We start from the raw sequence: 72,089 nt of genomic DNA, 5'->3' as shown, positions 1-72,089 counted from the left end.
CTGCAATCTCTGGCGTTCTCATCCTATCCTATTCAAACCAGTTCTACTTGTCAAGAAAGAAATCCGATGCAGAGTTTGCTGAATCACTGTGCTATGCAGGAGGCTCCAGGAAGGATCCAGAAGGATCAGACAGAGGGTGAACTGCAGCAAGAGTAAAAGAGGCTCTGAGGTAATCACTGGTTCAAGGGAAACTTATTCAGCCTCAAAGTGTCATAAGGATTGAAAAGTAGGTAGTTAGGTGAAAAACTGCAATGAAGGAAAGGAGGGAATGTATATTGGGGAGGGAGTGGTGGGTGTTGAAACTGAGGAGGAACACATGAAAAAATGTTCAGGCTGAAACTCCATGTCATTGCCCAAGGTAAGAGCAATTCCAGCCTGTGCACTCTTTCAGAAAGAGGACAGTGCCTGACATGCTGCAGGATTACATCTTCATTTAGCTTATTTCCTCATCAATGATACTCAAAGAGAACATGTCTTACAAGGAAGAGTTCATAAATCCAAATATTATGGTTAGAAACTTCCTTCAACCTTCAAGTAAAATTAGCACTGGGTAAGAAGTTGCCAAATTGATAGCCCTGAGAAATGAAGCCCTAAATTTATCAAAGAGGAAGATATGCCAGAGATGGTGTAATTGCAGACCTTCTGCATTTCTTTGGAGGTCCTGATGGAGGATATTTAAGACTAAAGAAGGAATTCAAGGCCTCTATCTCTGCAGCATCTGTCAGCAACTGATCTCTTGGAAATTCCACTCTGCTAGAAGCTGAACAGAATTATCATCACTGGAACATTCACAGAGCTGTAGTGAAGGTAGTGGGCAGGTGGCCCTGCTATGGCTTCAAAACACAGAGCTGCTGCCTTCAATCCAGTAATAGATTTTTGCGTCAAATTGCAGAATCTGAGATGTGCTCCTGCAAACTGCAGATCATCAGTGCATTAAATGAATGGAAATCCTTCCTCTACCTTGCCCTATTTTCTGAGCCCTCAAGGGAATTACTGGTGACACCCATACTCTGCAGCACTGAAGAGATTACATCTTTCATTTAGTTTAAGGTGGAAGCAGCACATACAGTGGGATCAGCAAAGCTCTGGCAAGCCCTGTGGCCAGCCAAGGGTCGCTGAGGGGCACAGGCAGAAAAGGAGTGTGTCCTCTCTGCTCTTGAGAGGTACACAACAGTTTCTTTGATGAACAATTAAGTTGCTACTAACAACTGATACCAGCCTTTTGGAGAGTTTTATTCTGTCTTTCCCTCCTCAGTGTTTCTCAAATTAGTAGTGTTTTTATTATAAAATATTTACTGATTTCAAGCTATTAATCATCTAGATATATTTCTCTTTCATTTATTTACATTTAGTCATACATAACTTTCAACTTGCTTACTCCCAATTGTAACCTGACCAATGGCAAAAGTTGCAGAAGTTGGTGCCTGCTTTTTACTGGGCCTCATACAACTCTCTCCCTGCAATGCCTTCTAGGTAGCTCCTATTCTGAGAAGCCTGCCCTGGAAACACATCCTAAAACCAGGCTCTTTACATGGAATGAAATTCTGCATTAATCTTGCTGTGCCTTGTTTCCCCAGATAAACAGAGGAGCACTATCTCACTTCTACAGATAGGATTTTGTGTGAATAAATACCCCATTTTTTAAAAACTGTTTTGATTCTGTAATGATCAGAGAATGCTAAATTAACCTAGTCTAAACCAGACCAATGCATACACACCTTTGATTTCCTATCTCTTCCCTTCTCACTTTCTTACAACACCTTATTCTTTACTTATGGTGGCAACATTGATATAAAAATCCATCACAGTGTGCTACTGGGGTCCAAGTACCTGTAAGAAGCAGGAGTTGGAGAAGTAAATATCTTGCTAGTACAGCTTAAAGAAAGCACCCTCTCCCCTGCAAACAAGTAATGACAGACACTGGCTGTGATGCAGACAGCAAAGTTTGTGGGGAGTAGCTGCAAACAAAGCAGTTTTTAAATTTCAATTCCTTCATCAGTTGTATATAACTTATATTTTATGTTTTCCAGGAGTATGAAAATAAAGTTTTGAGTTACCTGAAATTTGACTTCCAGAGCTCTTCTATGATCACAGATCTATGAGGGCAAAGAATCACACCAATGTTTCAGCTGCAACTGGCCATCTTGAACTTGTAACAAGGTTTAATGAAAGCTCAAGCTCTCCTCTCTTAAAGACTTTCAGATTCTGCTTCTGAGATTCATAAATTTCATATGCAAGCTATCATTGGAATAGAATGTCTCCCCCTTATTGGTTCACCTGGTAGGACAACAGCGGATCTTACAGCAGAACCATTAGTAGAACCACTGAGGTCACTGATGACCACTCAGAGTTATTTGCTGCACCCTTTATTTCTCATCCTTACTATAAACCTTTTATGTGTGTGTGTCACCACAGCTTGAAATCACACAGCATGAAGTGGACATAGCTCTTTGATCATTTATTACATTTGGGAAGAATCTCCCTTTCTTAGCCACCATTAAGATTTTTTTCCAGATCATCCTGTAGCTCTGTGAGGCTTTTATCTTCTGAGTGTCTTTTTGCTACAACGAGCCAAGTTCCCCCTTTGGAGCACAGAACCTGTCTTTCCTATTGGAACAAAACTGCGATATTGTGAAATGATTCTGTCATTGAATCACTGCACATTCAGAGGGGAATTATAACCAGTCATTAAGATGCTAAACCAAGAAAAAGAAATCAAAAAGAACTCACACTAGTATGGATTTTTTACACAGCATTTGAAAAAGATCTTACTGTTTAATCCCAGTTAAGGATACCATTATATTGCCAGGGAGTCTCTTTTTTTCTACTTTTGGACTTTCTACTGTTCATGTGATTCGGTTAGATTCTTTTTTGTTAAGCCATGCTGGCTAAGGTCAGTGCTTTTATAAGAAATCTTGGCAGGGAGTGTGGAAGTCAAAACTCAACCACGTACAAATAATGATATAATATCTGATCACAGTATGTTCTCTGTTTCTAATTTCTGAAGCAATGACACCCAAGAACATTATCAATTTCAACACTCCACTAAAGTCCCATATTGTCGAAGACCCTATGATGTAACTCAGGATTTGAAGATTTGCAATTTTCCACATAGAGCTCTTATAATCATCTAGGCTATGAATTCTAAGCAACAACTTCGCAGGATGTTTTAATCATGGCTTTTACCTAAATTTGTGTAATACTGCTATACCCCTGTATAAACTGGCTGTACTCTCTAACTGCTGTATTTTGTGAGTGCAAAAGCAATCTCTCTTGGGCTGTTGTAGGAGAAGAACTGTATTTATAGTATTTAGTTAACTCTACTCGCCTTCCAAACCATGACTCTCAAGAGCTCCCTATCTTTGGTGCATTTTCCCCTTCACATTACTGCAATGATTAGGGAGCTATTATTATGCAGATATATAAATGAGGACCTGAGGTACAGAAAATAATGGCTCATCTGTAGTCACACAGACAAGGAGAGCTTGAATCAATGTATTTTATTTCCTAGAAAAATACCTTAACAATTCTTCACTGATTCAGTACCAAACCACTAAGTATTTAATAACAAAGCTTATTGGTAAAGCACTAGCATTCCGTTTTCAGCTGTAGGGAACTTTGAGGTCTCTGCTTCATTGACTTGTGTGTGTAACAACCCAGCACATCACATGTTCTGAAGAATTTTTATTTCTTCTCCAATTTGTTCAGGTTGTCCAGTGTTTTAAATTCTGACTGTAATACCAGGTTCCTCTTGGGCTTGGGCAGAAACAAGCAATAGCACTGTAAGCTCTTTTAGAATGGACAGACACGTTTATTTTACTGTATTGCTTGCTCTGGATTTGGTGTCCAGATTTCAGAGAGGAACAAGCAGCAGCAACCCTCCTACTAGAAGACCCTAACTCAGACTTATAATAAGAAGCCAAGGCCAGAGAGCAGGGAGCAGGTAGCATGAACTCTTTTCCAGCCTCTGGATTTGAGCATGAGGATGATACAACAGACACTTTCCAGCAAGGCTGAGCAGGCACAACTAGTCTCGGGACACAGCTGAGCCCAAGCTGTTCAGCGGAGTGTAGCAGACCAGATTTGTTAGGCCAGGAGCATTGTGCTTTCCCTAAGCCATGCTGTCTTTAAGTCCCTTGTCTTGAACACGCCACTGTCTCCATCACAATGAAACAGAAATGAAATTAATGCATTCATCCTAAACGGATTTACATAATTTGTTTTAGACATAGTATGTCATCTCCAGATGAAGGGAATAATGTAGAGAATACATCATCTATTCTTCTTCACAGACAAAAGAGCCAAACTAGAAATACAAAAGGAAGAGCAGACAGAGCAAACTGGAGCATGCAAGCAAAGAGACTTATCTAATGTCTCTTCATTATTCTGAAAGCAAGGATCTAGTGGAGGCTTCTGGCACAAGCTGGATACCTGCTGAGAGTGGGCATATTGAATTATTCATGCTTTTGGTTATAAATAATGCACTCCCCGCATATATCTAATTTAAATAGACCCATAAAGCCCAGTGGATTAGTGACTTCATGCTGCCTAAAAGTAACAGATCATCTAGCCAAAGTCTCTTGGCTATTACCTGCTCTCAGCAAGGCTCTTCTGGAGGATAATATTTTAAAGAATTTTTTTCTGATGTTTTTGTTGATGCAGGGATAATATTCTGTATGTAAGAGCTTAAGAAACGCAAATAGGAGTGCTGCACTGTACCAGAACACCATCTGTTTGGTAGTGCTCTTGCATAATTTTGTTGTATGGTCATCTTGTAATGATGGTACTGCTCTCTCTAACAAGGAGACTTCACACCTCATAATGCGGACAGAGTAAAAGACTTGGTAGCCCTAACAAGAAGGGACAATTGTACCTTGTGACAGCTGTTCTTAGGCATCATTTAAGCAACAAAAAGAAAGAATACACTCAAACTTTACATACCACGTTGCTGAGGAATGCAGTGTGAGGTGCAGTGCCAGATGCAGGTTGAGCTTTGAGTGGTGGGAGCCTGAGGCAAGATCCTGACCCTTTGCACTAGAGTGGGGACCTGTGGCCCAGCCAGCTGATGGACACTTGGAGGGACTCAGGAGCTGATGACTCAGCTAGAAGACCTCAGACTGTGAGAGTACAAAGTTCCAGGGTTTCTCTTGTTCATGGTCCCTCTATGGAGGCACCAGCTCCAGCTGCTATTCCCTTGCTGCACCATGTAAAATTACTTCAAGAAATCCAGACTGAGTCTGAGACCCTGCTATGAAAAACCCAGGGCTGAGCCCTGAGGAAACCACACTCTCACTGTGAGAGTGGGGGGTGTGCAGGGAGTAAACCCAGGGTCCTGTTGGGTCCCTGGAGCTGCCTGTAGCAAAGGCACCAGGAGTGGAAGTGTCTGGTGGTGGGAGCATGACTGCCAGAGTGCTCCTGAATGGTCAGACAGGGAAGTTTCTGAGCAGTGCTTCATAAAAGCATATAGACCACAGACCTCACTTCTCTGTACTTGAATTTTGTCCATCAGTACCCACCTCCTGAATCTTCACTGTGACTGGCAGGTGTAATGGGACTGTGCTAGCCTAAGAACCCCCCTGTTCTCAAGATAAGTCTCAAAGTAGGCTAGAATCAAGGGAAGTTTGGGTGATTTTAATTGTGTGGTATCCCACAAGGAATCCTAGGAGAATTTGTACTTCTGAGATAACAAAGACTCTGTAGGCTGACTGCCAGTTTTACCAGGCTCTCCAGGAGAGGTTTTTAAATTCTGACTGATGAAAAATGTCCTGTCTTACATGAGCTCCTTTTGTGATATCCTGAGAAGTGCTGTCTATCTGAGCTTCTGAATGCCCAATGCAAATTCAGCTCTGGGATGACAATCACAAGTTTTAGAACTGCATATTGCCCCCTGCCCTTCCCTCAGATCACTCCCCCATTTCCAATATGCCAGTGCTAAAATGCAGTACATTTTCATAGAGCACCCAAGAAGCAGACCATTTTCACCCCTGCTTCTAAAAGGATGCAGCAAGTGCACATCTCACACATCTTCTCAACTAGTGGACCAGGTCTAGATAAACAACATAGATCTTGCTCTTTGTTTCCAAATAGAGAGTGCTGAAGGTCTCACCTGGTGTTTTTCCTATCAATCATAAGAGGAATATGTTGATGAAATCAAAGTTCTCTCACAAATTATTTTTTTCTTAATAGCTTGAAGAATGAAGGGGAGCAGAAGCAAGGGAGAAGAAACACCATTTTAACTTATTTTGTCACAATTTTTCTTTTACCCAATGATTTCAGAAAAAAAGGAGAACATTGCAAGGAGTCACGTCTCATTAGGCATTACTGACATGGTGATTACATAGAAGCTTAAATATTCTTCCCTTAATCCATAATGTGAAGTACTGTTTAGCAGTTACTTTTTTTTTTAATATATTTAAGCATTCCCTATTTATAAGATTGGAAATGAGAATTGCTCAGGTATGAGGTAAAACAATATTCTGGCCTGCATTAGGAGAAACATTGTCAGCAGGCTGAGGAAGGTGATGTCCTCTCTGCTCAGTGCTGGTGAAGCCTCACCTGGAGTATTGGCTCTTAGTTCTGGGTGCTCCAGCTCAAGACTTTCTGGGACAAGTGCAGGAAAGGGTCACTTAGCAAAGGGACTGCATCCTCACATGAGGAAAGGCTGAGAGAGCTGGGACTCTTCAGCCTGAAGAGGAGTTTTGGCAGAGGAAGGTACATAAATGTCTGAGAGGGACTGAATGGAATCAGAGTTGTCTCAGAGCCACAAGACAGAACTACAGGCAATGGGTGCAAAATGATGCACATGAAATTCCATCTGAACACAGAACAATTTTTTTGCTGCAAAGGCAGTCAGACACTAAAACATTGCCTGCAAAGTTTCCATCCTCAGAGATGTTGTCTTACTGCACACTGTCCTGAATAACCTGCTCCAGCTGACTCCTCTTGAGGGAGGGAGGTTGGGCTAGGCAGTCCCATGAGATTTTTTCCAATCTCAACTATTCTGCGATTCTGTGAAAGGAGAGAAGGGCTAATAAATACTTGAGGTGAGTAAAAGTGTTCTTTGCCCATCTAATATTGAATTTGTGATTTAGAAGTTTGAAAGAATACCTCAGCTTTCAATTTAAAACAAAAATTTCTGTGTAAGTTAACCTATAAAATGAAAGCTAAGTCAAATAGCGAGGCTGTTTATTTCCCATTTTCCATAGCACTCTAGTTAATGTCTCCTGTGGGTTCCAGAGGCTGCTGCTGGAGACAGAGAGAATCCTCTCTGGTCAGAAAGACCACATATATATTTGTAGCACCAACTCTCCTCCATCAATATCAGCTGAACAGGATTCCTGCCTCTGCAGCTGGACTTTTAGTCACCTTTTCAGCTATGCTGCAGGCCATACAGCCTTCACCTCAAGGGGCTTGGAGACCCGACAGGAAATTCAGCATACCTCTTTGAAAGAGCTTTTTCATTTGCCAAGGAGCAGCGAAGCCCCCTCCTGTGCTTGCAGCACATTAGAGACACGGGACAGTCAGTGTGCATGCAACCACTGTGTCCATCAGCACTGACTCCTACACGTTCACAGCAATCTGCTCTTAGAGACACAGGGGCTTCAAGAGCATCAGTAATCAACTTTTCACTGAAGAAAAAGGATGAGGTAAATCTATCAGCAGACAGTGCATTAATTTCTTATTGAATCACTATTAGCTATGTCTGCTACTTTTCTTTAGAGTCCAAGGGATTCTCAGCAGCTCTTCATCTGACTGGACACACAGCACACCATAGCTTGGTGTTCAGGAGATGGACAGGAGGAAAATCTTGGTTTCTGAGCCTCCCTGAAGCCTAAGATCAGAATTATGCTGCATAACTCTACTACATTTCTGTTCTCATAAAAAAATCCCCAAAACCCCCAAATAGTATATGCTAAAAGTACAGCCATATATCTTAATGGAAGGAAAAAAAAAAATCAGTGCTGGCTTTAAGAAATGAACTATCCTGCAGTAAGTTCAGCAATGGCCCTCCCCAAATAGAATCATCAAAAGTTCATAATGAGACGTAAAAAACCCACCTCCACAACAAATACTGGCAGTGGAAATACTGAACATCAAGGATGAATTGAATTATTACTGTCAAGCTAGCCCTTCGTACTCCAACATTAACTACTTTTAAACTTGCACAACAGACAAGGTATTGTAGGATAGCACAATGTACCATAGCCAATGCACCAAGGGAAATCACACAAATGGAAAAGGAAATGGCAAATGAATAATTAGGCAGTACAGCCTTGCTTCTGTTCTGGGAAGGGTTTGAAGGGGAAAGAAACCCACACAAATTACTGTTTGCATCATAGTTGGACATTTGTTTGATAGCTGTTACCTATGATGCTTCAAAACTGATCCAGTCAAAAACTAATGAAAATCTCTTCTCATATCACATAGTTTTTATTTTACTTGACAGGTAGTTATTTTTCTCTTGATAGCTTTATATGTAGAGTCCTTCTCATCTTCCCAATCTACATTTTCACAGTCAAAATCTAAACCACTCAGAATGTTAGAAGTTGCTGTTTGGTGCTTCTCAGCAATCCCAACACAGATTGAAGGCTTTGAATTACTACTGACCTTCATTTCATGTTTTATGACTCCCATCTGCTAATAGGAATTTCAACATTTGCACATGTCCACTCAACCCACTATATTTAAAATAAAAATTAATTTTATAGAGTTTAGAAGTGAACTCTGAACTTGGTAGTTATGGATTCACTCCAGACACAACAATCAATAAGATCTCAAAAGATTTATGCTGATCATGCAAAATCTTCACATCTGGCCTGCCAGATGTGTGGTTTTTTGGTTTTTTTTTTGGCATGCGAGAAAGAGGCACCACCATCTGTCCCAGCACAGTGATTACAGCATGATTTCTTTCTTCAGGAAAGAAATGTAAGCACTGAATATGGGTATTAGAGTTTATCTGAATGTTAGACTGGAGTACCACCCAGTTCACTCACTCGTTTATGTCACATGCGTGTTTTAGGCAATATGTTCTGGAACACACTGCTTTCTTCTCTTGATGAAGTCATGCACATCCCTACTCAACCTGGTCAAGAACTAGGAGACATGAGGAAAGAAAGCCATGGGCAGTTTGGACAATATTTCCCAAAAGAGGTACACCACATGCAGTTCCTGTGTCTAACATCCAGTCCACAGGAGAGCAGGTGGCGCACTGAGAAAAGAGTTGACAGAAAATCTAAGTGGGAAAGAAAAGTAAATCTTGCCTGAGGTGAGATCATCATACCATCCTGCTGAAAACATTGTATCATCTCTGAAGCATTCCTCTCTGTGTCCTGAGGGCAGCCAGTTCACAGATGATACCATTCTGGGAAATCTACTTTATAAAGATGAAAGTCTCCTCTAGGGCTAGTATGTGGAAAACTTGGAAGAAAAGGTTTTCTGATGGGCTCTTTCCACAATCCTCCTAGACTTGAATAGTTTTTGGTATAAATGGATACACAGATTCCCAGAGGAACAAGTTCCACTGGACCCAATTTATATAGATTAGTAATATTTCATCATCTCAATACCATAAAGCTGGCTTTACTTTAGCTGATTAACTCAAAACCAAACCAAAACAAAAAAACTAAACAAACCAAAACCAATTAAACAACCAAAACACAGACTTAGAGAATTTGAAATTTTTCAGATTTTCTTAGTGGAAATCTCAACATTTGTTAGCACCCCTAACCTACATTCTCATTTCCCCTGAGGATTTCAGCACACTATAGTGAACTCACCCAGCTTTCAGTGTGTGAAATGATTCTCTCACATAATGCTCCTCTCTTGCTTTCAGTTTTTCAGAAATGTCTGAGCTCTTGCAAACCAGAGATTACCAACTTTGTCAACAAGTCACTTGTGGATAACCATTAGATAAGAGAAATCACTGTCTCCAGAAGAAGCTACAGGTGTCTAACCTACTACTCCTACCTCCCTCCACCCTCAGCAAAAACTCAGCACAACACAAACAATCCTTCAAAAGAAATCTTGCTAAAAGAAGATATTGATCTTCTCCTCCCTTTCCTTTAGCCTCCAGTTTTCTCCCCTTATTAGAAATGGAGTTAGTTTATCCTATTCCTCACCCAGACTGCAAACATTAATAATACAGAATAAGATTCGCACTTGCCTGAAGCAATTTTATTTTCCACTAGCTGCCCACTAAATAGCAGTTAGAAGCTATTCCAGCAAATGGAGTGCTCCATGGCCTAGGGGGATGACATGCCACATTCTCCTTCACAGTCATTGCTTTAGTTCCCCTGCAGATTATCTAAATTATCCACAATACAGCCTTCTTCATTATAGCTATAGGAATGAAGCAGAACTATATGAAATTTTAACATTTCTACAATGCATCACTAACCCCATCATCAGCTCAATATATTCATTAATATTTGGAATATTCACAAGCAGAAGTTGGATAAATTTGCTGGTCCATTATAATGCTGTTTTTGAGAAGATAAAAACCCCAATGTTTCCACAAACAAATTAACACAGAATTTAGGATATTTTTGCAGTATGAGATCTCTCCATCAAACCATTAAATACAAAATCCACTTTCAAATGTTTTTCACTGGGACAACTTCTCTTCCTAGTGTTAAAACAAAAGTCATCCTTTTGTGATTAAAATGTATCTTTTCCTTCAAGATGTGTATTTGATATAGCTGCAGTGTGAAGCCAGTACAAATTTATCTGAAGCATGAAGCTCCAAAAGTCTATTTTCTACAATTTGTAACAATACCTAGGTACACATCTGAAAAAAGCCTGCAGAAGAGGGATGGACTTCATCTGAACTACAGGGGGACCAAGCTGCAATACTTTAAACAAAGACCATGAGTGAACTTTGAAACTAATGAGTTAGAAAAAGCAGAATGAATGCAAAGAACACACTTTTCAGAATAGTGTTTCTTATTATGCAAATGCAAAAATTCTTTACCTTATGTGAATCATAGGACAAAGGATGAAAATCAAATGAGAAACAGAAAGCAATTTGCACTAAGTGTAATTAGTGGGCAACTCCAAAGACATGACTTCCTTAGATCTGTGTATCAGATATGGATACCAGCACAGGCTCTGCAGAGGGAAGTCTTGTATTTCATCAAATTATTGAAGTATTGGAAGAAATCTTGAACAGGAAAACAATTATATAACCAAAAGTTTTGAATTATTGTTTTCTTGTTTTTTTTTTTTTTTCCTATAATCTCTCTTGCCAGGTTTTTAAAGCAACTAAGCAGCAGCAAAATCAGTCAGCAATGTTATGTTTAGGAATGAGGAAGCAAGTGACTAAAAGATGGAAGGTGGAGGAGGTATGATATGGATAATTGCTCAGTATTGCAGTGGAGGAAAGTAATTAGTGGAAACTCTTGAGTTTGTGCTGTTCATTTTATTGCAGCTTAACCTTGAAAGCAGTGTTAGTGGTAAGGCAAGGAAATGTGGCACTGATTGAAAGAGCATTCAAAGGAGTGAGGATGGGAAAGGACTGTGAAACCTGAAGGACCTCACCTGGCAGGTGAAACCCATTTGAAATAAGCACAAAGCAAAGAAAATTACTCCTAATCTTATACATGGCCATTAGCAGAGAAAGAATTGGAGGTTCCAGTAGCTGGTTCCCAAAGCAACAAATAGGCACTCAATAGCAGTGAAAAGAATAAGGAAATGTTTGGAATTAGCAAAAGAAGGATAAACAGAACAGGTCACTATGCCACTGTTTAAATCAACAATTCATCTTACTGAACATAAATATATAAGAATGGTGTGTGTAGGATTGAAACCCTTGGCTTGCAAATCATATGCTATTAGAAAACCAAAAACCAGAAGGGGGAACAAGGATAAAAAAAAGTCAAAACAGTAAAAAAGAATGAGTGGTTCCCTATGAAGTAGGCAACTGGTACGCAAAATATTTCAGGCAGTGGCAGGGATTTAGGCAGAATATAAGATGTGTGCAAAATCATAAAAGACATGGAAAGGCTGGACAGGGATAGATGATCTTTTCAAGGAAGTCCAGTAAATGAACCTACAGGGAACCATGTTCAAAGTAGCAAGGAAGGCACAGGGTAGCATAAACCTGTAATATCTTGTTGGAGAAAGTTGTGAATACAAAAACATTTATATGGGTTCAAAGAAAAAAGGGGCAAATGTTTAGGGGATAGGTACGTTTGGAATTATCAGAAAAAGTACACCAGAACTGGCAAATCTCCTGTACTGAATAAAGCAGGAGGGACGTTCAGAGAGCATGCACACATGTATGTTAAGCCTTGTATATGCTTGCCCCATTTTTAGTCTTCCTCATGTATTTGTATATGGCCCCTGTTCATTTTTGTTGGCTTAGTGATTAGCTGCTTCACTTCAGAAAACTGCTTTTGAACACTCTGACCCCAATATAAACTGGTCCTCTGCCTCTGTCCTGTAATACTTTCCCTTGGGGAAGTTCAACCCCCATTTCCTACCCTATGCACTTGAATATCTCTGCTTTCAATCTAGACTTGTGCTGAAGTTTCCACATTTCCAGTGTCATTTCCCTTAAAAATGCATCAGTTTTACTTTAACTCCCCCTGCCAAGACAAAGCAAACACTTTTAGTATTTTTACTTTTATATTACATACATATACTTTCAACATGGCTGTTTTTCTTCTTTTGCCTCACTAAATTATCATGAGCTCTGCTCTCTGTCATTTAAATTTCTTTGAGGTGGGTAGTTATATTAGTATAAAATTATTGAAAAGAAGAAGGGAGTTTAGCCTGTGCTATACATGAATTACTTCATCTACCACAGTGAATTTATAATGCTACCTTCAGTTTAATAGTGAAGAGCAGAACAACTACACAGTTTATAAAGAGGGAATTAGAGGAAACAGAACAGTTGCCTAAGCTGAAATTTAGCTACAAACACTACAAACAAATTTTCCCTTGCTCTTGGGAAAACAGTGTTATATTCTTCTGTTCAGGACATTGACACTGTCAGGGTAGCTCAGTCAATTCTGTTGGATTACATTTTCTTTATATGTACCAATAAAAGAAAATGTTATATATAAATAATTTTACATGAATTTAATCTAGAAATAAATTATTTTTTTTTAAAAAAAACTTTCCTTGTTGCTCAAAAAAACAGTGATAAAAGTGCAAGAGGAGGAGAGAAAAGTAAAAAGACTTCTAGGGACAAAAAGAATAATGTAACCTTTGAAAATTTGCTAAAGCTTAAGATTTGTCTGCTCAGACACTGCTTCCTACCTCCATGTAATTAGATTTTAATTTTCTTTTTACATCCTTTTCCTCTACAGATTCTGAGAAGTAATTATTTCAATATCAATTGATTTGAAGGAACAGTCCCAAGTCTGAATTAAGCAGCTTATAGAAGTTTGTCTTGTTCCTGGTTAAACATTCCTGCTATGCAGCTGGGTAAGCTGCTTGCAGTAATAAAATCCAGATGAAATAATGGAATTGTGCTTGTGAGCCCAGGCTTGGTCTGGCTAGGGGGAACTTCTCAAATGTCTGTTATCAATGTTAGGGATTTAGAGAAAGCCTTCCCAAACAATCAAGCAGAGACAGAAACAAGGTATAAGCTTAATTTCTTTCCTCCAGTGTGCTTTTCATCAAAACAATATCAAATTTTACAAGTCTATAAGCAGTACATAACATAAACTGTTCTTCTGCCCATATTGTAATAGACAGGTAACTTTGCAAACATGAGACCTTCACCTTCCACATACAAATGCCAGTCTAAAGAGACCTTCAAATTGGCAGATTATGCTTCCAGCCATAAGTTCAAGGAACTTAGCAAACCAGAAATAAAAACACTTAATAATTTATATTTTAAAAAAAATTAAAATCCACACCAAAGAAACCAGCAGGCCAAGATAGTGAATATTTTTGAAGTGTTTGTCACAAACTTACCCTTTCTTTGACTTTTCTTCTATTTTACATTTTTACTTACAGCCAGGAAAGTAGACTAGGGAAAAAAGCATAAGTGCATAAATTTTGATAACATTAGTTATTAAAGTAAGCATAAGTAGGGGCTGGTCAAGAGTGGGAAAAAAAATAACCCCAAATACAAAAAAATAACGCCTACCACACTTGTGAATTCTTATGTTCTCCTTTTGTGATTCCTGCAGGTCAGTTTGCACAAGCCCCACAGCAGCAGGTTCCCATCAACCTCTCTTTTCTACCAAGTGGGAATGGCTGCCCAGATTAGAAAATGCACAGCACATGGGGCAGCCACCACTTCTCTGAGCAACCTGTTCCAGTGCCTCACCATCCTCACAGTAGACTTTCTTCTCTGCTAAAAGACGGAGAGGGACTTTTTACAAGGGCATTTAGTGACAGGACATTAAATATACATAATGTGCACTCATGGAGACAGGATATTTTATTATTGAGGAGGGGAATAAAATCTTTGCTCCATGGAGAACAAAATTAGAAAACAGCATTGCACCAACAATACCCAGAAGCATTTTTTTCTATGCCCTGGTGGACGCTCCACTAAGATGCTTACCAGACTTCAGCAAGAATCTTCATTCTCTAGATATTCCATGCCCTTAAATTGAAACAGCTAATGAGATTCCAATGGTATCCCACAAACTCAGCTCTTCCAATCAGGCTTTTTGGGATTCAGATATTCTCACTTTTGCTCTTTCCTGAAAATTAGCCCTCTACAGTCTGACAACCCATGTCCACTTAACAGAGTAATTCTTCCAAAGCCTTTTCAGAAAAAAATGCACACTCCTCAAAATTCTAGACTTGGGGGCTTAGCTTCTCCCTGGTTAAAAATTATGCAACAGCTAAAGAAAGGCTTGGAGGATACTCTCAGTGGGGCATCTAAAATAATCATGCTTCACATATGAACACCACACACAATATAATCAGTTGTGGAAAGACACAGTCAGATGGAAGCATCTTTCAAATCTTTGCCTCTTTCAGTCAGTCTGTTCATTCCTTCAGGTCCTCCCTCATTTTCCAGTGCAAGCCTCCCCATTCCTCACAAATGCCTATTATTAAAGTTACTGTTATGTAAAGTTTCAGACCTCTTAGTTACCTTTTCTCCTACCCCTAGCACAAGCCAGTTGATATCTTTGTTTGGTTGCAACCCACCTAAAATCCTAACTATTCCACATAGGCTGCAGCTGACTTGCTAGCCAAGGACAGAGAAGCAGACTCTGCATTTCAAGCTAGCACCACACCAACCAGCACGGAGAAATGTCCAGACAGAATCCAGGATACAATGTCATTTATAAATCAAATCAGCATTCACAAATGGAGTTTGCAGGCTGATAATATGGCCATCCAGTGTTTCAGCCTAATTTCTTAACCAGCCATCTGAGACGTACAAACTGACCATTAAACAATTCCAAAAATAGGAGAGGATAAATCCCATATCTGTCACTTTGAAGCAAAGAACACCATTTATACCACACAAGAGGCTATTTCCTTGATATTTTGAAAGCCTCACCTATTCCTCACCACTTTATACTTTTTTTTTTCTGAGCTGCATTTAAAAATGGACAGTTCTAAGCACAAACACTGATTATTTAAACACTGTTCCTACTGTTGCCTGTACTTGACTTTCCTCAGGGAAGGATCTGGGAAGGTGCCAAAGTAAATGCCAGGAAAGCCACAATCACACTACAAAAGGACTTTCAGACAGATTCCTCTTGAGCCAAATTTCTTTTCAAATTCAGCTCTATCTTCACCTTCCTCTGGAATTGTGGACTTCTGCCCCTGACTCGGAAAAATCTTATGCTCAAAAGACCTTGAATAATCAGGTCATCACAACTTCTCACTGAAGACTTTATGTATTTTTAAATTATCATGTATTTGGGTTAGATAGCAGCAGCTAGATTAAAAATTACAGAATCCCTAAATAGTTTGCATTGGGAGGGACCTTGAAAAGGTCACCTAGTCCAAACCTTCTGCAAAAGGCAGGAGCTCCTTAGGTAAAGCTCAGTTACATCCATTTATCAATACTTTGTGCTTGAGATCACCACACTACAACATTCACAGTGTCCCATGGGTGAGCTCTGAGACTGACACGCTTGCAGTTTCTGCACAAGATTCAGCAGTTCTCAATGTCAGTGAGGTGGAGTGGCACACACAGTGTTTGTAGCCACACCATGCTAGCACACAAAAGTTACACCCTGGGTGTTTGAGGTAAAGATATGATTAAAGTTACATATTTTTTCTAGAACAGCAGGAGTCAAACTTAAGATTAGATATATTAAACTATACAAGAACTGGAAACTATCTTAGACATTGATAGTTTCACATTTCTGTGTCTTGCTCCTAGCTTGAACCAAAACGTTTCTAGTTCAGTACAAGTTAAGAACAGCAGTCACACTGATAACTCCTCTCCCCATGCTGTCATTGACCCTGCTTTGGGTGTTCACTGAAAGCAGGACAAAGACAGGTCTTGACAGCACAAGTGATGAAATATGATGATGATGATGATAAAGACAAAATTAAGAACTTGACTCTGAGTGGCATGTCCTCTGACACCAGCCAAGCAGCAAGGCATTTAAACACCAGCACAGGAGTTTTGTTCTGTTATCTGTCAACTTCTGAAGATCTCCCCATATTTTTGACTCTGCACTCTGGATATTTGTCGATTCCCCATAAATTGGGTGTCTTGGAAATACTAGGCTCCAACTGGCTTTCATGCTCTGGCTCTGCAGGCCCTGGAAGTTTCTTGCAACACTTTTAGACTTCACATGTCAGATCTGTGCTTGGAGTTGCAGTGCCTACAGTTTGTGTGCAACAGGATCTCAGCAGCTGGACAGGAGTCAAGGTGTATTTCCACACTACAGACATCAGTCAAAATGTTTTACTTGAAACATTTTATATCCAATAAAGATTTCGACAAAGTGCTGCTGAAGATGTGTCAGTCAGTTGTATTCCTGAACTCCCCTTCCGGGCTGTTAAAATAAAAAGCAAAAAAACCAAAAGTCTGCCTACCTCTTGATTCTCATGCTGCCACATAAATCATAAAAATGTTTAAGTGCTGCATATTCTGAGCACTTCTCTCTGGCACAAAATGTCCCATTCTTTGGATAAAGTAGTTCAGATACAGAATAAATAACTTATTTACCCAAAGTGGAGCCATTTCTTCAGAAAATCAAGAAAAAAAATCATACACAGCTGGTCTATTCTGCTATCAGAGGTGAAAAAATCCTGGGGTAGAAAATTTGTCTGTATCTTTAAAAATAAAATGGACTAACAAGGCTAGAATAAGCTGGTAGTTGTATTTCAGAACATGAAGTAATGTTCAATGAACATAAAAATATCATTAAGGGGTAAAAGAGCCTTTAACTGATATGTTCCTATTTATCCATTCAAATTTGAAAAGAGCAGCAATGCATTAATTCTTTTAGTGTGCACCTATCATCTGTAGGATTCAGCTTACGGATGGTGGCATCCAGAATGAGGAATCTGCACTACAGTCTTCAGAGATGATGTACCAGAAGGAAATGTCACCAGAAAGATAAAACTTGATTTACTGTACTCAGGTATTTTTAACAAATTGCTTTCAGACCTAAAATGCTTGGTTAAGACACTGACATTGCATCTCAGAGCTCACACTGGTAACTCTGAAGACGTATCAAAGGAATGTGCTATTAGTTAGTACTGCATTACCTGAAATAAAGGTAGACTTATAATATATACAAATAAAGGTAGACTTAAAAATATACTGATGACTTGAAGTAGCCTTGTGAAAGATATTGAGACTTTTTATTGCTTTCCCAAGATACAAGTGTAGTTCAACAATAAAATCTAATAAATAAATAATAATAAATTTGTTTTTACTTCACAAATTCCAGACTTGCATGCATTTGGTTTTTTTTAACTAAGAAATGGTACTTTATTTTAAACTATAGTGGTAATTTTTCCATCAGTGGCAAATATTTTAATGTCTTGCAACCATTTTAAGAAGTTTCCATTCCCTTCTTCACCCATGTTACTCATGTACAGCAATTAATTAGCATTTGTAAAAGTGAGTGGGAGGACCCTCTATGGAGAAGCAAGAAGTGGCTTTGGGGAGGAGGAGAGCAGATGATGAATGTGCAAGGTTGATGCAGTAGTTAACTGAACAGAAATTTTCTCTGTTGGGGCAGTACCCTGCTAAGATACTTCTATTTGTTTCCATTTTCTTACCAAAATTTTCACCCCCTTACTTGTGATGGATTCCAATCTTACCCTTATGAGGCTGGATTTTATGAGGAGAATAATTACATGTATATGTGTGTGTCTCTTCTGGTTTCACATCTCCATCACTGGCTCACCAGCCAAGACAAAATAGTTTTTAAAAAGCACTTCTAAATTAAAGAGACCATGAGTCAGAATGTACCCTCATAAACATTTTTTTCCTTAACTTACTTAATTTTTGATGCTGAGAAAGAAATATCAATTCTGTAGGTTTCCAGGAAGGCAGATACTGGTACATATCTTACGTTACATGTCCACATCCCAGTGTAGACCCATTTCGCTCAGAAACATTCCCAGGTGCATTCAGAGTTAATTGGATGGACTAAGACAACTGAGAAAACACTCTCAGCTTGTTGGTCAAACTAATGAATCCAGGACTGTGAGCTCAAATTTATGCAAATTTTCTAGATGAACTTAATGCTGAGAAACATCAATTCAGCTGAACATGGAAGCAAATGAACTGTTTGAATCATGTGAATGCTCCCACTGGGATCAATAAGCTGGCCTGTGTTATTGCCACAAAGCATACCAGAATAAATGCCCCTGCTGAAAAATGGAAGGTGATACTGCAAGAAGCCCCATATAACTAATGAAATTCAGAATTAAGGTACAGAAATGGAAAATAAGAAAGAAGGAAAAAATGAAAACAAGAAACAATCCTCAACAGACAACCTTTACAGACGTTCAAACAGCGCTTGTGAGTGATGCAAGAAGAGGAACATATGACGATTTTTGTCAGGGCAGACATGGTTGTTCTACTCTGTTTTTGGAGATAAACTCAGAACAGGCTACTGCTAAAATCAGCACCCAGGTCTTAGCTGCCCTGATTAATTTCCAGCTCTAATTGAGGATCAGGGCCATCACTTTGAGCAAAACACCTTGCCAGTCCTTTTTAAAATGTCCAATTCTCAATCTGGGTTTTCTTTCATATCCTGAAGTACTTCTAAGTAAAATTGCTTTCATTATAATTTTCAGAGCATCAGTCTCTCTGGGAACAGAGATTTTTTTTCTTTTGATCTTCACATTTATCACTAAAGAAGGTATCTTTATTCCTGGCACTTTCTTGGAGAAGGTTTAAAAACTTTGTCTCTTTCCATAGTTACACTGCACTTGTCCTCTAGTGATCCCAGCAGCTTTCGGTGGGATAAGTGCTGACACACCACCAGCTTTCCCACGAGAAGTACGGCTGCAGGTTGGCTCCTGACCACACCGGACGGTGGAACAAATGTGGGAACTGACAATGCCATCTTATGGTGGACCTACAAACTGCAAATGCAGTCTGTAAAAGAGACACAAAAATGGCTGGAGCCCTGGCTAGGTAAAAGTATGTGGAATGCTTAAGGACGCAGCTTAAAGTGTGGAGATGGATAATTGTTAATGACTAGCCTTCTTTAAGGGCTTAAACCCAGCAGGATTAGTTTAAATGTCAAAGCTGAAGACTTGGCTTCTGATGGCAAGTGACTATAGGAAAGGAAAAGGAAAGGGGGAGAGAAATGCACTCACATCCTCTCATTGACTTTAAGTTTCTCTTCTCACCTGTTCCGGCCCCTTAGTACAAAACCAGCACTCACTCAACATGGATGACATGCCCAAAGTATTTCAATGCACAACAACAGCAGCACTTTGCCCTGGAAGCTGGGGTATCCAGAAGTTAGGACTGTGTCTGTTGGATGCCCAGAGGTTCAGGAGATGACAGAGAGTGGGGCACAAAGGCCACCAAATGCAGTGAGGTGCATTCCTACTGGAGAGGAACTGTGAGTATGGCCTGCAAGTTTCTATGGGAACCACCTGGGTTTTTATCATTGAACTGTCATTACACTGAAGCTCTGACTTTAATAACTGCTTCCTGGAGGAGGAGGAATACTGAGGCAAAAAAAAAAAAAAAAAAAAAAAAAAAAAAAAAAAAAAAAAAAAAAAAAAAAAAAAAAAAGGTATAAGTACCAGTCAAAATTAATGGCAAAACTTTGGTTTTCAAACAGCAAGATACAGAGCACAGTTGAGGTTCTGCTCAGTGTAAGGGCAACTCAGAGACAGAGAAGAGAAGATGGGGTTAACCTGGTGCAGATGAGGTTTGTGTGCCATGCCATCTTCATCATTTCTGTGCTTGGAGATGAGAAGCTGGATTCCAGTAAATCCAGATTATTTGTGACAGCTGCCAACAGGGAACCAGCCTTACACGTGGTGGGCTGTGGTCTCACTGTTGGGGTATTCCTAGTGTTCCTTCTGCTCCTTTATGTCTGATTTATTTTTTTCCTTAAAATGCAGTAAAAGTTCCTATAGTAAAACAACATCATTAACATTTCAGACAAAGCTTGTCTTGTGATAGCAAAAGTATTGTGAATTTAGCCTGTCCTCAGTGAATAATTGTTCAGTGAACACTCTAAAGCCTTCAACTGGGAAAGTGTGTGAATATGCATTTTGGAACCATTTATGTAATTTTTACCTTTTTTTTTTTTCCTCTTACTTTTGCTTTTGGTTTTTACTTTTGCTTTTCACTTCTCTGTTGAGAAATTTAACTCAGGCCAGTGCCCTGAAAGGGAAAGAAAAGTTGCCTGGGATGAACTGCACACATGCTGAATATTTATATAGAATGACAAAATGACAATGACATTTGACTTCAGGTTTTCTTTGACAAAAACAGTTCCATTCAGCTGTGACCCATATCTCTTTGTCCTGACAAGCTGAGGAAAATATAAAACACTGGACCAAAATTGAATATGGCCTGAAGTCTTCATTTTGTTCCCAGAAAACACTGACTTAAATTTGATACATCTTAGTGGATTAATATGTTTTAGAGTGAATTTTAGAATTTCATAAATGTTATTCTTGGTTCTATTTTTCCATAGCCCAGTTTGTCAAATGCTGTTAAAACACATCCATAAATTTAATTATTTTTTTCCCAAGAACCTTGTTTTTCAAGGAGCATAATAAACTAACAAATAGACTGTGGATAAGAAGGGTGTGATATAGAGGAAAAGTGGCTGACATGATTGCTCTCTTTTTGGTAAGGCTATATGTAATAATAGTGCCTTCCTCTAGTAAAATTTGTCCTACTTTTCTAAAACATTCCAGCATATCTCTAAATCCTGCAGCTCTGCCGGAGTCACAGTCCATTAGGATCCGGCTGGATCGTTTATGTGATTTGGAGGGGACTGCCAGGAAACTGGGGGAAATATGGAAAATAATATTGATGTCTTGACACATCAGGATCTGCAGCATCAAAACTTAATGAGTCCCTCTTGAGGCTGCACCCAAAATAACCTCTTCAGAATTAAATGGAAAGCCATGGTTCTGAACAGAAGAAAAAGCCCACTATGATCTGTAAGCCTGGGAATATTAAGCGTTGGTTAGTTCCACTGTAAAGCCCTTTAGTTTTCTGTGTGAGCTCATAGCCTCATTCCTTCGTGTAACTATTTAAATATCACATAATGACAATATAGATGCTGTGTACTGAGGCACTGGAGAAGCCACAGGTGTCAAAATTAAAGTAGCTTGTTCAGCTTTCACTCACCACTTCATGCATAACTATTGCTTTCAAGTTATAGCACACTAAATCTCACATTAAAATAGAGTACTTGGAATGGAAACATTTAAATACAATCATTTTCCTAGAACAGTAAACATAAAAGTTGCAATTTATTTGTAAAAGAAAAAATTACATAAATCATTTTATGATAAATCTGCATTAAATATCTGAGCAATAATATCTTTCAGTATCCTGCTTACAGAAGAGTTTCTGTTTTTCACATCAAAGAGTTATTAGCTTAAAAATCCAAATCAAAACCTCACCCTTAGCTCAGGAATTTGAATCCAATCTTGCCTTGCTCCTGACTAAAGCATACTACCTCTATCCTGCACAGCTGTAGTACATTTTTCTTGCTCTCCTTTGGTGATGAATCTGAGCAGTCTGTGTGTTAGCTGCAAAGTCACAAGGGTCACATAAATATCTGCAAGATAGGCAGACAATGATGCTTCTGGAATTTTTGAAAAACAAGGGGAAATAACAGAAAATAAAACAACCCATCTGGAATCTAAATCAAGGGTTGTTTACCTTCTAGCACACACAAACAAACCTTCCAAGGAGAACATTCTATCATTCTTGCTCTTTGCGTAATACCTCTGGGCCCTTTTATAACATGTAACTATCAGATGCCAAAAATCCCAACTCACACAGATTATTATTGCAATGCTTGGAAAGTTATTCCAATGAATCAGGCATACACACACAAAAAAAGAGAGCTATCTCTGTTCATTCAAAGGCTGTCCCACAGTTGCTTAAGGTTGTATTCTGATTCACTTGGCTTCCCTAGGTTTTTCACAGCTAGCAGAGACCTTGGATGCTCTGAGACTCCTGTATGCCAATCAAAACAAATGCTTAATAAACAAAGAAATCTTGCCTTTGAAATCCAGAGAGAATCATGCTGGCGAGGAACAGCTATGCAATATTTTCCTTTCTGTCAAAGAAGCAGTAACCTTCTTAAAAGAATTCAGGAAATGTCAAAAGATATCCTTTTCTCATGCTCCAAACTGGATTTTTTCCCCTATTGTCTTCAGAGGATGAGTTGTTGAAGAATACCAGTGTTATTTGATTTTAGCGATGAGGAGTCAAGCAACTTTATGCATCATGACTATTTCAGCATCTGCCTCAGCAGAAGTTGTAGCGTGGCTTCAGAGAGAAAGTGCTCCAGTTTTCACTCCTTTTGAGGTCTGAGGACATTCCACCTCTGCTCATAGTATAACTTTAGAAATCTTGAGTAATGAAGATAGTAAACTAAGGGCAAGAATAGGTTTCGTTTTCATTTGGAGAATTTAGTTTTACTACTAAAGCTCAACTTTTGAAACACTCACAGAAGTAAAACTGGAGATTTTGGCCCCTGGAGTGTGAGGGTACTCAAAGTGTTTTAAAAAATTACTGATAGATGGTGAACCCTGCAAGCCCAAATGCAGCAGGGGGGAGTAAGGGGGATGATTAGTTTATCTTACCTTCTATTTCCCTATGCTTGCCTAGTGCAGTAATGTGTGAGGTTGCTGTCAATGCTTTCCACTGCAAAGCCTTTAGCAGATTTATATAGAATATACTGATTTCAAATTGCCAATAACCAAAGCCATAAGTCTGTGTTACCCAAACAGCCATTGTGATTCTCTTGGTTGTAGGGATAGAGATGGCTCAGCTAAGAAAGGCAGTATGCTCAATTTACATCTATCCTTTTGCTGAGATCAATACCAAAGCCTGAGAGATCTTGTTGTGTGTTAATTACAAGGGGTTCCGTGTGTCCTGAAAAATATGTCAACAGCATCAAGAGGCTGGTGTTTATTGAAAAGCACAGGGAGAAGGGGAGAGAGCATAGCATTATTCTTGGAGTCCAAGATGATGAGCATCCTTTGAATGGGACTGATAAAATCATGTTAAAGGAAAACTGTAGATTGTAACAAAGGTGCCTGTAGAATGAAATGCATCTGCAGGAAAGGCTTGAAAAGTCAAGAGGCTCAGACAGAGTACAAACATCTTTTCTCCTTCTCATGTCTATTTTTTCTCTCATAAAATGTGACCTCTCTCCAAGGATATTTCTAGAAAGCTATTATAAGGATTGGAAGGTAAGACAGGAGGGAAGTGCAGGGAGCACAGAGCTAACTCCTCCACATGTTGGCCATGAATTTGTGAATACCTGTTTTGATCATGGAGAAAGGAATTGCCTAATGTCCACACGCCCACACCACTCCAGCACTTTGCTTTAAAGGGGATTTGTTCTGATTCATCAAATGACTCCTCTGAAACAACCGGCCGAAAAATGTCCCTCATCCTTTGCTTTTATCTTTTCTGTTTAATCACTGTTTTAAAGAATAAATAATAATAAAAAGAGCCAAACAAAAATAAAACAAAACCCAGGAAGATAAAAAGAAGATAACTTTCAGCTTATTTTTGCAGAGCATTTTGGATTTCACACATGACTACTAAGGAATTTCTGAAGCAGAAATGAAAGGATGCCAATTTTTCTAGATACTTCTTTCCCTAGCTTTGCCCACTGCTTAGCCTTTCCATCAGTACTGCCTTGGGGGTTAAAAGCAAACTCCAAAGGGGTCTGTGAGGACTCTGCTGAGTTGTGAATCCTCCACTATAGCTGCAGAGGAAACACCACTTGGGTTTGGTGTGATGCTCACCAGAAAACTGAAATGGAAGGTATTTTGTCCACATAAGCAAATTAACAATTAATAACCTAGAACTGCTCACTAAGGAAAGTACGGACAAATTTGTACAATGCTGCTTTGTGAAGCAACTGGTAGAGTTTGTTCTGAAAACGTTGGTTCTACATGATAGCATGAGCTAACACGTTGGCACAGCCTCAAACACCTCTCCAGTCTCTGCCCATGCTGCTCAGAGAGTAATGGGAGAGCCACAGAGGGGAATGCAGATGTGCTGACTCAGCAAGCATGCACCAGGATCCCTTCCACTGCAAAAAACTATTTCAGGATTTGACAATGATCAGCTGTGGTTAAATTGGAGCCCTGTGTTCACTCCGCTGCTATTGCCGAGCCCTGGGGCCAGGATCTGAGTATGATGCCATATGATTATTTTACTGCTGAGAATAAAGAAATATACATTTAACTTCTGGCACCTGCAACATGCCTGCAGGTAGTGCTTTTTCAGTAACAGGACCAACTAAATCCTTATGTGTGACTTTTCTGTGGCTCATTTATTTCACTTAACTTCTGCCTTAGCATGCAATACAAAGTATAAACAACCACATTTCAGCATAGAGATATATAGATGCTCAGTCCAGCAGATTCTCACCTGCACAGAATCATGAATTGTGCTCATCTGTAGCACTGCAAGAGATGAACATACACACCTGACCCCAAGCTGTCTCTTGTAAATTTGTAATATAGGCACTGGAGTCAAAACAAATTATTAATTTCTCTCACAGCTCCTCTTTTCCTTAAGGGAAGTTTCCAATTAACTGGTTGGTGATCAGTGCTGCCTCCAGCATACCTGCTGATTTAAATCAGTTTGGGCCAGTTTTCCATAGCCTTGTTCTGGAGCCAAAAGGCGTGATAATGTACACAGGTGAAACCTGTCTGCAAAGTGTAAATAAACAGATCTAAGAGTTCCACCATCCATAATTGCAATTTCCCCTTTGAGTGATCAGTGGAGTCCTCCAAACTGTTGTTCTGCTTTGTTGTCGGCACATGTTTAACCTCATATCCTTATTCAAGGACAAAAAAGGACATGATCTGACAGTGAGACTCATACTTTTCAAATCTAGAAAGTGACCACAGGGGAGATGAATAATATTGGTGCTGTAGCCCTGAATCCTGCCTTTTTGGTAGACAAAATTTAGTACCCACTGTATGTGTGTGCATGGGAACGACCTTAGGTTCAGTTTCAGAAGAAAAACTCAACTTAAACAGTTTTTGTTCATAACCTCCAGTGTGCCAACTCACTGCTCTTCTCTGTGTGCTACAGAAAAAGGGAGGACTGGGCCCAGAGGGAGATAGCCCAAATGAGGGCAAGGGAAGTGAAAACAGCATGAGAATAGAAGAATTTGGAATTCAATCAAACCAGCCTTGTCACCACTCCCTCCCTACTATGTATTTTAATTGCATGGTTCCAAATAATCTCTTCAACTTTGGGAGGAAATCTGCTTGTCTGTGAGTATTTGATCTGGCATTAACTCTGTCAATATCTGCAACCCCACTACCATGAAGGGATCCTGTGGTTCTTTAGGAACAGAAGAGGAGATGAAATAGGATGTAATACACTGGAACCTGGCAAAAAGTACTGACTAGAATTGGCCAATAGCCAAATGCTTTCATTCCTAGCAGAAAGGCATTAAATGAGACTGGCTACATCTAATTGAGCATCTTTCTGATTAAATAAATGGGTAAAGAAACCTCTTGTATGTGCATTTGCATTATATATTTACATATAAATTTTGCCATTCTTTAATACTTTCCTCATTTCCAGCCTATTGTAAATTGCTTTAATGGTTACAGCAAGGCTGGGAACATACAAAGAATGAAAGAAGAGAATGTTCATGTCAGGATTATGTTTCTTTGCTTATTCTATGGCATCTGGGGCCAAATCCAACACCTGTATGCACAGTAGGAATGAACCTGACCCATGGATTTCTCAGTTCATAGGTAAAAACTCCTTAAAAAAAAAAAAAAAAAAAAAAAAACAGAAAAAAAAATTCAAGGTGCAGAAAGGTCTTAATCTTTCTTCTGTGGATATTTTGCAGCCATTCCTTCATTCACTGGTCATTCTTCTAGATGACTCTCATAAATAAAATTTTAGTAAATAAGACAATAGAAATAGAATCACAATGCTGTCATGCATAAAAGTTGTCCAACATTCTCTATTGTGACCCTCCTTCTTCAGCTGCCTGTAAAGTAAGGACATGTCACCTATGTGACCTTGTGATTTTTGTGTTTTATCTCTTTCTAAGTTTATTTATGCATGCATCAAAACCAAAGAGGGTTCTGTGGAAGCTCACTTGCCTCAGACACGTATGCTGAGGAATCAAGCAGTAACTTATCACTGAAACTCTTCTTTGTACCTCAGGAGAGCCAAAGAAAAGCTTTTGGTGTTTCAATGGCAAACTCCTCTGAAAGGCGTAGAATATCTGAACATCAAGATTATTCTGCCATTTTAGAATGTAATTTCAACTTTGGCTGCCATGTATTCCTTTGCTAAAAATGCTGATCATCCAGGGATGTTTTATCACTTAACATAATAACTTTTGAAATCATAAAAAGTTAAGGAAAGCTCCTGGTAAACAAGAGCTGTTGAAATTATTTGATCTCTAATGTATGTCCCTTTCTCTAGAATTCTAAAATCCACATGTATTTTACAGAAATATCCCTGGATGTTTTTTGCTGCATATCCCTAGATTTTTTTGCTGCAGTCCAGTTATCTCTTCTTAGTTTTGAGGTTTGTTGTTCTGGTTTTTGGTTTGGTGAGGTTTTTTTTTGGTTGTTTTTTTTTTGTTGGGTTTTTTTTTTTGTTTTGTTTGGTTTTTTTTTTTTTGTTTGGTTGGGTTTTTTTGGGTTTTTTGTTGTTTTGTGTTTTTTGTTGTTGTTGTTATTGTTTTTGGGGTTTTTTAAAATTGATTTGGTGCAATTTGTGTACTTTTTACTACCACCATTTTCTAGGTATTTAATTTGGGATTCTTTGTCTATATTCTCTGCTGACACAATTCCTGTGGACTCATTTCCAGCTCTGCAAAATTCATGTAAAGAGGGCATAAAAGGCTGTCAAATTAGAATTATGACATTCACATTGATTTTCCCACTTAGTTAGAAGTGACTGTCTAAGCGGCAGAGCAGCGAATAATCAAATCCTAGAATTCTCAAGTCAATGTGTTCAGTGTGACCCATGACTGCACTGTGCTTCATAGTGCCTCCACTGTTTTTTGGCATTAGAATCATGTCTGCAGAGCTCCTAATACCCTAATCCCACAGTATTCTCCAGGGCTGATTTAACCTCCATTGACTACAGGAGATGAGCATCAATACTGATCTGCAGAGAAATTTATCATATGTAAGTTCATCAGATGTTACCAATTCAGACTGTGTACTGAGTGTGAATGTGATTTAAGTTTAAATCCTACTTGCTTCACTAGGAAGGTTAGCATTTGGAAAAATTGTAGTATTTTAGTTTTATCCAATGCTATAAAAAGCTTGAGTTTAAAACCAGCAGGTTTTTAGAGATAAAATAATGCTAATAGCAGAGGTTTGCTGAGATCAGAAGGGAATTCTCTGACTGCGCCTAACTGGGCGCAGTGTCTGGCTTCAGAGAGCTGAGCGAGATGGAGGTCATGAGGCATGAGACTGATGAAAAGTAGTGGCTTAGTTCTGTGGGACAGACTGATTTCAGAACAGCTAAACTTCTATCTTAGCAACTTTTATTCTCTTATCAAAGAACTGAGAGTTAGGGTACTTTTAGATGATTCATGGTGAGGTGTAACAGTTTTCATTCCCTGATAATTCATACATCTGTAAATTAGTTTCAGTCTAGGATTTACTCTCAGAAGAGCTAAATATACCCTGAATTGGGAACTTTCATCTTGGGTAGGAGATATTTCCTGCTTAGCATATCTGACACTTGGGAAATCAAACTTCCCAGTCATGGCTTGCCAATATTTGCTGAGGAAGAAAAGGGCAGCAGGAAAGACCCGCCTTTCCACAGTGTACAGTATGTTTGTGTGGTATATCTATGCTCCTAAACGCTATCCTGTAGAAGACCATCCTACAGAATGTGTTATTTCATGAAGTGCCATCATTCTATGGTGTGATCTGTCACCTGTGTCACTAGCAGCAGCAGTAGTTGCATCAAGCAAGGTTAGGTAGGCATTGTACAGGAGAACATGAGCACGTCTGGGAACTTACAGAGACCCATGGGAGCAGCTAATGCCCGTGTGTGGGGTGGGCAGCCCACAGAAATGTGTGTTATTGGGATGCAAAGGGCTACTGACAGTGCTGCTGCTATGGTGTGCTCATGCTGGTGTGTAACATGGATGCAGCCTTTCCATCCTGGCAGGTCAAGAGTCTTCAACAGCAGGAACACAGGCCTGCACCCTGGCTGGGACACTCACTGACATTTAATTTTTTCTTGTTTATTTTTTCATTTTCCAATAGCTCCACTGGAGTAAAATATACTCCTAGGGAATGGGAGCTTACCAAGAGGATCATTATTAATGAATAAGAATAAAAGGAAGCAACAGTTACAACTTCACCAGTGTCCATTTCATTCCCAGTATGAGACATTTCTTTTGAAGCACACTTTTTTTTTTTTACATTATATTTTACCTAGACTGTTTCCAAAAGGGATTTATTTCCTCATAAAATAACAATTTTACCATTCCATTGTTCAATTACATGGTGTTATTATGAAAGATAATCTTTTGGCTTTTCTTTTGCAAATCCTTTGTATCTGAGTAGACCTACATTTGTAGATGGTATGTTATCCTACCTTCCTCTTAGTATAAGGGATTGGAAATGTTTGCCTCTATGTTTGTAATGCCACTAGCATTCCTACAACAGCTGGAAATTTGTTTTGGCCAGGTTTGACTACATGAGTCAGTTGGTGGTTAAAATATTTAGAAAACAGTTACTTCCATCTTAGCAGGTTCACTCATTTAATTTCGTACTTTTCCTGAAATAGCTGCACAAAACTTTTCATCTCTAGCTTTCCAATGAATATTTAAAGCTGTTCATATCCTTTATGGCAAGGAATTGATCCTGAAATACTGTAGCCATGCAGCCAATAAGTATCGATCTCCCCAGAAACAGAATGAAATTACAGAGTTATTAAATACTTTTGGGTTTATTTATCCACTTTCTATTCTACTTAATACAAACAACAGATTATGTCAGAAGTTACAAGCAGAAATAATTAAGTTGCTGTTATCCTACCAATTATAAACCTCTTGGGCTTTGAAACTGTAAAACTACAACTAAAAAAGATAAATATATTATAGACTAAAATTGACAAGATTCATCCAACAAGAAATTTATGAAATAATAAAAGGGCTATGGATAGTAAAATAACCCAGAGCAGCTTTCATTTTCCATCTTTGACACAAAGTGGCATCCTGAAATGCCTATAGAATCTAGAAGTGGACAAATAACAATGGAGGGAGAGGCACAGGCATAGAACACAGGGAAAAAATTGTTTGTGCCAATGTGCTCACAAAGCCACAAGAGAGACTCAAGAAAACCAACTACAACACTACTGGATTTTTCTTACATTCTTAAATCCATCCATGGTCCTTAGATTATTTTTCAGAATATGAGGCAGCCCTTACCACATTCCACTAACCAGATTACCTGCATTTTGCAGAGATGGCATTATTGACTGTATTAAATGAATTTCTTAGGGTGTAAAGTATTGTTCTTTGTAGTGCTTCACATTCTGTAGCCATTAAGAAAGATGATTTGACTATTAAAACTGATTAGCCATGATGAACAAAAAAGGGCTATTCTACAGGTAATAGTGGAAAGCTTTAGAAGTTTCCAGTTTCTCTAACCATGCAGAATGTCACCAAGACTTTTTAAACTCCAGAACCAGTAATTGCCTGTGCCCTTTTCAAAGAAAACTGCTTACTTTTGATTTCAGCATTTACTGTGTCTTTCTCACATAGCTGTGCACCATGCTAATACTGTTGCTTTATCAGCTTCTCTCCAGCCTGTTCACCTCACCAGAGAAGCATTGTTCTTTGCAGAATATCCCCTGATGCTTTGCCAAAGCCTAAATTTGAACAGCTTGAGTGAAGAGATTTCTAATGCTTCCCCTAAGAGGTTGATAACACTGTAATTAGTCTTTCTGTTTAGCAAATAATTCTAGCTTTTCCCCTTTCTTTGTTTCATAGATACATTCTTTCCTATATTCACAAGCAATACATTTAATTTCTTTAATATTGTCCTTTCAGTATTTTCAGGCAGATTTCCTACTTCTGCTTCCTCAGTTTGTACTTATTTTATGCACACTTAATTCTTTTAACCTTTTCCTCATGAGCTTCCTTAGCTTTTGGTATTCCTTTAGAGTAGCTAAAAACATTAGCTTTTCAGACAGGGTGCACGTGCAATGCTGATCATGGTGACTTTATTAAGATTACATAAAGTGCATTACACTGAGGACATATTTTGCTAAATTATTAAATGTTACTGGAAAAGCAGCTCCTTTCAAGAAAATCTTCTGCAACATCACCAGGCAATTCATTGTATCTTTATAATTCTCCAAGGATACTTACAAGAGGAAAACTGCATTGAATTAGGGACTAAAAGCCCTGTAGTGTCCTCATGAATTTAGAAGAAAACAAAAAAAAAGAAGCAGTAATATGACATTTTTGACACATATGTAGACATTTTTTTGAAGTATACAAGTGTTGAGTTACATGGATGAAAGAATAAAACATAGTTTTTGATTTAAAAGTTAATATATGAAATAAGAGGGGAAACCAGTTAAACCACTTTATGGCACGTATTATTACAAGACTTTAAATGATTTTTGTTATAGAAATTTTTCATTTTAAATACTACCCATATAGTTCAAATCTCTATTGAAGAATCATTGTGCCTGTTTCAAGATCTAATTAATTTTTAGTCAATTTTCTGAAAATGTTGAACAGAATTATTTTAATCTTGTGGAAATCTCAGTACAGCCTTAACCATAACGTTATTGCTCACATTTTCATCCTTAAAAAACTTCAAAGTTTCCATATGATTTAATTAGGTAAGTGAAGTATTCAGATTTATTTTTTGCTTGGAGCAGTTGTGCATGTGCATGCCTGCATGTGTGAGTTTTAGTTCCTAAATCACAAAGGTGTTGTCAGTGTGTTGCTTTGTTGAACCTGTACAAGATACTCTAAATTATTTTATCAGTCACCAGTACCCAAAGATTAAAAGTACCCAAAACAAAAGAAGGCAGATTTAATCTTCCAGACTGACAGTTTTAAACTCCAAACAGACACAAAGGGACACTTCTCAAACCAGCATCTGCTCCTGGCTAATGACTGTCCATGACTCGCTATAGAAATAGTCCTTTTGTCCATCTTAGCTGCACTCAAAATTATATTTTGTGTTCTAAGAATAAATTCAAGCCACTTAAAAAAAAAAAAAAAAAAGTGGCTGCAGATGATGGCATTGAACATCAGTATCCAAACCCCATTTATTTGTGAGTCTGTGCTTCATGAGTCCAAGTTTTAGGAGATGGGTGGAAGTGCTGCAAGGGACTGTTTTTCCTGAAGAGGATGAGGGCGAAATATGGAGATTATTCTACCATGCCCCACAGACAGAGAAGGATGCAGACAGAGCATGCTTTTGTAGTGTACCATTACCCTTGCCCTGCATAAGGACCTGGAATCAAACTCCAAACCTGTTACAGGAGGAGCTGGAGGCTCAAGGAATCAGCTAGAGGTGCTGCTTTCAGACACAGAAGAGGCACCAGCAAATGGAGAGGCACCTCATCAGCTCCTGTCTATACATTGCAGATGTTTTGCTTTGCAACAAGTTGTTCCTCCTTGCAAAGCATCTTATTGTCAATTTCCAGCTTCCTAGGAATAGACAAAACAAGAAAGATTCTCTCACACCATTTTTTTTTTATTTTCAAAGAAAGTAAGTGAGAAAAATCTTGCAACTCTCAATGGAAAAGGAATGAACACCACCATCCTGATCACAGAGTCATGGATCAATTTCCAATCTTGTCCCTCTGACAATTTCCATACTTTAAGAAGCTCTGCTTCTCTTTTGCTGCGTAAGAGTTACACTCACAGCTACTTCTCCTCCTTGCCATCTTACTTTTTCTCTCTCTTCCTGGCCCAGCATACTAATAGAATCACTTTTTGTTCTGTGATAGGAAGATCCCTGGCCAAGTTGCTTCACTTTCGGCCACATGTGATTCTTGCTGAAGCTTTTAATATTTACACTTGTCTCCCTCTAAAAAAAAAGTGTAATTGCTTTTAATGAAACTAAGGCACTTAAAATCCATTAGCTTTACACAGATCTAAGACAGCCTATGGATCAAAGCTTGTCCCAATGGCAATCATGAGAATTTGAACATGCTGCGTGACATCTCTAACCAGGCACAGCTAAAGCAGCTCAGCTTCTGAGCAGTGACAGCATGTAAACAGCCAAATAAACAAGGCAATAAAATGTAAAATTAAGATTTGCCCCTAAAGTAGGGATAGCTCTAGAAACTGAAGATTCTAAATGATATTTCACACGGATGGTTACTTTTCTAATGAATCATTCCAGTGGATTTCCTATGTTGACTACTTTCTGTTGAAAATAAATACAACATGCAAGAAGAAAAAAAATAACCCTATTAACACTGCTTTTGAGACCTTTCTGTATTTTCTCATTTTTTCATTATCACTGTATAAAACTAATAACACACATTATTATCAGCTTTTTTTACTTGACTGAACAAAATCTATTACTTCAGTCCAAGCTAGCTTCTATAAAACAGGAGAAGTCTTACTTTAGAAAAGTCCAGTTTTTAGCAGTGTTTTACAGTGGCAATATAAATTCTTCATCAAGAGATGAATCACCTCTAACAAAGCACTGGGACACTTATTCCATTCTGCCATTATTCATATAGGACCTCTAAGCCAAGAGGTAATTCACATGCTATATCATTTAAAATATCACTTCCTTTATTCTCAATTCATCTTGCCCCCTTTTTGACAAAATGCCACTGATAATTGGAATTGTCTTCTTAAATACTATAAATATTGTTTGTTCTTACTCCTAAGACAAAATGTCGGATTTTTGTGTCAGAAAGAGAGAAATTCAAATCTCTATGCCCAAAATGATGATTGCTTGCAAATATAATGTGGCATTTTCAATAATTTTCAATAATTTGCATACAAATAATAAACAAAAGGAAAGCCCTGAGCAGACTCAGGTGCTTTCCTTCTACTGAATTAACTGGTGTGTTTTCAGAAGCTCTATTTATGCAAAAACATACTCTCTGAATATCTAAAAATTATTCTGGGGCAAATACGAGTAAATACAATGAGTGGTAAATTCTTCTGCTCAGGGCTGTCAGCACTTTAGGGGCTGAAAGGGAAGAAAAATAGTCTGATTACCAAACTCAGAAACCAAGCTCAGTAGTGGGCTGGTTTGGGCTGGAATAGAGTTGTTTTTCCTCACAGTGGCTAGTACAGAGCTATGGTTTAGATTTGTGCTGGAAACAGTGTTGATTATAAAGGAATGTTTTAATAGATGCTGAGCAGTGCTTACACAGATTGAAGGCCTTTTGTGCGTCTCACACAGCGCTGTTGCACGGGGGCTGGCTGGGCATTGATCGGGTGGTGGGGAGTGATTGTTCATATTTGTCTTTCCTGGCTTTTATTATCTCTGCTGGGTTATTTTGTTTTTTGTTTTTTTTACCTTTACTTGCAATGTTATTGTTGTTGTTGTTGCTGCTGCTGCTAATAATAATAATAATAATAATAATAATAATATGCATTTCCTCACTCTTACAATTTCAATTCTCTCCCCCATGCCGCTGGAGTGAGTGAGCAGCTGAGCTGCTACTAATTCACAACAACCATAAAGGGCAAAAAGGCTTTGTTTGATATTTTTGTCTGCCATTGGGCAGCTCAGAAGCAAGAACTGGGCTGGAGCACATCCCAGACCAACACTGAAAAGGATAGTGTGCAGTCATTGCTGCCAGGTGGATTACACAGCCCATCCTGGTGCCAGCGAAGGACTCTTGGTGCCTGTGCTCCCCACCAAGGACAACATCTCCTGCACAGGGCAGTGCAGCCAGCTCCTTCTGGCTGCAGCAGCCAGTCCCTCAGGGTCCTGCAGCTCTAGGATAAGCACAGATGACCCTGAGCTATGGGACAAAGTAATTTTTGTGGTGGGTCATAAATTGGGCATTACTGCTCTACGTGCCTAATTCATACTGATTATATAGGAGCCTGTATGCATAGATGGTATTGGAATTTTCATTAAAGCTTGAAACAATAGACTTTTCCCTTGCAGTCATTGCAGAGTTCACTAGACCATTTTGCCAATGTCAAAGCAGGTTCGGAAAATGGAGAATGATTATGCTGTGTGTGTGTAAGAGTGGGAGAAAGATAGGAGAAAGAGAAAGGGAAATAAAACTTGAGAAAAAAAAAATTAAAAAAAACCACCCAAAACTCCACACCAAAGCAAAAACTTTTCTATTTTATTGAAAATAAAAATATGTACTTCTAGAAGAGCATTCTGCTTCAATGTGTCCCACCATAGGGTTACAAAATCATTGCAGACAAATTTGATCTTGATTACCAGTTTCTGATTAACTCAATGGATACCCAAGTCACAAAATTATTAAATTTGGAAAGAATCTCATACCCAGGTATTGCTGTGGTAGAACACATTAAGTCACTTGCAGCTTGTTATTGCACCTGTTTGGGAAATGCAGTTCTCACCAACCTTGCAAGAACCCTCAGCTTGCAGAGACAAAGCCCTTCTATGAGTAATCTTGCTTCAACTTAGCTATTAATTACAATTCTTGTACTATTATCATTAATTAGTTCATCTGTTAATCACTCAGCTCAGCATATAGCATAAACTAAATTAGTAGTGTATGAAATTAAGACCAAACATCTCATCTAATAAGTATTTAATGTAAAAAGGCTGCGCTTTTCCAAACTGCCAGTCATATCTGGATTTTGTATTCTCAAAACAACCATTAAAGGGCTAGAATTTTAAAATATTTTGAATGGTTCTTGTAAATCAGGAGCCTAAGTTCTACTTGCTAACTTGAAGCCTTTTGGTTTTCCATGGTATTTTGGAATCTAAGTGTCCAAGTCTCATTTTGAATTGGGATTTGGGTACTTTTGGATATTTTACTTCTTGTCCAATAGATTGTAGTCTATGACATTTACGGTATTGCCAAGTGGGCAAGTCTTCTGAGCCCACTCTATCACAGAATCCTTTGGAGGGGACCTCTGGAGGTATTCAGTCCAACCCCCCTGCTAAGGCAGGGCCATCTAAAGCAGGTAAGAGAGAAACTGGTCCAGGTGGATGTTTAATGCCTTCAGAGAGGGACACTCCATCTCCTCCCTGGGCAGCCTGTTCCAGTTCTCTGCCACCCTCAATTTAAAGTTCTTCCTCATGTTCAGTATTGTAGATTTCTTCTTCTCCAGTTTCTCTTTCATATTGCAAACTTTGAGGGATGCCTGGCAATATTTTTCATCTTCCTTTAGGTCTTCTCAAAACTCTTGAAGTTGAAGGGATTCAGAATGTGTTTTTATGAACATTTAAATTTTCCTTGTATGCCAAGTAACAGATGTATAAAACAAAGGACTACTATCAATAAGCAGATACATTATATACTGAGGCCTGTCATGAATCAGAGTTTTAAGACAAATAATCAGCCACATGACAGAACCAGAATCAACTGACTCCAGTGGTTCCTGATATACTACCAGCCAGAAGCCAGAGGGCATTATATTTCTTTGTTAGACAACATTTCACTTCCAGTAAATATTCATTGACTGTTAATTTCCTGAGTAGCTGGGGTAGTATTATAAATTTTGCCAGTTCACGTAAGTCAGCAGAAAGCAATGAATGCCAGCACTTAATATCACACATAGACAGCCTAAGTCAGCACTACAGTTACAGGAGACCAAAGACACAGAATAAGCTTTGCTAGATTCTTAAGGAAAATTAAGAACAAGAAAGAAAGGAAATAAAACTTTCCCTACACTTGCTTGTCCTATTATTTTATTATGTTTTGTTCTCTGGACTCTACAGCTCTTCTCCATCTGGCCTGCAGGCATAAAACTGATTTCAACAGATGCAAGACACTAACTACTTTTGAGAATTTAGCCTGAAATATTTTGGATTAGGCACAGTCATTTAAATTTTAAAAACCCCAAACACAATTTTTAATGTCTAGACCATCTAGATGACTGAGTCCTCTAGATAGTAACATAATTTTGAATTCTAAATAAGCTGTTGTATTTAATGACAAGAAGACACAAATCAAGACAAAAGTAACAAAATCTTTTAAATGAATAATTTTGTGCAGATGCTGATGATATAACTGCTTTAGAAGTCCTCCACTTCGTTGTGCATGCCCTCTCTAATTTGTCATTTTCCTCATCTGCTTTAGGCACTTATTTCTAACAAGGCGTACTGCAGAATACATTATGAGCAGGGTATTAAGAATCATGAGTATCATGTTTTCATAAGACTTCTCCCTCTGACTTCCTGAGTGAAATATGTAAATCAATTCACTCTGTATACTCAGGTTGCCCATTTATATAATGGATTGTAGCTATACCTGGACCAGAAATTCATCACCTGCAAGCATCACTTTGAGAGCTTGGTACCCGTTTAACAAACACTTGAGTGCTGCAGCTGTGATTCTGGTCTAATCTCCATTTCGTCTACATCTTCCTACTTCTAAAAATCTTGAGGAGGGTGAAATATGTGGATCATAAATTTAATAGTGATGACAGAGAGAACCATAATAAGACAATGTTCTAGGAATTATTTGGTTTACAGTTGGGCATTTTGCTGCTTAAGAGCTCCAAAGAGCAAGTTGCCAAAGCACATTGATCAGGGCATTTGGCAGTCACCAGCTGTTGCAATGTGGTGTGATCTGCAATTTATTGCTTGGGATCATTTGGTGTCCAAGGGGACACCATGACCCAGGTCAGAGCGTGATAGATCCGACTGGAGCGATGATCAATTCTAGTCTACTCTTCCAATTTCTATTCAGCAGGATATTACACTTTCAGAATTTTCCATTCAGTGACCTCAGTAATTGGAAGGCACTAATTAAGTAATTTCTCACAAGGGTACAATATTACTGTCACAAATTTTTAAAGAAGATAAAACTCATACTGACAGTTACTGAAGTTCAGCCATAGGGCAAGGTGCAACTTTTAGACCAAATATTTTTTATATCCAACAACAGTAGATTTGGGTCAATGGACATGTTTAATTAATTAATGTCAACTTTGTGAAGTAGTTTGAAATCAGTGGAATGGAGATGATTTTTTTAAATTATTTAAATTTCCAGGCAATTGTAAAATTATTTTAAAATTATTTTTTATTTTGAAATTAAGTTAAATTATATTTTTAGAAGTATATAAACATATATTTAAAGTTTAATTAAATGCAATTGTGATTTTTTTTAAAACAAAATTTGTACTAACAGTGTTTGTAATGGTGCTGAAATGAATGGAGACCAAGGAAGTCTCTGTTTCTAGCTTGGACTCTTTCTTGTGCCAGAAACACAGGAAATAATATGGAGCTGACAAAGACTGGAATGCATATAATAATAATAATAATAATAATAATAATAATAATAATAATAATAATAATTTTTGAAAATGCAAAGAGAGGTAAATGCCCACAAAAATGTGCTATTTCTTTCATAAGTGGTAAAATGTATAAACCAAGTATTTAAACAAAGTCTTTGAATTTTAATTAGAAGATCAATAAAAAGGTGATAGCCTTCAGGCATCAACACTGAACTTCTTAGAGAGAAAATTTGCAGGCTTCAGGCTCTATCTGGTGAGCAAAGCCCTGACCTTCTCCCATCTGCTTTTTGATTCTTGATTGTCTTGGAAATCAGACTTATTGCCAGAGCCTTCTTTCGTTAACATAAGAGAGTATCATCCTAAGAAACCATCCTTCAATATTACCTAAGTAATGAACAAAAATAATCCAGTGTCACTTCTAGTGAAAAAAAAATAAGCAGTCTAAACGTGTGGAATACCAAATTCTCAATGTACTTTTGTAAATAGGATATTCTCTGTCATTTCACAGAATAAGTCACTGCTGACCATCAAGTGGGAAGGATAATGGAGGATCAGCTTGTATCAACTCTAAAATTTATATCACTTGTTAGCACTCTCAGTGAGAATGGCAGACATGGGCTACTTGATGAAAACATATATTATGACTTTCTTACTACTTTTTTTTTTTTTTTTTTTTTTTTTTTTTTTTTGGTAGTATGGAGCTCCTGCTTTGGTTTTATTTGCTTTTGGATTCATTTAATTAATCTAGGACTTGTAGATTACAAGAATTACTAAGACTGCTCAAAAATATTCTCTGTTCCATTAAGAGGAACACATGCACTTATACATATATATTTTTAAATCATCATAGATTTAGTCCAATCTTATAGATAGTTATAGGAACCTTAAAGCTAGGCAGCAAGGAAACCTGTAGCTTAGGAAACAATCAAACACTGTCTTGGAAGAAAATCTTGGAGATGACCAAAGCTTTAATGCCCACACTGCCACGAGACTAACACATGAGATTTACTGGCAAAAAGAACAAATTTAAATTTAACACAGAAAGAACACAAAGTTAACTTAGAAAGGTTTGGGATGATTGTATTAATTCCTAAATTGAGAGAGGCTCTACTTTGTCAAAAGGATATCTCTATTTCTGAAATAGGTACCTTTCTTACATGAGGACTCCTACTGCAGTCTCGTTTGTGTCTAACTTCTCTCCATTGTGAAGTCAAGAAAATAAATAACAGTTGTTGTATATTAGAAGCCAAATGAAATTATTTGCCACGTGGTGTCTGATAATTAACTAAATAAGATTCCCTCAAACAAGCAAATCTCACTTGTTTTTATGACTACATTAAAATGTGAATCTTAGGCAAAACAAGAACATAAATCTCACTAGAAGATGTTATAATAAAATCAAACAGGGCTCTGAGTAGAGTGAAGGCTTTATTGAAAGCCATAAAACTTCTTCAGATGCCAGTGGAAAAAATTATGATAATAAAATCAGCTCCAGTTTAATGGCTTGGTAAATGAAGAGAACATTAAATGGAGTCCTGCAGGGTGCTTACAGTCCACCCCATTATTATCTCCCCCCTACATTCAGAATGATTCCTCTAAAGACCTCACTATGATCTGTTTACCTTGGGGGCCACTCCTCTCTCCCCACTGACAGATGTTTTGCTGTCCAGTGCCTCCTTTCAGAGCAGTACAGCTCTGGAGAACCAAACCCTGCTGCTGCCAAAGGCTGCCCCCACACCCAGGGGTGCAGCCGCCACTCCAGGGAGATGCCTCAGGAGAGCACAGACAGCAGGCTTCGTCTGTCAGCAAAATGAACAGTAGGATGGGCCTTTGCATATGTAAGAAAGGCCCATTAACAGCAATAATATCCTAACCCAGAATTAAATTCTGTGCTCTAGAGTGTCATTTTTTCCCTTAGAGGGGAAAAAAGGAAAAATCAGCATATAACCATCTGCAGATCTCTTAGCATGAAGAGAGGGAAAACCCTTGATTAAAAATAAAAAAAATGAAAATAATACAGTGTCTTCTCTGATATACAGTCTCTTATGGTGCCCCAACTTCCAGTTTTTTAGTTCTAAGCTTTATTTGGGGAGAAAGCCCAACAAGGAAGGTTTCGGTCAGGATGCAAAGGCATCATTAGGTCCCTACAATTATACAAATTGTAAATTAGGAATTCAGAGTATCTAAAATCAATGCAGTTATGGAAGAGCACACTGAAACCAGTCCCAGATTTCCTCTTGCTTTATTTTATGGAAATCTCAGTCCTACATGTTCTTTGTTTACAAACACCTTTCATTGGAGATATTTTAAAATATAAGGGAGTCATTAGAACATGGAATGAGTTTTATCCTTTCTGGAAAGAGCTTTTCCAATCTCAATTCCAACTGTCTATTTAATTTTCCCAATTAAACAGCAGCTTTAACTCTCATGGAATTTTTGTCCTAACAGAACTATGTATTTGCCATATACATGTGTGAAATTCAGCAGGACAGATGCTTGGAAAAGACTTTTACAGAATGAGAGAATGGTGCATGAAAAGGAAGTGCAAATTTCTAAGCCTAGACCTAGCAGTTCAGGGCACACAAAGAGAACAAAATTAGAACATACCATAAGAGTATGATTATAGAATCAAAGAATGGTTTGGTTTGGTTTGGAAGGGACCTTTAAAGGTCTTTTAGCCCACCCCACCTGCCGTGGGCAGGGACACCTTCCACTAGAGCAGGTTGCACAACGCCCCATCCAACCTGGCCTTGTGGGATGGGGCATCTATCACCTCTCTGGGCAACCTGTTCCAGTATCTCACCACCCACAGTGAAGAATTTCTTCAAAATATCTGATCTAAACCTGTCCACCTTCAGTTTAAAATCATTACTCCCTGTTCTGTCACTACAGGCCCTTGTAGGGAATTTTCCCTTCCTGTTATTTATGGGATCTGCAAGGAAGTGAAAACCAATTTGAACATCACTGTTCTCAGCTTATCTGTGAGCCTGTAATAGTAGACTAGGAAACTGGAGGTCTCCTACAGCTCTCCCTTATTTAAATGAGTTGATAGGAGATGTGAAACAGATAGGCACAAATACATTGCTAAAAAAACCCACAGAGGAATATAGCCTAAAATGAACTAGATAGAGCAAGTAAACCCTTTAAACAATCTTAAACATCTCTGTGTGGGCAAAGCTGTGGGTCATGTTCATTTGAGGCACTGATGCATTAAATGAAGTGTTGCCCTTATGTGCTGTCAGCACCATCCCTCTATACTGTGTGAATTCCACATGAAGCTGGCAAATAGCTTTATGCCCACTATTTTCTCATCTCTGTGCTTACACTATTTTCTCACAGAGAAATTAATGATGTTGTTGTTTGTTCAGCAGCAAAGGATGAGAGCTAATCTGACAGCTTGTGTCACAACTACAGTTTGTAATGGAATTATTAAAGAGAGGACCGGTCTAAAGGCTAAGCTTCAAATATTATGGGTTGAGAGAGAGAGAGAGGGAGGAATACAGATCAGTATGCACTGAAGCAATGTGAGAATTGTGGAGCTAACAAATTCCTTGAAACAAGAGGAAAAAGCAGAATCAGGTTCTGATTTTGCAAGGGTTTATGTGAAATACTGAGAAATGGTCATTCTGGCTATCTTCCCCCTTTCTCACCATGCACTTGTCCATGCCAAACCCTATGCTGCTCTATACACATATTGTATTGATTCTATTATGATACAATTGTATTATACTACTATGCATTTTGCATCTTCCAGGATTTGCTGCTAGCTATACAGCCTTGGCAACCCCACAGGGCTGGAAATAGGGTTAGATGTGTCTGAATGGGGAATCAGCTGGGGTGACTGGAATGAGAGATGGGTTGTATGAGTAGGCTCTAGGGCAAGCTTGCAGTGCCATGGACTGCTGGCAGGTTACACAGGCTCAGGCTGACTGATTAAAAATGAGTGTATTACTGATGCCTGTATTACTTTGTGTATGTGGGTGGGAATGTAGTGCTGCTTGTGTGTGTGTCTGTCCCCTGCCTATTCTCACTTGTCTTCTCTAATTGGAAAAAAAACAAATTAGAACCAGAATTTTTGATACAGCATCAAGCATGTTTAGACAGCACTGTCAACAATTTCTTTCAGAGTCCTTTGAACCTGCAGTATCTGAATTGCAGCAGCAGAATAATGGAAGACAATCTTTATGTTTCATTTTAGAGAAGGCAGCATCTCAGGCTGACAGGGAAGCACCTACAGAGTAAAATTTAAGTTTGGTTTTACTTTAAATGTTCACAGAGTTTGAATAAACCCTAATTAAACAGTAAACTGTGAATCAGTCAGTTTCCACAATGGAATGGAATTATGCCAGTGGGAGTTCTGGAGATGGACAAGACCATATGACATGTGAAACAAATTTAAGATATGTTACTAAAAGACAAACAGTTTTCAATTTGCTCCAATTTATTAAAAAAGCCATAATTCATCACAAAGATTGAACAAAATGAAAATCAGAGTATCTCATGGATATTGCTGTCATTCCTACTATAAATCAGAAAGAGGACATTTGAACTCAGTTTTTCTGTGTCTTAAGGTGAACTAAGGCATCATTGTGATTTATGCAAGTTTTCTGGTTGATTTATTCTTTCCTGCTGTAGTGGGTGAATAGGGCAAACAAGAACTTAAAAGCAATGATTTCAACTAGCATATAGGTACCTAAATTGCCTTATCAAATAGCCTTTTTTCCCTCTTAATCAAAATGAAAAAATGAAAAACAGTTTTGGAAGTATTTGAATATTTTGTTTTGAATTTTCTGGAAATTGAGATTTGTTTTTTAGATGCCTTTTTCTCCTGTCTGTCTAAACTGTTTATTTTACATGACCTTTTCCTAGGGGGTATGTCAAATTTTATGCTCTGGAAAAATTCCAGTTTTGTTAGTTAGCATGTCTGGTTATATACATGTCTGAAATAACTGGTTTACACAATATTACTTCATTTTGGCTTCTTGTCCCATAATAAGAGAGCTAAGTGTCTTTCATGAAAAGTAAATTACAGCAAGTAAAAAACAGCAAATTACCATGCAGTGTAATTTCAGCCTGTAGCACTGTCTTCTACTTAGGATAATGTATTTAAATACCTGACTGAGACAATGTTACATTTCTATTTCTTAAACTCCAGAATTTGTGTTCCACAAAACAGATGTGAAAGCCTCAGAGAGCACTGGCAGCTCAGAATAACTATAAAGAAAAACTCAGTACAGGTGAGACAGGGAAGGGAGGGACTTGTTAAATCCTGGGAAATCCTAGAAAGTGTTTTCTATCAAATTTATTATATTACATATATATTTACATATTATGGAAGGAGAATTAAATCCATGGAAGAGAATGGACAAGAGTGACACACCATGGACATGCAAAGTTTATTTGCTGTTTAATGTACTGATAATAAACTGCTCACCACAGAAGCTGAAAAGATTCAAATTCATCCCAAGCACTCTTTCTTCCATGCACAACACTGCAAATTAAGCAAGAATATTTTCAGTGGGAGCTGACTCTCTGAAACACCAGGAATTGGCCACTGCTAGAGCCAGGAATTGAAGGAAGATTGAACTGTGGCTTGATCTGATGTGACTACACAAAATCAGCAGTGAGAACACTCATCAGGTAACTGATGGCAGCACTGACAAGCGGGATGGTGTGAAAATCCTTGGCAAGGTATGGGCAGGAAGAAGACTTGCATGGAGGGAGTCTTTAGACCATAGAAATTGAGAAGGAATTAATCAAGGAAAGAGAGGTTTTCAAATTGTCAGGCCCTTCTCCAAATACATAAACTACAGCACTGTCCTACCAGGGAACTGTTTCTGGTTTCTATTGGAACCAGTATACAGTTGTGACTGGAAACACAGAAATTGTTGGCCAGAGTATATTTAATCAAGTATTTGCTTCATATTGTTCCATTTTTAACATTTCTCTTGTTCTGCCATCACTATGGACATATCAGATAATGATATTTTATTCTAATTTTCAGTTATCTTTAAATTTAATCAGAAATGAAAATGTAGATCCTTTGTAGCTGCCAGGAAAGAATATAATAGAAAGTATGAAAGTTGGCTTTTACTGAAATATCCTTGTCTGAAAATGTTAATGAATTAAAACAAACTTTTCAATGATGCACGAGTTTTAACGACACCTTCAATAAAAGCCTTTCAACTCCAGTTTGGGATTTGGAGTCTGAGACACAGAGAGATCCAGCACAATGCCCAGAATTATTTCTTATATAATTCAGAATTCTCACATCACTAGAGAATGCTCTAATCAATCCATTCCGGGCTGCTTATGATTAATTCAAGTTATGATTAAATCAAATTAATTTTTTTTGTGAATGTACAGTATGAGAAGCTCAAGATTTCCATTTCACATGAAGAGGAACAAAACTTTTTGCAGATCTTGTCTATCAATACTTCAGCTAAGTAGAAAATTTGAGGGCCTCAGGGTAAGGGCGGGGAGGACGCTGGGACAGAGGCCACTGTCTCTTTACGAGGCTGCTGGATTATGTTTTACTCCAGGATAATCCCCCAAAAAAGAAGTTCCTTTGGCTACTAAGCCCTAGAGGACTTTAGGTATAATCCTCCTGGATTTAGGTTAGGGTTATGCTTATATTTCTGTCATTGTTTCATAAAATCTGGGGCTGTAGACTATCACCAAACTTTTTTCTCTGCCTACCATGTTTCCAGTAGAAACACATGCAGTGGGGGAACCCTGCTTCCAAAGAATGCTCACAATCCAGTGAGAGCTGACTCAAACAAAAAGATACTCAGAGGATATAATCCATTTTCTTTTGTTCCAAACTTTAAAACATGCTGTTCTATACATAATATTGAATAATACTCAGTACTATAGTCTAGCTAGAAACACATTTTGTGCCGGAGATCTGAAGTACAGGCAGACCATTCCTTCATATTGGAAGAGTATGAAATTATACAAGGGGAGAAAATAACCCTTTACATATCAACACCAAAATCTGATATCCAGGACTTTTTTTTGGGCAAAATTACACAACATGATTCTAGTTTTTAAAAAAAAAGAAAATTAAAAAATTAGAACATTTTATCTGGATAACTTAGAATACTGTATTTTTATAGTTTTAATATAATAATTTCAAGAATGCATTTTGATAAATGTGTTCTTCTACAAAAAGTTTTTCTGTTAAAACATTTGCCACCAGGTTTTCTGTATGGCAGTCAGTATAGCTACAAAATTGCAATGCATCCTCGACAAGCTTCTTAGACTTTAGAGCTTTTTTGGCCAGATTTCATTGCTAAGGTCAGCACATGAAAACACGTTTGGAGGAATGTTTTCCAGTTCCCTTTCTTTTCTTAAGAGCAGGATTGACTTTCTCTTGCTGGAAGAGAAAATAGTTAGATCTTGAAATAAAAAGCCCACTTATTCCTTGATTTTTGCCAATATATTTGGAATGTGAACATCTTGCACCTAATGCCAATTTTGATACATACTGATGAGCTTGTATTAATATCTCATCAAAACAGGTACTTGAAGTGATGAAAACTTAAATATAACATCTAATTGCATTTTATTTTTTTACATTTGAACAAGGATGGTTCTGGTATTATGTACTTAGAAGATAAAGGATGCTGACATGATTAGCAAAATTTTTTTATGTCCACGAGGACCCCTGAAGAGGGTGATGAAGAATATAGTGACTGACATATGTTTGACACTTAAGCATTATTCAATTTTTGCATTTTATATAGTATTTTTTCAATTTAGTAGTTAATACAAAAACACTGATGCCAGAAAATTCATTGGAAGGCTACCTGTTTTCTGAAACTAGATAGTGGACTTGCTAAAAATTGTAAAAATGGAATGGACTCTTTCCAGAGGTGCCAAGAGTCCTGTGAAAAGTCATGCTCCTTTTTGCTGGTATTACTTCAGTATGTGTGGTATTGTCAGTATTTACATGAAGCTTCAAGACACACAATACATGGTGGGGAAGTGACCAGTGATATATTGGACTCAGAATAGTCTTCAGTGGATATTTTAAGATCATTTTCTCCTCCAGGTAATTATTAATTCTGTTATAAGGCAAGGAGCTATTAAGAAAAACCCCAGGACTGACACAAAATTCAGGATTGTGGAAATATAACAGTGTTCATATTCCTCACTTCCCCTAAAAAGAGTGACTTGAAGACAGAAAACAGTGAATGGTGAATTTATTTATGGTGAATTACTTATGGAGTTCAGATTTACTTATCTTTATAAGAAACAAAAAGATGACCAGAGTAGATGAATAAAAAATCTGGCCAAATATTAGAACTCATTGTAAAATTCTTCATCATGTAGAGAAATACTTCATGGCTAAAATTCAGGCATCGGCAATGAAACTAGAATAAAGATTGGCTGGAAATAATGTCTCACTCTGTCAGTGCACAGTTTAAATGCCAACTGTGCACTGACACGGTTCAGTTCAGGTTGTGTCTGCTTCCTGTACCTCAATTTGATTTTATTTCCCAGAGAAATCCACTACTCCAAGCAGAAGTTTCAGATTTTTAATTCAGGAAGTAAACAGTAGGATTTTATGGCTGAAAGTCAAGCTATTTATAAAATGGTGCTATCTCACGTCAAAAATCTGACTCATTTCTTGAGAAGTTGGATGTATGTTGGTTGTATCCCATTCCATAGGTTAAGTTTCATTAACTTGACTAAAGAAAAACTAAACTAATGTTTGAAAAATCTTTGCTTAGTGCCCATGGTGTAGCACAAAGCATATTTGGAATCATGTTAGTTTTCACCTTTTTTTTTTTTTTTAAGCCACATTCCCTGCACTCCACTATCCCAGACACAAATCTCAATCTTGATCATCTAATCAAAATCTTCATCACTGTCTTCAGTAAAAGCTAAGTTAGGTTTTGAAAGTTTGCTTTTAAGGTGAGAAGGAAACAACTCCAGATGTTTTTAAGATGATAAGTCGTTTTGTCTTTGGAGTAATTTTGGTTAAGGATCCAATATAAACAGTTAAAGACATGCAGATGATCAGTTTATCAAGTAGAGAAAGGATAATAAACTAAAATGAATCTCATTTGCTATTTCCATATGCTTCAAATTACATGAAGATATCTCACTTTATTTGTTACCTCAGACCTAAAGTTATTTTAAGATGAAAGCTACCTGAAGTGGTTAGAGAGACTCCTTATCTTCTGTTTGCAAATTTTTACTGAACCTGGGCCATGCTTTTGCATAAATCTGAAGCTGAGTAATAAATAACCCTTGCTGAATTTATGAATTTGAATGAAAACTATCTGAAGCCTGTTGGAGTCTAATGGTTTCAACGGCAAACCAGAAAATACATATCAGTAGAGAAAAATTTCCTTTAAAATTCACTGAGATTGAAATACCACTCCTTATATTCCATTCCTTCCTCTGATTCCTGCTATGATAATATTTATTGAGTGACTGCTACCTACTTTGCTATGCATGTTTTCTAGAATATGAACTGAAATCTACAAAACAAGAAGGGGGAAGCAGGTGTGATTCTCATGCCAGTGGTAGTTCCTTCCCATGAGAGAAGCTGCTGTAATAACACCACTGGGCTTGCAGGTGCCAGGCCATGAGAAAAGAAGGATGCAAGTAAGAGAAGAGAGCAATAAGGGAAAAATATTCCCGCAGAGGCCTTGGGAAACTGAGCCTCTTTTAGAAAAAAAAATGCTGCTACAGCAGCCTGAGTGAAAGGTCACAGAGCTGCAAATAGTATAACTAATGCCAAGAAACCAGGGTAAATAAGGTGCTTGTGGAATGCAAGGTAACTACATTCTCAGTGTAAGGATGGAGTTGTCAGGTGTATACCAGCAATGTGGTTTTTTGGGCAGTCTTGCTTCTCTCATGGAAGCCTGGTGACTCTTGGACTGACACTGCACTTCTACATCACCTCGACTAGTGAGAATTCCTGGCTCAACCATTTGCTTTCCTGATAACATGTTAAATGCCAGCAGAGCAAATCCATCCTTGATTAACACCCCATCACAGATCAAATCTCAAAAGCTTAAGCAGACTTTTCATCTCAGGACACTTCTCCCTGTGCCACCAGTGTTGGTTAATGACAGCAAGTAGGATATTGTCATACAAAACTTACAAAATAAGCTGAAATAAGGGTGTGGAAATGCATTTCATTGTGTTACTCTAGGTGCAAGGTTTGTGTGCATGCAAGGTATTTTTCCTGCCTGTTTCAACAAATATGATAGTTACATACAAAAGCAGATATGATTTTGCTCTGCAGAGAATCTAATAGCACTTATATCCATGGAAGACAAGACAGAGGCTTTGCACACACTTGGGAGGAAAGGGTTAAAACCAGAAGATTTGAGGAGTAGGGAATAGTTTTTGCTCAAAGTGACCTTGACGCTGGGAATGCTAAGATTGCTGGTATGGGAAAATTCCCTTTATTATGCCTAGAGTTGCTCATCCTCTGCCTGTTTTGAGAAGTAAAATTCCTGTATAGAGACAACAAACTATCACAGGCACTCTTGAGCCTCTTACTGGGAGAGAGAGAGAGATCATAAAAGCGCAGCCTTGTGAAAAACTGCACATGTGTGAAGCCCTTTGGTATATTGGGGCAGGCAGTGAGCCCCTCTGCTGCTCACTAGGATGAACTAAGCCTGATGTGTGTCTGCCACCCAGCATTCTTAGTGAGGCAATGAAATGAATCTGCTCTTTGCTTTTCAGCTGTGGTTTGTTTGTTGGCTACCTGTATGTATCGATTCACAAGTCCCCCCCCCCCCACCTGTCAAGTGTATAGAACTGACTATTTCAGTCCAGAAGAAAGGCAATCTTTTTGTGTAAATCAGCATCAACTACATCCAAAGATCACGCATTATAGCGATGAAGTAGAGATTCACAGTGCCTGTCCAAAATGTGTTAAGAGTATAATGATAGAATTCTGCAGAAACAAATAGTTCAGATTTTCCTCAGTCTGTGAAAATATCCCTAAGGCAAGAATACTGGTTTTTTATGACTCAAGGCAGCTGCTTCTGCTTCTGTTATCTTCACTTATGCTATACACCTTCAAGTCGCTTTTGGAATGAATGTGCTCTGCTCAGGTCTTTTTATTTTATTACCCCTGGGATATTTGTGAAGCACAGAGTGAGAACAGACTCTCTCACTTGTAATTTAGTCACTCATTTGCATTTCCATTAATTAGTGAGAAGGAAGGAAGTTCATAGAAAAGAACCAGCTCTAAACCAGTTAATTGTGTTTGTGCCGACATGCAGGGCATCAAAACAGTGAGCCACAAACCTGTGCTACAGTTTTCTCCTAAATGTCTAAATGCTGTGGGAGCCAAGAGGGCACCACTGAACCAGATCCACTGTACCTGAGATACACTGAACACAGTGCAAGGACATTCTGGTTACAGTAAAAAAGATCATTGCCATCCATAGTCTATGAACAAACAATAGCTTAGTCAAAGAAGAAGCAAGAATTCTAAGCATATCGTTAATCTACAGCAAATCTGCCTTTTCCAGAAAGCCTAAGTCTTGTTTGCACAGTAGCTTCCTGTACAGTACAGTTATTTCTGCATTTTCTGTCTTCTCAATTTGTCTGTGATGGAAAATAAAGAAACTATAGCCAGCCTCTTCCTTTCTCATCTCTATTTACATCTGAGCTGAATAGCAGCTATTTCCCAAAAGACAACAGGGACTGCAATTCTTGCTGGTCATTGCACAAACAATTAACAAGGAGGGTGTGACAACTTCTTTGCCTTGCCAGCTTTATACGCCTGTGTATGGCCAGGCAGGAGACACAGGAAGGAACAGCTACCTACAGCTGGAAAGCACTAAGGAGGACCTTGGAATTGCTAGCTTGCCCTGAGGTTATTGCAACAAGAATTCATTTCCACATGTTAAAAGCCATCACAGATTTTCAAAGAGAAGGGCATGTGTTTTTCCAAAGCTGCTTGTGGCAGGTTGTCTTTCCTTTTCACACACCCTGTGTGTGCCCAATCAGGTAAAACAGTGTCACAAAGAACAACTGAGATGCTCCCAGATCCCCCATTTTAGTGTACCTATTGTTTCTTCAGTAGGTATCTGCCACATGCACCTGTACTGCAACTTCTCCCTCAGGTTTGCTGAAGCATGTGCATGATGCCGGTTTTAATACAGATCTTAATACTAATTAACAATTAACAATCAATAATATTAATAGTGTACATATATTTATTGTATCACAGTGCAAAAGCAGAAACTGATAGAAACATTTTTACTTTTTATAGAGTTATGGCTAGTTAGCGTTAGATCCTGCCACAGATGACAGAGAAAACACTGGACCAAGAAAAGCCACAGAGGATGGACTGTGGTTAAATTGATTTAGAGGCTAAATTGAGGGCAAACAACTCTGTTTATTTCACTACACTCAGATCTTACTCTTGAAGTAGTGAAGACTCCATAGCACATACTACCATGCTAATATAAATTAATTCACTAATTAATTAATTTTTAAAAGGTTGCCTGAAACCCCACTTGTATTTCCAAGTCAGTTGATCTTGGTGGTTGTGGGTACCCAAAGACAACCTATACTCAGAAGAAGCCTGAATTTAGATTTTGTATGCAAGTCATGGGATGGCTGTGGGCAGTGCTGCTATGCCTAAATAATTTATGCCATCCTCGTTTTCAAAGAACTTGTACAGTAGAAGCACACCATCCAGAAAAGAGCTCCTCCAGGGAAAGCAGTCTGGAGAGGTCTTGCAGCCACACTTCCATTCTCCTTAGTCCACACCCTGATCTCTTCAGCAGCAGCTTGTGGGGAGCTGTAACCTCTGACCCAGGGAGCCTTTACTGATGCTCAGGATTTAACATCTGGAGAATTCCAGCAGTGAAATAACCATCTGTGTGTGCAACGGTGCAAGATCAGTAGGGCTCCAGGGCTGCTTTTCCTCCCTCAGCACAGCCAAGACAAAGTTCTGCATACTCTCCACAAGCGCTTTCAGATGCTGCTGCTTTCTTCACTCACAACGCTGGGCTGTTTATTTGCAGATTTCTGCTATTTACAAAGTAGGAACTTCATTGTTTTTATTGCTGGCTTTGATGGGATTATAGATGAATAGATATCTCTGACAATTGCATAATGTAATATTTTTTGTTCAGCCTGCCTTCCTAAGAAGGTGTACTTCACATGCTTGTGCTGTCTGCACAACTGGCCAAACTATATTTTCCCCAATTCACTAATTTTAGCCAAATTTGCCTGAGTGTAACTGAATACAGGAAAGACTCAAAATGTGTCCTGCAGTGGGCAATAGATGCTGCCACTCTCTCAGGCAGACACGTAGGGGATATTGGAATGTTCAGGGAACACAAAAGGAATTGAATACACTTGTATGTTGTCTTTAAGGATTGCTACTCCACACTTTACAGTGTCTTGACCTTACAGATGAAAGTCTAAGCCACTTTTTTCCTCACCTGGCCCAGAGGGTGACTTTTCACCTAGAACTCTCTCTCTAAACTGTGTAATTTAGTTAGACACTCTTGCCCGCACCTCACACTTTTGGAAAAGTGTAAGAGAATAGAGCAGATGCATTCACCACTTTTCCAATATTTGTTGACATAGGGTATTAATGATTGGCTTGAAGGAGCTGATGGCCTGAGGAGCAGCTCCAGTAATCAATAATCCTTGGAACATCCTGAGCCAAGGTTATTTCTGCCCACAAAAATAAAATAAGAGTCAGGAAGGTAATTTATTTAGCCCATTCATAAAAACATGTGATTCTAAGCACAAAACAATAACAAATAAAATTGTGATGTTAAAAACAAAGATAACAAGCTGGAATTTCTAAATATGAAAATAAATGCAAATCTTGCCAAAATTATAGTCCCTTTCTGTCAGCTAATTACCTACAAATAATGAATGCATAGTACAACCAAGAGCAGATAAACACACAGTAAGAGCACTAACAATTATGAATAAAATTTGTCTGTTCCCAAAACAACTTGCTGTATACTCTAAAATGAGCCAGCAACAGACAGTTATGAAGTCCATTTTGGAGGTAATTTCACACCTGAAGGTTTGCAGCTGAGGAAGATGCTTGTCAAGCAAAGTAGATGAATATCAGGTATCCTTAGGTAACCTTCAAAACCACAGCAGATCCAACTCGGCCTAATGCAAAGCAGGATAGGTACTCAATTCAAAATTATTAAATCCTGTGAACTATTCACTCAACCCTTTTTGCTTCTTATGGTGTAGCAGAATATGTGGAGAGATGAAGCTACTTCACTGCAATGCTAATGCATCCTTCCTGGCGTTGTGCATTTCTGAAGGAAAGTGAATTGCAGAATAATGTAACCGGGAGCTATTTCCTGTCCACCTACAAGTTCAGAAAATTTCACACATTATGTATATAGGAGATAAGCTAAAGTCTGATGTCAGCACTGGCCACTGCAGACATCTGCAGTAGCACAGCCAGGTGCCTGCTCACTCTGTTTGATCTTTCCATTTCTTCTGTACTTTCAAAGGCATCTCTGCAGGGTGGGTGTAGGGTGCTGGAGTCTTTAGACATTATGCATCCATGCTCAGTGTATGCATGTGCAGATAACTGTAGAGCTGTGGCAACTGTAAGAAACCTGGCTGAATTGTATGGAATCAGATCTGCTGTGTTTTGGCTATAGGAACCTTTTCAAACAGAGTCTGGAGCCTGGAACTGCAGTCCTCCTTAAAAAACACCCACACCTCTCTTTGTGCCACTTACTATGAAAAAGGACATGGCTTCACCAGAACTGGCTACCAAGCAGGATGTGGTATTGCAGGGATCCATCTGAACTTCAGAGACTAAAGTATTTTCATCTCTTTTGGGTGAATTCAGAAAATGCATCCCACAACAGCTCTGTCTCCCTGCATAAACAATGTCCCTCTCAGAAACTGTGCGAGGTTTCTCACCTTATCATTTTGCTAATCATCTTGATCATGAACTCCCTGTACATCCCTTCATGCTTTGGAGGGTTCAGTAGAAGAGCCAAGGAATTAATTTGAGCTCCTAAGATTCTAGCAGTATCCTACCAGTGTACCCTTTTCAAAACCAGACACACTCTGCAGGTCCCAGGCCCTCTATCACAAATACTCTCCAATGGCCCGAAGGACAACCTGTGTTTTCCAGTTCCAGCTGGCACAAAAGCAACACTGCAGAAAGACAGCCATCCTAGGTCAAAAGGGTGCAGCAGTAATTAAATTGCAGTTCTGTGCTGAAAAGTGACAGTATAAAAAATGCTGTTGTAGGCATTTCTGTTTATTGTGCTTCCTTGACTCCAAATGTACCCAGTGTGCAGCTGAGATGATTTTTTTTCTTAACCTGCTTCTTTTCCAAGGCTAATGTGACTCAGAGTCAGATCAAAGTCCTTTTTCATTCCCTGCGTTACTACTAACAGTAAAGGGCACAACTGGCCAAAATAGACCAGTAGAAAGGCATGTACCATCCTATCACACCAGAATTAATTCTTAGGTCTGTCTGACCAGCCTGGACCCAGTGGTTCCAGCCCTGTTCTGCTAATTCTCACTGGTGATGGCTCTGCAGGTACGATATAAAGTAACATATACTTACAGCTAACATCAACACAGGAAACTGATAGAGGAAGGAAGCAGTTTTGCTAGCAAGAAGAGACCATTTCAACACAGCCATTTTTTCTGCCTGGAATGGCACTTTTTGTGAGCTCAGGCCCTAGGGCAAATCACTTCATGATGATGGTAAATGAGCTGAAAGCCAATCTCAGTCAGCAATAAAATGACAGGATAGGATTAAGAAAGAAGTAAGTGGTGATCTATCAAAAATATGGAGTATTTTTGACAAAAGATGTGATGAGGAAGCCAGAGGCTAGAGAGAAGGAAGTAATGAGGATGAAAAACTGGAAAACCACAAGATGGACAGAGAAAGATGAGAGGATCTAAAAGGGTTTGGTGAAGGACAGCAAATATAAGGAAATCATCTGCAGAAAAAAAGAATAAGAACTTACCCATATAAATGGAAGACAGACATTAGAAATTAAAAGAATGAATGAGATAACTGTGTTAAGAAGAAGCACAGTTGACGAGGGAGGAAAAACACTGAAGGGCAATGAATTTTAGGGGAAACAGATTAGAAATAGGAGAGTTTTGCATCCCTCAAATATGGAACTGTCCCTCAATATTAATTAAATCTATCCCTGATCATATAAGAAAAAAGTAAAGAAAAGCAATGAAAAAATAGGCTACTTATTTATTTAAAGGGTGGGGTTTTTATGGGTGTATTTTGCTTTAAATTGCTCTTCAAAAGCAGGAGTAGTTTCATTTTGGGGCATTCTCAGGGCTTTTGTACTGCACCATTTAACAATATTGTAAAAAGGGTAATCCCACTGGCTGTTCTCCAGGGCACTTGATAGTTAAGGTTTCTGCAAAGCAGAGTCATGTGAAGACATTGCTATTTTGAGTATGTTCTTTTCCTAGAAGACTTTTCTGGGGCAGTATGTCATTTCTCTTTGACTGCCTACCATGCTTACTTCACTGACCTCTCTCTCTCCGAAAGATTGTCGATGTTTATTTTGAGCTGTGAAAAGTCACTTCATAACTTCAGTTCTTTCCCTTTATATTAATCATCTTCTGCTTTTAAAATAGTATCTATACAAATGAACAGCTGGTATAAATTAGTCTTTGACACTAATCTTTTCATCCCAAATAATAATTTTCTTATTCTACTTCATGCTCACAATCCATCTTTCTATTCATCTAAGCTCAGCCCTCTCTCACTTTACACTTCAGTCATCTCACCTGAAAGAATTAAAACAAGATCTGACCTTATATATAATCTCCCAAAGGTGTGTTTGCATTGCACCAGGAAAGATGTAACTGTCTGGCTGCTGCTGTCACTACTGCCTTTATATCATGGTGATAAATTCCTAAAGATCAGATGCAAAACTTTTTCTGCCTGGGTTTACAAAAAAAATTGCAAATACAGTTCCACTCTATCTGGAAACAGTTCTAATCTAAATGCATCTAAAACTCCTTTACAACTGATGGATAATAATTTAAACTATTGGGAGAGGGAAGTAAAGCCATAGGAAAAGCAATACTGGGGTGGGAGTGAGTGAGTGAGGTGATCAAGCAGAGTAAAAGCTCTAAACTCAATGGTTCTCAAGCACCACTATCCAGATCTGCTACTGGCTGTGGTTTACTGTGTCTTCCTCGTGACACTGAGTAAGAAGGATGTTTTTCATAATTCATCATATTTTATCATTCTTTAAAAACTCAATTTCCTGCTAAGCATTCTCAGAATTTAAGCAAACTTCCCAAGCAGTACTAATTTTTAATATTACATAATTCAGGCGTCCTGGACATAAAAATTAACACAATAGCCTAAATTATTCATCATAGTAGAATTTATGGTCCTTTAAAGAGGACACAAATGAGCACTACAAAATAATTTTATTGTAGGTTTAAGTACAGTTGCATCTCCTTTTACCATCCCCTTTAAGTAACATTATAAGCTGTTACACCAAAGGAAGCCGAGAAATTCTATTCAGCTAAGTAATGTTCTTGTATCTTTTGCAAAAGACATTCAACTATCAGTAAATTTAATGTTATGTGCAAAATTACTCAATTTTCTCCACATCTTTATACTTTTTCTTAAAGATATTGTAGATAATGATTTACAGATAAGGAACTGGAATTCCTTTGTAGAATGCAACAGAACAGAAAAACAGTGTAACTCATGTATATGCTCTTGAAAAGCTCAAACTGAAAACAGACTGTGCTGAATAATAGATGCTCTAACTTTAGATAAAATTTGAGATGCATGGAGGCAGAAAAAAAACCCAACCTTACACTACTAAATGAAAATCCCTATAATAAATCTGACCATCTAGACAAAGACCACGAAGGACTCAAAATTTCCTTCTTTTTGGAAGTATACAGCCTGGTGTATGTAAACTGAGTCCATAGAAATATGTCCACCCCTTTAACAAATGCAAGAATTATGGGTGTAAGGTGAATAAAAGAAAAAATTTGTACTGTAAAGGAGGTTGCTAGGATATCCTCCTGAGAACTTATGTATCATAAAACAATGGGTTTGGATCAACTGCTGAGCCACATTTTGATATTTGTATATATGGCTATTTAAACTCACCAGTTTTTTGTACACAGTCTCTTATTCCAAGAGAAGAATAAAGGACATCATTCTTTATCAGTATAGCTGCAACACAAAATACAAAACAGGCCACGGCTTCTGAATTCTTGGTCCCAGTCCAACCATGACCAAACAGGTCAGAGGGAGGGGAAATAAAATCACTGGAGTTTCTCCAACTTGTAAAATAAGAAACATGCTTATTTTACCTAAGGAAAAATGTTGCTTGAATTAGAGGTAAGAAAAGAAGAAGAAATTTCCTTCTACTGTTGCCATTCTCCACAATTAGGAGAATGATCATATTTTAGTAGTCGACATATCTTTGACTTTAGCCAGGATCTAATATCTGTGGAACATTTTAAGACAATTCTACTACTGATTTGTTCAATAAGAGCTGAGTTGGAAAAAAGGAGACTGGAACACATTTTATTATAGTTATAGGTTAGGGAAAAGCACCTGCTATTCCGTATTCTCTTCCCCAATTAAGCATGCTCCTCAGAAATCAGCATTTCTTAGGTTCTGCTGCAGTGCTATGTAATTGTATTTCTATGTATCAGACTCCCTTTTATGTTGTCTCCATTGTACTGCAGGGCTGTAACATCCTTATTGCAGTTTTCACACACTGTCTTATATAATCTCATCAGAATTTCATTGGTGACACGAATGTCTCCCCAGAACACTCCTCAGGCTTGCAGATCCTTTGCCAGGAAAGGCCATGAGGTCACCCTGAAGCAGTGTTTCTACTCCCAAGTGGAAAAAAAAAAATTCACATGCTACTGGAGGGGAAAAAAACAACAAGAGAAAGTCAACACACATTAAAAGAGGAAACAGAGAGGGGTAGGTAAAGAAACTGAAAGAAAAATGAGTGTGTGAGATTGACACAAAATTTTGATTTTAGAAGTTAAATATTTTAAAGCCTTATCTGTCTGAACAGCAGCCTACAGAAGTACAGTTCTGCTCCTAGATATCCTGGCAGGAAAGTGTAAGATTGTGGCTTTAGTCCCCCTTCTCTCTCAAAGGTTTCTAGTAGATGTAATGCTAATGAAATCAGTAGTTACTCCCCTCCAGACATTATGCATTTCCAAACTAAAAATCTAAACTGAGTGAGAACATCATGCAGTCTTTGAGGCAGTTTTAGGCAGCTTATACAAGGGTAAATATATCAAATTTTTAATATACACTGCCCTTTTTACAGTACCTCATCACAATGAATTTGGTATGGTTTATGAAGATTCATTACCACAAATGTCATAATCTCAGAAAATCAAATAAGAAGTAGATAATGACTATCTTCATGACATAGGTGGCTAAGAAAAAAAAATTAATAACCTGGTGGAAGCTTTACAGTGAGTTAGAGAGATCAAGAAACATAACTTGGCAGGCTGACTTTCTTCCCCTTGGCACCAGGGAACCAGTAAACAGAGATGAAGAACCATTCAGCATTCAAATTAAAAAATGTCATACAAGACTTATTGCATTCCTAGTGTTCTCTGATATTCCATGCTTAGGGGTAATGAGGAAGCTTTCAAAACTTTCCTGTGTTTGTCTTAATTTCATAGTAATGCCCTTTACTGAGAGTACAATAGTGACAGTACATGTAAACTCATAATTTACCTTTAGGCTTTCTAATATTTTGTTGGAAATATTTTGGAATATTTAAAATGTCTTATTTTCACTGAGCTATTCACTCAGAAGCCTGCTTTGGAAATTCTTCTACACGTTATTTTACAGTTTAGGATTTTTTGCAACATGTAGATAAATATGCCAAGATCACTTACAGTGAGATATTCAGGGAACTAAAAGCGTGACAAGTCAGCTCCAAGAGAGAGATGGCAAACATCTTTTTAGTGACAGACAGAATGTTTGGGAACAAAGTCCTAGCCCAGAAAATAACTAGCCCAGAAAATATCTATGTGCTAAGGAAGCCTTTCAATTCCTATATTCCTGATTTAAATTTGACTCAATTTTAGTTGCTGTACAATTTAAACTTATTTAATAATGAACAGTGACTGTAGAAAACATGCAAAAATTAAATATAAACTTTAAGAAATATGAGCATTTAATATTTTATATATATTGGTTTTTAAAATGCAAGGAAATGGTATGTTATTTTACTCAGTCCTGTTCCTAAATCAGGAAAAAAATAATGTGAGAAAAGTGGCAGATTTAATACTTCTACTTCGAGAAATATCCATTCAGTCTTGCTTTTGGAGAGCAAGACAGCAAAGCTCTTGATTTTCTCCATTTAGAAAGTAGGCAGGCAACAGTAAAGGAGTTTAATCACTTGCAGGAATAAACCCCATTTAGAACTGATGACAGTAGGTAAGGAGTTTCTGTTCTTTGGCCATCTTAAGTGATCTTTCACTAGGACATGACCTCAGAAACCTGGATAAAATAACCCAGAAGCCAGGAACTGAGCAGCCTTTAACATGTCCTTCATCCTCCTCAGGACCAGATGTGATCTCCTCTCATCAAAACTGAGGCGTACTGGCAGGGGCTGAAACTGTCATGCTGTCAAGCCAAGTAATTCCCGTTCAGGAGATAAACAGAGAGTTTCTCTATCCAAGCCTGGCAGTGTAGCACCAGATTTATTTTCAAATACAAGATTAAGAACAATAAAAAATAAACCCTCTTCACAGAAATGTTTTGAGTATAAAATTCAGGATTCCCCACTGCTTACACTCCGAGACAAACTGCATTTCATCTCATTTCAAGATGTGCACATGGGACAGCTAATATCTGTTGCTTCAGCTGATACATGGATGAACTCAGATCTCATTAAAGAGGTTTCAGAAAGAGCACAGACATAAAAGTCATTCTAGAACTGATTATTTCTAATTGATAAATTATTCTGCTACCTCTGCAGAATGGTCAATCTATTTCTTGTAATACTCGAACTTTAAATAAGGGAACCAGGAAACATCTTGCTTAGGTCTAAGCTCAATAATTCTGAGCAAGGAAAAGACAATAATAAACTAGAGAACAACTTCTTTTGTGCATCACTTCGCGTTTTAATTAAGACCAACTGGCCACTACCATTCACAAACATGTTGCAGGTGTAGGAAGTTACAAAACAGATCTGTTTGCCAGGAGTTATCTGGAGTGTGGTCAAAGACACCAACTACACCGTACACTTGCCAAACCTCTCTCGGTTTCCTCTAAAGCTTACTACTTGGTAATCCTCAGTCATAAGTTCTTGGTGTGAACTTTTATTTAGAACTGACCCAAGACTCAGTTACTTGCTGTGTATTGATTGAGACAGCTGCCTGTACTTTGGACAAGTACCTTCACTTTGCCATCTGCCCTTAATCCCATGACAAGTATGAGGAAAACTAGATAGTTCACCTCTGTATGCCCCAAGGACAGATGAAATTATTGTACACAGGGAAGTTGGTTCTCCTGAGTTTTCTGCAGTTTAAATGTTTATACATATCACTAGAATGTCTTCATCACAATAAAAAAGTATGTATATAAATAGAAAGCAACAACAACAGCAACACACACAGGGAATCTCTTGCTGTGTACATTGAAACTACCTACTGATATCTATGTTTTTGATTGCACTACTTTCAAACCTCACACCTGGAGATTCTGCCCAGTTTAATGGCAGCATGGTGTGGAGAAGCAGAAGGCATTGTTGCTGTCTCACCACACTGCACCATAGCACACTTCAGGATGAGGTCAGGAAGCCTTATTTTGCCCAAGTTTGGAAATGGCCTCTTTAGAGGTGTCTTCTCCACATCTCTAAGGTGTCACTCCAGTCCCTTGTACCCTGCATAGCTCTGTCCTCCTCTTCCAAATGAGCATGGACAGAGGAAGAACATAACACTGACATTCAGTCCCACCTTACAGCCACCAACATACAGGCCAAGTTAAACAATCTTTAAACACTCTAGGCCCATACTCTGGTCCTGAACAGGAGAAGAGTGCCTTGGCTCAGTCCAGCTGCAGATGACTAGGTTCCCCTGTACTCCAAAACCAGGTTGCATTATCCAGTTGCTGAAAGGGAATGTTCCCTGGCTGCTTTAGCTCTGGTCCTATATCCATACCTTATCTGGGTAAGCACTGGTCAGTATGGGATAGTAATATCAAAGTCTTAATACTGATCTGAGAAAAGTTTCAGTTTGCAGATGTATCAGGGCAGTGCCTGGAGAGCCTGTGTGGTAATACAAGTGTAGTCACAGGTATCACAGCTGGATCCTTCTGATTTGACCTAAGTGGGCATTGCCTGCGGTTTGGGCTGTATGGGACTTTTATTTTTCAAGGAGCAGTGAATAAAATGCTTGCCATGTTATTGGGTTGCTATGTTCCCTCTTTTTCCCCAAATGATTTGCAGAAAAACAAAGGGTCTTAACTAGGCTGCAAAGGCACAGAAACAAACCTGTTTGATAGGTCTGGGGAAAGAAAAGACAATTTCATTTTGAAATGGGAGGATTTATTTTTACCCCATAACTAGAACTAAAGACTGTTTGACTGTAAAATTCATCATACCATCATTGTATTAATGATGAAGAAATGACAATTATATAACACCATTTATCTAAGGTCCCAAAGTAAAGGGCAAAAAATTAGTCATGTGCCTGGGGGATGCTTCCAGTGGAATACTGCAAAGAGCAGGAAAGATCAATGAAAATTGCTTCTGGCTGTTAAGTTACAGCTGCTCCATCCCTACTGTTCAGGCAAGAGCCAAAGCAATAAAAGGCTGAGGATGGAACCTGAAAAGTAGCCAAAAGAAGGGTTCTATGGGAAGTCTGTGTTATGCTCAACCTAAGGAATATTTCATTGTCCTGTATGGAATCCTTTAAGTAAAACCTGCTCTGACAAGACAGCTGTCTCCACTGTCATTAAGCTCAGTCCTTTAATATAATCCAGAAAATTTCATGTTTGTTTAGTTTAGAGATATGGGCGAGAACAGGTTGTCTAGAGAGGGTGCTGCTTCCCTACCCTTCCCCAGGCAGGCAACAAGCTACGCTTGCCTAGTTATCCATCTGCTTACCTCTTTGGCTTTGACTGCAGCTTACAGCCTGCTCGTGTTTTCACACCTCGGCTTAAAATTTGTCACTTATGCACCAGGTACTGATAAATAGTTGGGCAGCGTAGTTCTTTTTAAGCATTATGTCAAAAGTACTACATCCAGTACCAGGAAACTGGAGTAAGATAAATTCTTGCAATGAGATACAATTTTTTAGCAATGAGAGTAATTAAAAGCTGAAGTAATTTATCTTGGAATGGGGTTGCAAATGCAACTGCACAAAATGTTAAAATCAGATTCAATACTTTTCTAAAAACTGGTTTAATTCCCAGTTTTGGAAAAGTTCTACAGCTTGTATACCCTGAAAATCTAACTAGAAAAAAAAATGCCCATGGCCTTCTGGCCTTAGAATCTACATGTTTATATGGACTCCTAGACAGCTAAAAGGGGAACCTTTAGTTTTAAACTCCATAGAATAGAATTAAGAACTAAATACTTCTATGTGCTCATTGATGCCTAAGAGGTAACAACACAGTCAATAGTATAAACTTTATTGTCATTATCACTAAATGTCATAAATTAGGCCTCAGAGGTTTTGAAACTTTAAAATTCTACAGAAAATAATAAAAGAAAATATATATTGGGTTTTGATGGGCTACTTTTCTTTGGTTTTTAGATTCAGATTTTTTGAACTTTTTTTACAATTCTAGAAAAACATACATTTAGAAAATGAAGACTGACATTTTTACTGGAATTGCACAATATCATAAGCGGTGAATTTATGACCAAAAAAAAAAAAAGCCACAACACAGCTTGTGATAGGCCACAGAATATTTTTCAATTCTTCTCTTACAAATGTTATATAGACTTCATAGCATGGTTTGATTTCCAGTTACTAAATTGGTTTTTTTCCTTTAACATTAATCAAGCCCACTTAAAACACACTGACAGAAAGATTATTTTCAAATATTTTCGATTCAATATTGCCAAACAGTATTAAGTGTGGGTCTTGCTTGTCTTTACTTCAGTCAACCCACCTGAGTTCAAATCATACATGTGGAGGTCCAGAATAAGCATGTTTTGTGTCAAATATTCAGACTGTTGCAGCAGAGAAGTTGTGATCAGCTGAGCCAACTTCCTTTTCTGCCTCGACACTCATTCTCAGTGTGCCTGCTTCAACTTCCCCACCCTCCTGTCCATCCATGGGGCAGGACCAATGAAGGATCTAAGGACATCCTTTCTTCTCTCCCTCCCTTGCCTTATCTTGGCAAAATGTGGCTGTCATTTTCTACTCCTTACTCCATGCTGAAGGCTGTTGTTAGAGTTGTGAGATTGTTGAAGTGTGTTGTAAATGTCAAAGGCTTGTTAACTGACACTTGAGAAGTTTGTGGGTTGGGAGCTTGGGGAAGTGTGTGTGTAAAAGTTAAGGGCTTGTTATCCAACACTTCTGAGACTAAGTGGTGGGCTAGTTCCTGGAGTTAAGATGATTATACAATGGAAGCATAAGTGTTCCCTGACATGTGGACTGGTGTCTTTGTTCAGCCTGACAAGAATTTGTAGCAAATGTTCGGCCTAGTACCCAGTGGGTCATGACAGCGCATTGAAAACTTTTGACAAAAGACCTTGAATTAGATATCTAGTGAAATGAATCTTCAGCAAGGCTGTCCATGATTTTAGGAATGGATATTTTGGTATTTTTTAATGTTTACATTAAGAAGGCAATAAGAAGTTTGCCTTAGTCAATATTCTTCAGATAAAAATATTTCTGTGAGAGAAGATCCTTTGTTTCAAGGGAATACTCCTGTAGCAGAAGTATGGTGATAAGAAATCAGAAGCTGATAAAAGAAGGGTGACACTGATGATCAAAATGTTTTAAATCTTTCCCTACTGTAGAAATGACAAGCCTCAAGTGGCTACAGTTTAAGCTGTCAAATTTCTCTCTTATATGAAAAATATTTGGTGAATCTGCTTTGAAATCTGCAGCCAGGAGACTGTGCATCCTCTAAGAAACCTATTCTCAGAGATAAGTAGCCAATGCACATCAGTGGTGATTAAGGAGAAATAACCTCTTCCAGTGATGCAGGGGGCAGGTGGAGGACAGTACAGCAAAAGTGCATGCAAAAATAGTCACGTTATCTCTGTGCACGGTATCCAGAACATGCCAGTGCCACAGCCAGTATTGTTGCAATGCCTGTCATTGCTAACATCCTCCAGGAAATTGCCATCGTCATGCAAGTGCATCCGTCAGCCCAGCTCTCCCAGTGTGGTACCAGTGCAACCAGCACATCTTGACTTTGAAGCCTCCTTCAAAGCTTCCATGTTTCACAGCATCTTTGTGCAATCTTTTTTAGGGCACACACAAACAGTGTAGCCATGATATTATGGAAAATCCTTTGCTGGGATTTTTTCTCTCCTGAGAAGCTGAGGAGCCTCAGGAGAGAAATGTAAACAATTACTATCTGCTGCTGTGGAATGCAACAGGTGCATGCGTGATTGGTCCATGTGGATTGTTTTCCATTGATGACCAATCACAGCCACCTGTGCCAAGGCTGTGAGCAGTCACAGGATTTTTGTTATTCTGTTCTGTTCTGTTCTTGTTGTAGCCTTCTGATCTCTCTGTTTTTTTAGTATAGCTTTAATGTAGCATTTTAATATAATATCTAACATAATAAATCAGCCTTCTGAAATGGAGTCAAGCCTCGTGTCTCCATACACGGAGAGGAATCATCAACAAAACAGTATCTCTGTTGTAACTGCAATCACAAGTAATCTTTCTTTACTTCTAAATTCTAAACTATTAACAGCAACACTGCCAGGATCATCCTGGCACACAGTGTTGCCATTAATACCACTTTCCTTCACATCCACCAACACTCACAGACTTTAGAGCTGCATTGTTCATTCCACAGAGATTTTGCTTTCTGAGATCTATTACTTTCAATTGTAATTCTTTTTACTGCATTTGCAGTTAGACTGCAGTCTAACCACATGAGACAGAGTTATGCATTGGTTAATTTACTGAGTTCTGATGCACTGCACAGTTTGGTTCCAGTATCTAGGGTAGCTCATTAAGGACAGAATTGGGTATGTGTAATATGGACAGCTCAAATGAAAATTAAATCAAACACTGCAATATGGCAGAAACACTTAGCTACTTAATTTCCTGAAGCCCTACTAAAAATTATAGTATTAAGTAAATGAAACAGCCACAAAAAAAAAAAATCCTAACTACTAAGTTTTATATCTATACTTGGAAGTTGAAAATGAAATAATTCTTATCAGTGTCAAGGTATTGTGTTCTCTGACTCTAGAAACTACATTCCACAGGCATATATGACCTACCAAGCAGTGTATAGACTTGAGAGCATGTTCTGCTAGTCAACTATCAAATGGCATTGAAAAACCTGAAGCATAAAAAAAAAAAAATCAACATTTTCCTTAGCAATGTCAAACTTTCAGAAAATTAACAAGTTCTTTTTTGGTATACAAGCTGATAGCAAAATTAAACTTCATTCCCAGAAGGCTGCTGTAGAAAGGAGTAAAAACTATCTCCCAAGAATTCCTACCAGTCAACCTGCATTCACTTAAGACAACTTGGATTATTATTTTCTAAGTTTGTATTACTTTTTATGTTCTCCAAAAGTATAGTCTGAGAAATTATCAAAGACCTTTAAAAAATGGTTTGGAGTTGTTTTGGTTTTTTTCTTTAGGGAAATCTATTTTTAACTAGCGGGCATTTTTTATATTAGAAAAAGATTATTGTTTTCAAAACATTTTTTCTTCTAAAGCTAAGAATCAAACTGAAAAATGAAACCGAGAAGTTTTGCCAGAAAAAGTATGAGGACCTTAATTTATTTCCCTTGGGGTATGAGAAGGAAGCAACAAAAATCCAAAACCAGCAGCGACTCTTTCAACTAATACTTTTATGAAAAGATGTACTTTAGGTGTGGAATTGCTTTCACATTAGAAATTATGTTGAAAATTTCCAGTAATCAATAATGTGTTCACATAGTATGTATAATCCTCTACTTTTCTTAATTTCCGCTCCATTGTTCTGTTACAAAATAGAAAAGTCCTACAAGAAATTATTTAGCAGAAAGACCAGGCCTCAAACGTCTGCAAGGTTACACATGTAACAGCTTATCTTTCCTTAAAAACAACAGCTTGGAAGCCATGCTTCTCTGTACACCATTTTCCTATTAAACATCCTTTTGTTCTTGGCCTCTAAATTCATTTTCCTAATAAATTCTTTCCACTGAAGTGCCCAAAGTGGAGGCATACTACTTTTTTCTGCTGGACAGGACCCTAGTTACTAATTTAGTATAGACCACAAACCCTTAATACTACAGTGGCTTTCTTCCCAATACAGTAAAAATTGATCAATTAAGGTTTTCTGCAAGCTAAACTCATCTTGTTTTGAGATCAAAGTTTACTGTGACATTTTCAAATGTGCAGGTATTTTCATTCTAGAAATGCATATTTGTATCAGGAGGCTGCCTCCTGCAATGTCAGCTCACACAGGCATTGCAGAAACACCTTCCACAGAAAGCCTTACATTCCACAACACCTGCCACTGTGTGCAGAAACACCTTCCACAGAAAGCCTTACATTCCACAACACCTGCCACTGCGTTGTGTCAGACTTTGGGCGTGCAAGGGTGAAGCCAGATCAGAGATACAGCAGAAGTGTCTTACTGACTCATGAAGGGAAAAAAAGAACAAAATCAATAACCCACATAAGTCATACAAAGTTCTCACAGTGGTTTTCTTTTTGCCCTGCCATCCAAACTTTGAAAGAGAACACAACCCTCTTCTGTCCCAAGCTCTCCAATCCCAAGCAAAATGTTTCTACTTTCAAACTAGACTTCGCAATGTGATTGTCCTCTCATTACCTTGACCAACCTGAAAACTCCCTGCTCATTCTAATACTTTAAATAAAGCTTGATGAATCGCTTGGACTTCCCTTTTTCTTGATTAAACAAAACATGGCTTTAATGCTAAAGTTGCAAAATCTAGATATCATCAAATATCTCCTGCTCTGAAAGATGCTTGATTAAAAAGCTGGAGCCTCCAGTTTGTTAGGAAGTAAAATAATGTCATGCTGTCTGGTGAATTTTATGTATCATGTAGTCAATGTTTCCTAGCATGTTGCTCTTGCACGGTAAGATGGTACAAATTGACTGTGCAGCTCTAAGTAAACTGGGGATTGCCTGTAATCTACAGGCAAGGCTCATATAATGACAGCACATGATTTTCTCAAAGTTTGTTCTTCTGCAGGCAGTGAGAAAAGTCCTAGATGCTCCCTGTCATTGTGAAATTTCTTCCAATTCTGAAGAAGGAAAAACCTGCAATGTGCATATCTTGACACAGCCAGTTACACAGATTGCCAGAGTGCTATCCTTTACCATCCTATTTCATATCTTTTTTTAAGGAGGTAAACCCAAGAATAAATCCTGGAAGACTATTTCATAATTCCCCTGTCAAAGTATTTCTCACTACAATTTTGGACTCAAAAACATATCCAAAGTTAAAGCAGACAATTTTTAATTCTCTAATATTATATCTGTTCCCAGTATTGCCATTGATTTCTCTGGGACTCTGAGTAGGTCACTTCACTTTGCCTCTTTTCCCTTATTTCTAAATATAATTATAAAGATAAATGAAAAACCACTTTTGACCTCAATATTAGAGGTATTGACCTTGATATACTGACCTGTTGGTAAAAAAAACAAATACAGTTCTCATTTCCAGGACTCCCAAAAGAGGAAACTTTGACAGGACTTTTCTTTAACTACTGAACCTCAAACATATTTCAAGGGATCTGTTCTGCACGCAGCTTGTCTGACACCACAGTGCTGTTTCTTTCCTGCTTTTAATTGTCTAACTATGTTTTTTGAAGGACACCAACAGATGCTTTTGAACTGGAGGAACGTTTCCACCGAGTAGCATTTCAACTGTTACACTCCAAGTGATAAGCCTTCCAACGCTTTATTTTTTAATTCTTATAACATTCCTATTTTCATGCTCCCCCCTCTAACTTCCACACTGCCATCAGGGCCAGAATTGCTCTAATAATTCACGCTGACATTACAGATACTATTAAGTCTACATACTTCAATGAAATTGCCTCTTTGCTGTCTCCTTTATGGCTTATAAAGATTCCTCATGGTTCACAAAATCCTATTTTGTTGTGGAATCTGTTGCATTGTCCTCCACAAACCATATCCAAGGCTAAAGAGATTTTTTTCCATGAATCTTCATGCTGATACCAGATAAGGATTACACAGGACAATGAATGTGTTTTATTTCCTAAATATTGGCCTCTCTTGTAATTCACTCCTGGATGTCACTGTAATTCGATGCTGATTCTCAGTAGTGAACATAAACACAAGTAAACAGTAATTGTGTGATGTGGCCATATGGAATATTCATGAAAACTGATTCTGGAAGAACAAATGTTTATGACCATCTGTATGACTTCTTTGTAATGCAGAGGCACTCTCCATGGAAAATGCATCATCTTCAGTGATCATCATAATCATGTATTTTTTTTCTTCATTCTTTACCCACTCCTTCAGGAGCTGGATGACCTTGCAAAACATTTGCCCAAAATGAGCACTAATCAGTCTGAGGTAGAGCAGGTCTCCTTAGCCACTGGTGCAAAGCAGATGAGAATGAAGGCACAGGAGATGCCCTTTCCTGAGTGCAGCACAAAGTGGCTGCATATTGTGACAATGAAAGATATTTCCTACTCTGCTACTAAATAATAGAGGTCACCAGAAATACAGGGTAGAGGGGATGCAGAACCATAATTCCCAGAAAACTGGAGCTGGGTCTGTCATGAGTACCTCAGAACCTGGACATTATAATACTAACTTGAATTTGGGAGTGTGATGTAACCTATAGACATCAAAAACTCGATGTATTAAGGGTATTTCTCCTTTGTATAGTCAAAATTTCTGGACAAACATTACTACCATACATTTTAATAAGGGCAATATTCTATTCACTGCTTAAGATTTGTTTCCTTTACTCTTTTATCAATGATAGATACAGTAAACAATTATTTTTCCCATATTCTGTAAGGAAGTTTATTTTACTTGGGGCTTATTTTCCCTTTCCCTTTTGTTCCAGAAATAACTTATAACATTAATATTTTCATTCCGTTCTTACATCACCTAATGGGTTGATTTTCCATTTTCCATTCATGGTGCAGAGACCTGGAAATGCTGGCTATTTAAAGCAGCTTGTACACCAAGTTTATAACAAGACCTATATTTGGAGGCGTGCTCACTAGAGGTTCCAATGCTCACTTGAAGCTTAATTATGAAATGCTTTAAAGCATCATTGAGGAAATTTTTTTTCTTTAAAATTTAGAAAGTTCAAATTTAAACAGTTAACAAAATCCTATTTACACAGTCTCATGTTCCCAAAATGAAATAGAGGAGAGCACTGTTATCTGAAAACCAGAGAGTGAAAGGATAAATTAGATTTCTGAAAGACCTTGCATTTTAATAGTCCTGTATGTTTTTAGTAACACAGGTATTTATTTTTTACAATGTCATTTTTATCCTAACAATTCTCCTTTAATCTTTTCAGTTCTGTCTCTCCAGCCTTGGCCTTTTTCCTCCCACTCTGAGGTTTCATAATGCTTTTTCAGCCATTATCTTTTCACCTAAATAATCCCTCATTTTCCGATTCTCAGGAGCAATGTCTCGGCTGAAAGCCTAATCCTGGCTTTTGCCTATAATGGCTCCCCAGGATAAGTAATCATCTGAGCTATTTGACATCCACTTATGTTGGCCTTACTAGGACAGTAGAAGGATAGCATTTTGTGCTTCCTAACTTTACCAGCAGTACCTTCCTACACAAAATCCTGCAGGCTTGTATGGCATAAGCAGCACTGGCTCCCAGATCAGAGTCTTTAAAGAGTCTTTAGGTTCATAAACCAAAAATATCATTAAACAGGAAACAATTATTCACCACTGTCTTCCCACTCAGGACACAGGAACTGGACATTTTATTAATCAGTGTGTGTTGTCTTCCACTAGGGTGTGATCAGGCATGGTACCTACTTCAGCCTCCTCTCAAAGCAGCATCCATACAGAACATGTTGGCAAAGATCCAGTATCCTTTTATTCTTTGATGCAGAACTCCACATGAGTGGTTCAGTAACCAAAATTACAATAACTTTTACACATTAAACTTATCCTTCTCCAAAATCCTTCTACATTTTTTCTCCACTGTCCTTCATTTTTTCCCTGTGTTTTCCATGCAGATACCCAAGAATTTCCAACACTTCATCTATAGCCTCTGCAGTACGTGATTCCTATACCCTGACAACCATCCTATGATTACTTGTTGCCACAGTACCAGCTCTGTGATTCGTATGTGCTCCAGAATATCTCTGCTCAGAATCACAGAGGGTGAACAAAACCAGTCTATGTGTGGTTCTACCTGTAAAAGGTCAGAGCTATGTTTTCTTTTGCTCCAAAATCTGAAGGCAACAAAATTTTATTTATATGATTCTTTGGTGAATGTCTGCTTGCAGAAGAGGAAAGGAACTACCCACTTAGAAACATGGGAATTCATGATATCTGTAACTTATTTTAATTATCTTCCTTTTCCTGGTTAAGAAGGTTCAGCTTTTCAATAAGGCCTTTTTCATTAGAAGGGAAAGAAACACCACTCTAGTTGATTCAAGTGATGTGTTTGCCATTGGCAGCTGAAACAAGATATTTGTCTTGACAAATATCTGAAGATATTTGTCGGACGCAGAGACTATGTAGATTTCTGAACACACAAATTTGAAAACTATAATATTCCAGTGAAATCAGAAGGAACTAATGAGCAGCCATAACTGAGAGAAAAGTAACATGTTATTAAGTATAAAGTATCAAGTAGTTTCATTAAGTCTTACTATATGTTTTGAAATATATTGTAGAAGGAAATCTACATTAATCTATGTATCAAACCATCACCTATATATCAAGGAGCAGATTTGACACTAAAACTCAGATATGCTTAGATTATTTCCTAGAACCTGACACCAGCCAGTTGTAGAAAAGCAGAAATACAAATGGTTAAAGGAAAGGGAAAATAACTGTCTCTCCATGTGTTGGTACTTGTCTATTGCAGACAGAAGACCCCAGGGTCAAAGAAGCAGCGGCATGGAACCATCTGCAGCCCTGTTCAGGGGAGAAGCAGAAGCTGGGCTGGGCAACCCCCAGAGCCACTTGCCAAGCCAGCCCCATCACTGACATCCCCCTGCTCTGTGCCAGGCACGTGGAGAGCTTGTGGCTGGAGCACTCCCTGCAGGGTGAGCTGCTGGCCAGCAGAACAGGGCTGCAGGCTAGGGAGAAGACTTGCTCATAGGAAGTGCAAGAGGTGCGGAGAGCTTGTGGCTGGAGCACTCCCAGCAGGACAGGGCTGCAGGCTAGGGAGAAGACTTGCTCATAGGAAGTGCAAGAGGAAATATGGCCCTGATAATTGCCAAATTCTCTGCATCACCCAGGCAAGGGCAGGGATGCTCTCACAGGATTGCTGCATCCTTGTCCCAAAAATGTTGAGGGCCAAGAGTGTTTAAGTGTCTCCAGTGGAGAGTTTGTCTCCAGAATGCAGCGATTACTAGGCAGATGTAAGTGTAGGTGCATCCACTATTCTGTAGTGTTGCTTATTCCTGCTCTTAGCAGGTTACACAGTGCCTGGGAAATGCTCACAGCTGGAGCCAAACTCACAGCTCAAGAGGCACCACTGGAGGATGCAGAGATTCCCAGGCAGTTAGACAGTGCCTGGGAAATGCTCACAGCTGGAGCCCAACTCACAGCTGGAGAGCTATGACTGAAGAATGCAGAGAGTGCTGATGCTGTCAGCTGTCCGAAAAGGTTTGTATGGGAGCAAGGGATCACCAGGGCACTGCAGGGGCGCTCTTCTGTACTTACTGTAGTAAGTTCAAGTCTTCTTTCCTCTGACAAAGATAGCAGAGATGCCAGTTTAATTCTCTTTTCCCTCTTTTGATACATTCCATTTAGTAAATAGATGGGCTGTTCTCTTTTCTCAGTGAAGATTATGTCAGTTTTGGCATATTATGTATTTTACGAGATGATATCTGTCTTTAATGGGTACAATGAATTTGATTCTGGCTTGGTCTGATTTACCCAGGTGATTTATGTGGTTATGATACAACGTCTAACTGATGGATCTGACAGGAAATCTGTCCCATTGGGATAAACATGGGCCAGCTGATAGACACAGGTGAAAATCTGGGTTAGGACCAGGTAGGTGTGTTTAGAGGAAGAGAAGCACTCAAAACTCTCTCATCCCTTAGCTCAACACCAGTATATTTACAGTAAAACACTGAACTGAATGGATGTTTCTCACAATCTTATCTATAACAAAACTGCAAGTCAAAACCAATATGGGAGTTAATTCCTAACAAATTAATATAACCCAACTTTACAAAATAAGGCTTGAAGTATCATCTAGTTATCTCCAAAGTACTTTCACTCATACAGTATACTCAAAATTTCCATTAAAACATTAATAATTCCTCAGCTTTTTCAATCCTCCACAGTTTGATGATACCAAGAAATAACGAAAAGAATTTGTGTTGATAATGATACTGGTTTCAGCAAAGACAAAATAATTTTTAACACCACCTTTACAGCTTCCTTGTTACTAGAATCTTCCAAACTTGAAATGCAAAATTCAGGGTTTTAATTATGAAGTCCTATGCATAGGGGATAGGTTTTAAAAGTCTTTCTTTTAAGACAATTCTGAAGCAGGGTTGCTCATGTTTTTAAGCATAAGTATCTTTTCATCTAAAACTCTCTTTTCTGGTCTGCTTTCTTTTAAGGTTTGCTGAACCATTTATCTCACCCCCTCCCTATGTTCAGAAAATTAAACAGATTGCAACCAGTTTTTAGATTTCAGAATTCATTCAGTGGGGAAAAGGCTGCATTCTATAAAGAACAGAGAAGTTATACATGATCCATTTTCTCCTGTTG

The sequence above is a fragment of the Onychostruthus taczanowskii genome, unplaced genomic scaffold (assembly GCF_017590055.1).
Source record: "Onychostruthus taczanowskii isolate IOZ18803 unplaced genomic scaffold, ASM1759005v1 scaffold1, whole genome shotgun sequence".
In the NCBI taxonomy this organism is placed as follows: domain Eukaryota; kingdom Metazoa; phylum Chordata; class Aves; order Passeriformes; family Passeridae; genus Onychostruthus; species Onychostruthus taczanowskii.
The sequence above is the reverse complement of the archived record's forward strand: the minus strand, read 5'-3'. Positions refer to the sequence as shown.